Genomic DNA, 72,089 nt, shown 5'->3' with positions numbered 1-72,089 from the left:
ATGCTTCTGTCTAGTTTTTATATGAAGATATTTCCTTTTCCATGATAGGACTCAAAGCGCTCCAAATGACCCCTTGCAAATTCCACAAAAAGAGGGTTTCCAAACTGCTCAATCAAAAGGAAGCTTCAACTCTGTGGGATGAATGCACACATCACAAAGAAGTTTCTCAGGATTCTTCTGTCCAGTTTTTATGTGAACATACTACCTTTTACACCATAGGCCTCAAAGCGTTCCAAATGTTCTCTTGCAGATTCTACAAAAAGAGTGTTTCGAAACTGTTCAAACAAAAAAAAAGTTTAACTCTGGGAGATGAATGCACACATCAAAAAGAATTTTCTCACAATTATTCTGTGCAGTTTGTAGGTGAAGATATTTACTTTTCCATCATTGGCCTCAAAGCTCTCCATATGTCCAGTTGCAGATTCTACAAAAACAGTGTTTTAAAGCTGCTCAATGAAAAGAAAGTTTCAACTCCATGAGATGAATGAACACAACACAAGGAAGTTTGTCATAATTTTTCTGTATACTTTTTATGTGGAAATATTTCCTTTTCCACCATAGGTCTCATAGCGCTTCAAATGTCCACTTGCAGATACTACAAAAAGAGTTTTTCAAACCTGCTCATTCAAAAGAATGTTTAAAATCTATGAGGTGAACGCACACATCACAAGTAAGTTTCTCAGAATGCTTGTGTCTAGTTATTATGTGAAGATATTTCGTTTTCCACCATAGGCCTCATAGCATTCCTGATCTCCGATTGCAGATTCTACAAAAGAGTGTTTCCAACCTATGCAATCAAAAGAAAGGTCAAATCTGTGTGATGAATGCACACGTCACAAAAAGTTTCCCAGAATGCTTGTGTCTATTTCTTGATTGAAGATATTTCCTCTTCCACCATAGGCCTCCAAATATCCACTTGCAGATCCTACAAGAAGAGTGTTTAAAACTGCTCAATCAAAGGAAACTTTCATCTCTGTGAGATGAATGCACCCATCACAAAGAAGTTTCTCAGATTGATTCTGTCTAGGTTTATATGAACATATTTCCTTTTCCACCATAGGCCTCAAAGCACTCCAAATGTCCACTTGCAGACAGTACAAAAAGGGTGATTCAAAACTGCTCAATCAAAAGTAAGGTTCAACTCTGTGAGACGAATGAACATATCACAAAGAAGTTGGTCTGAATGCTTCTGTCTAGTTTTTATGTGAAGATATTTCCTTTTCCACCATAGGCCTCAAAGCACTCCGAACGTCCACTTCAAGATTCTTCAAAAAGATAGTTTTCAAAATACTCAATCAAAATAAAGTTCAAATCTGTGAGGTAAATGCACACATCACAAAGAAGTTTCTCAGAATACTTCTATCTAGTTATTATGTGAAGATATTTCCTTTCCCACCATAGACCTCAAACGCTCCAGTTGTCCACTTCCAGATTCTGCAAAAAGAGGGTTTCAAAACTGCTCATTCGTAAGTAAGGTTCAACTCTGTGAGATGAATGCATATATCACAAAGAAGTTACTCAGAATGCTTCTGTCTACTTAAGTGAAGATATTTCGATTTCCATCATAGGCCTCAAAGCACTCCAAATGTCCACTTCCAGATTCTACAAAAAGAGCGTTTCAAAACTGTTCAATCAAAAGAAAGGTTCAAATCTGTGAGATAAATGTACACATCACAAAGAAGTTTCTCAGAATGCTTCTGTCAAGTTTGTAAGTAAATATACTTCCTCTTCCACAATAGGCCTCAAAGTGCACCAAATACCCACTTGCAGATTTTAGAAAAAGAGTTTTTCCAAACTGCTCAATATAAAGAATGTTTCAACTCTCTGAGATGAATGCACCAATCACAAATAATTTTCTCTTAATGATTCTGTCTAGGTTTTAAGTGAAGAAATTTCCTTTTGCACCATGGGCCTCAAAGCGATGCAAATGTACACTTGCAGGTTGTACAAAAAGAGTTTTTCCAAACTGCTCAATCAAAAGAAAGGTTCAATGCTGTGAGATGAATGCAAACATCGCAAAGAAGTTTGTCAGAAAGTTTCTGTATAGTTTTTATTTGAAGATATTTCCTTTTCCACCATCAGCCTCAAAGCACTTCAAATGTCCAATTGCAGATTCTACAAAAAGAGTTTTTCAAAGCTGCTCAATAAAAAGAAAGTTCAAGTGTGTGAGATGAATGCACACATCTTGAAGAAGTTTCTCAGAATCCTTTTGTCTTGCTATTATGTGAAGATATTTCGTTTTCCACGTTGGCATCAAAGCACTTGCAGATTCCACAAAAAGAGTGTTTCAAAAGAGCTCAATCGAAAGTAAGGTTCAACACTATGAGATGAATGCACACATCACTCAGAAGTTTCTGAGAATGCTTCTGTCTAGTATTTATGTGAAGATATTTCCTTTTCCAGCATGGGCTGCAAAGCGCTCTAAATGTCCACTTGTAGATTCTGCAAAAAGTCTTTCAAAACTGCTCAATCAAAAGAAAGGTTGAAGTCTGTGGGATGAATGCACACATCATAATGGAGTTTCTCAGAATGCTTCTGTCTAGTTCTTAAGTGAGGATACCTCCTTTTCCACCATAGGCCTCAAAGTGCTCCATACATCCAATTGCAGATTCTACAAAAAGAGAGTTTCCGAACATCTCAGTCAAAGAAAGTTTCAACTCAGTGAGAGGAATGCACAAGTCACAAAGAAATTTGCACGATTCTTCTGTCTAGTTATTATGAGAAGATACTTCCTTTTCCACCATAGGCCTCAAAGCACCCAAAATGTCCACTTGCAGATAGTACAAAAAGGGTGTTGAAAAACTGCTCAATAAAAAGTAAGGTTCTATTTTGTGAGATGAATGCACATATCACAAAGAAGTTTGTCAGAATGCTTCTGTCTAGTTTTTATGTGAAGATATTTCCTTTTCCATCTTAGGACTCAAAACACTCCAAATGTCCCCCTGCACATTCTACAAAAAGAGTGTTTCCAAACTGTTCAATCAAAACAAAGGTTCCACTCTTTGAGAGGAATTCACACATCACAAAGAAGTTTCTCAGAATGTTTCTGTCTAAGTTTTGTGTGAAGATATTTCGTTTTCCACCATAGGCCTCAAAGCCCTCCAAATGTCCACTTGCAGATTCTACAAAAAGAGTGTTTCCAAACTGCTCAATGAAAATAAAGGTAAAACTCTGTGAGATAAATGCACACATCATAAAGAATTTTCTCAGAATTATTCTGACTAGTTTTTATGTGAAGATATTTCCTTTTCCACCATAGGCCTCAAAGCGCTAAAATTGTCCACTTGCAGATTCTATAAAAAGAGTGTTTCAAAATTTCTCAATCAAAGCTAAAGTTCAACTTCATGAGATGAATCCACCCATCAAAACGAAGTTTGTCAGAATGTTTCTGTATAGTTTTTATGTAAAGATATTTCCTTTTCCGCCACAGACCTCAAAGTGCTCCAAATGTTCGTTTGCAGATTCTACAAAAAGAGTGTTTCAAAGCTGCTCAATCAAAAGAAAAGTTCAACTCCGTGAGATGAATGCACACATCACAAAGAAATTGCTCAGTATGCTCTTGTCTAGATTTTATGTGTAGATATTTCCTTTTGCACCATAGGCCTCAAAGCACTCCAAAAGTCCTCTTGCAGATAGTACAAAAAGGGTGTTTCAAAACTGCTCAATGCAAAGAAAGTTTCAATTCTGTGAGATTAATGCATGCATCACAAAGGAGTTTGTCAGAATTTTTCTGTTTAGTTTTTATGTGACGATATTTCCTTTTCCACCATAGGCCTCAAAGCACTCCAAAAGTCCACTTGCAGATAATAAAAAAAGGGTGTTTCAAAACTGGACAGAAACATTCTGACAAACTTCTTTGTGATATGTGCCTTCATCTCACAGAGTTGAACATATCTTTTGATTGAGCAGTTTTAAAACAGTTTTTTTGTAGAATCTACAAGTGTTCATTTGGAGCACCTTGAGGCCTATGGTGGAAAAGGAAATATCTTCACATAAAAACTAGACAGAAGCATTCTGACAAACTACCTTGTGATATGTGCGTTCATCTCACAGCGTTTAACCTCACTATCAATTGAGTAGCTTTGAAACACTCTTTTTGTAGAATCTGCATGTGGACATTTGGAGCGTTTTGAGAACTATGGTGGAAAAGGAAATATCTTCACATAAAAATTGCACGGAAGCATTCTTAGAAACTTCTTTGTGATGTGTGCATTGATCTCACAGAGTTGAACCTTTCTTGGATTGAGGAGTTTGGAAACACTCTTTTTGTAGAATCTGGAAGTGGACATTTGGAGCACTTTGAGGCCTATGGTGGAAAACGAAATATCTTTACATAATAACTAGACAGAAGCATTCTGAGAAACTTCTTTGTGATGCGTGCATTCATCTCAGAGATTTGAAAATTTCTTTTGATTGAGCAGTTTTGAAACACCCTTTTTGTACTATGTACAAGTGGACATTTATAGGGCTTTGGGGCCTGTGGTGGATAAGGATATATCTTCACATAAAATCTTGACAGAAGCATTCTGACAGACTTCTTTGTGATATGTGGATTCAACTCACAGAGTTGAACTTGCTTTTGCTTGCACAGTTTTGAAACACCCTTTTTGTACTATCTGCAAGAGGATATTTGAGTGTTTTGACATCTATGGAGGAAAAGGAAATATCTTCAAATAAAAACTATACAGAAGCATTCTGACAAACGCCTTTGTGATGTGCGCATTCATCTCACAGAGTTGAACATTTCTTTTGATTGAGTAACTTCGAAACTCACTTTTTGCAGAATCTGCAAGTGGACATTTGGAGTGCTTGTAGGCCTATCGTAGAAAAGGAAATATATTAATTAAATAACTAGAGAGAAGCATTCTGAGAAACTTCTTTGTAATGTGTTTTTTCAAAACTTTGAGAAGTTTTGAAACACCCTTTTTGTACAATCTGCAAGTGGACATTTGGAGCACTTTCAGGCCAATAGTGGAAAGGAAATATCTTCACATAAAAACTGTACAGAAGAATTCTGAGAAATTTCTTTCGGAAGTGTGCATTCATCTCACAGAATTGAACCTTGCTTTCGATTGAGCACTTTTGAAACACACTTTTTTTTGTATAATCTCCAAGCAGACAGCTGGAGCGCTTTGAGGCCTATGGTAGAAAATGAAATATCTTCACATAATAACTAGACAGAAGCATTCTGAGAAAGTTCTCTGATATGTGCATCCATCTCACGGAGTTGAACCTTTCTTTTGGTTTAGCAGCTTTAAAACACTCTTTTTGTATAATCTGCAATTGGACATTTGGAGCGCTTTGAATCCTAAGGTGGAAAAGGAAATGTCTTCACATAAAAACTATACAGAAACATTCTGACAAACTTCTTTGTAATGTGTGCATTCGTCTCACAGAGATGAACTTTTCTTTTCATTGAGCAGTTTTGAAACACTCGTTTTGTAGAATCTGCAAGTGTACATTTGGAGTGCTTTGAGGCCTATGGTGGAAAAGGAAATATCTTCACCTATAAACTAGACAGAATCATTCTGAGAAAATTCTTGGTGATGTGTGCATTCATCTCACAGAGTTGAACATTTCTTTTGAATCAGTAGTTTTAACACACTCTTTTTGTAGAATCTGCTAATGGACATTAGGAGCGCTTTGAAGAATATGGTGGAAAAGGAAATATCTTCATATAAAAATGAGACAGAAGAATTCTGAGAAACTTCATTGTGATGGTTGCATTCAGCTCACCAAGTTGAAACTTTTTTTTGACTGAGCCATTGGGAAACACTCTTTTTGTAGAATCTGCAAGTGGATATTTGGAGCGCTTTGAGGCCCATGGTGGAAAAGGAAATATCTTCACATAAAAACTAGACAGAAGCATTCTGACAAACTTCTTTGATATGTGCATTCATCTCACAGAGTTCAACCTTACTTTTGATTGAGAAGTTTTGGAACACCCTTTTTGATTTAGGTGTAAGTGGACATTTGGAGTGCTTTTTGGTCTATGGTGGAAAAGGAGATATCTTAACATAAGAACTAGACAGAATCAGTCTGAGAAAACTCTTGGTGTTGTGTGCATTCATCTCTCAGAGTTGAACTTTTCTTTTGGTTGAGCAGTTTGGAAACACTCTTTTTCCAGAATCTGCAAGTGGACATTTGGAGGGCTTGAGGCCTATGTTGGAAAAGGAAATATCTTCACATAAAAACTAGACAGAAGCATTCTTACAAACTTCTTTTTGATATGTTCATTCACCTCACAGAGTTCAACCTTACTTTTTATTGAGCAGTTTTGAAACACCCTTTTTGAACTAGTTGCAAGTGGACATTTGGAGTGCTTTGTGGCCTATGGTGGAAAAGGAGATATCTTTACATAAATACTAGACAGAATCAGTCTGTGAAAATTCTTGGTGATGTGCACATTCATCTCACAGTCGTGAACCTTTCTTTTGATTGAGTAGTTTGGAAACACCCTTTTTCCAGAATCTGCAAGTGGACATTTGGTGAGCTTTGTGTCCTATGGTGGAAAACGAAATATCTTCAAAGAAAACCTAGACAGAAGAATTCGGAGAAACTTCTTTGTGATGTGTGCATTCTTCTCACAGAGTTGAATCTTCCTTTTTATTGAGCAGTTTGGAAACACTTTTTCTGTAGAATCTGTAAGTGGACATTTGGAGCGTTTTGAGGCATATGGTGAAAAAAAAATCTTCACATAAAAACTAGATAGAAGGATTCTGACAAACTTCTTTGTGATATATGCAGTCATCTCATAGAGTTGAACCTTACTTTTGATTGAACAGTTTTGAAACACCCTTTTTGTACTCTCTGCAACTGGACATTTGGAGTGTTTGAGGCCTATCTTGGAAAAGGAAATCTCTTCCCAAGAACTAGACAGGAGCATTCTGACAAATTTCTTTGTGATGTGTGCATTCATCTCACAGGGTTGAACCTTTCATTTGATTGAACAGCTTTGAAACACTTTGTACAATCTGCATGTGGACATTTGGGGCGCTTTGAAGCCTATGGTGGAAAAGAAAGTATCTTCACAAAAAAACTATACAGAAACATTATGACAAAATTTTTTGTGATGTGTGCATTCATCTTACAGATTTGAACCTTTCTTTTCATTGAGCAGTTTTGAAACACTGTTTTTGTAGAATGTGCAAGTGTATATTTGGAGAGTTTTGAGGCCTATGGTGGAGAAGGAATTATCTTCACATAAAAACTAGACAGAAGCATTTTGAGAAACTACTTTGTGATGTGTGGATTCACCTCAGAGACTTGAACTTTTATTTTTATTGAGAAGTTTAGAAACACTCTTTTTGTAGAATCTGCTAGTGGACATTTGGAGCACTCTGAGGCCTAGTGTGGAAAAGGAAATATGTTCATATAAAAACTAGACAGAATCATTCTGACAAACTTCTTTTGGATGTGTGCATTCATCTCCTAGATTTGAACCTTACTTTCGATTGAGCAGTTTTGAAACACTTTTTTTGGAGAATCTGCAAGTGGACATTTGGAACACTTTGTGGGGTATGGTGCAAAAGGAAATATATTCACATGTAAACTAGACAGAATCATTCAGACAAACTTCTTTGGGATGTGTGCATTCAATTGACAGAGTTGGACTTTCTTTTGATTGATCAGTTTTGAAACACTCTTTTTTTAGAATCTGCAAGAGGACATTTGGAGCGCTTTGAGGCCTATGGTGGAAAAGGAAATATCTTCACTTCAGAGCTAGACAGAAGCTAGACAGAAGCATTCTGAGAAACTTCTTTGTTATATGTTCATTCATCTCACAGAATTGAACCTTTTTATTATTATTATTATACTTTAAGTTTTAGGGTACATGTGCACAATGTGCAGGTTAGTTACATATATGTACATGTGCCATGCTGGTGTGCTGCCCCCATTAACTCGTCATTTAGTATTAGGTATATCTCCTAATGCTATTACTCCCCCCTCCCCCCACCCCACAACAGTCCCCAGAGTGTAATGTTCCCCTTCCTGTGTCCATGTGTTCTCATTTTTCAATTCCCATCTATGAGTGAGAACATGCAGTGTTTGGTTTCTTGTCCTTGCGATAGTTTACTGAGAATGATGATTTCCAATTTCATCCATCTCCTTACAAAGACATGAACTCATCATTTTTTGTGGCTACATGGTATTCCATGGTGTATATATGCCACATTTTCTTAATCCACTCTATCATTCATGGACATTTGGGTTGGATCCAAGTCTTTGCTATTGTGAATATTGTCACAATAAACATACGTGTGCATGTGTCTTTATAGCAGCATGATTTATAGTCCTTTGGGTATGTACTCAGTAATGGGATGGCTGGGTCAAATGGAATTTCTAGTTCTAGATCCCTGAGGAATCGCCACACTGACTTCCACAATGGTTGAACTAGTTTACAGTTCCACCAATAGTGTAAAAGTGTTCCTATTTCTCCACATCCTCTCCAGCACCTGTTGTTTCCTGACTTTTTAATGATTGCCATTCTAACGGTGTGAGATGGTATCCCATTGTGGTTTTGATTTGCATTTCTCTGATAGCCAGTGGTGATGAACATTTTTCATGTGTCTTTTGGATGCATAAATGTCTTCTTTTGAGAGGAGTCTGTTCATATCCTTTGCTCACTTTTTGATGGGGTTGTTTGTTTTTCTTCTTGCAAATTTGTTGGTGTTCATTGTAGATTCTGGATATTAGCCCTTTGTCAGATGAGTAGGTTGCGAAAATTTTCTCCCATTTTTACGTTGCCTGTTCAATCCAATGGTAGTTTATTTTTGCTGTGCAGAAGGTCTTTAGTTTAATTAGATCCAATTTGTCAACTTTGGCTTTTGTTGCCATTGATTTTGGTGTTTTAGACATGAAGTCCTTACCCATGTCTATGTCCTGCATGGTAGTGCCTAGGATTTCTAGGGATCAATTCAACCAGAAGAATTAACTATCCTAAATATATATGCACCCAATACAGGAGCACCCAGATTCATAAAGCAAGTCCTGAGTGACCTACAATGAGACTTAGACTCCCTCACAATAATAATGGGAGATTTTAACACCCCACTGTCAACATTAGACAGATCAACGAGAAAGAAAGTTAACAAGGATACCCAGGAATTGTACTCAGCTCTGCACCAAGTGAACCTAATACACATCGACAGAACTCTCCACCCCAAATCAACAGAATATACGTTCTTTTCAGCACCACACCATACCTATTCCAAGACTGACCACATAGTTGGAAGTAAAGCTCTCCTCTGCAAATGTAAAAGAACAGAATTTATGACAAACTGTCTCTCAGACCACAATGCAATCAAACTAGAACTCAGGATTAAGAAACTCATTCAGAACTGCTCAACTACATGGAAATTCAACAACCTCCTCCTGAATGACTACTGGGTACATAAAGATTTGAAGGCAAAATTGAACTTTTCTTTTGATTGAGCTGTTTTGAAACACTCTTTTTGTGGAATCTGCAATTGGATATTTGGAGCGCTGTGTGGACTAAGGTGGAAAAACCAATATCTTCATATAAAAACTAGACAGAAGATGTCTGACAAACTTCCTTTTGATGTGTGCATTCATCGCACAGAGTTGAAAACTCACTTGCAATTGAGCAGTTTTGATACAATCTTTTTGTAGAACCTGCAGGTGGACATCTGGAGGGCTTTGAAGCCTATGTTGGAAAATGAAATATCTTTACATAATTAATGGAAGCATTCTGAGAAACTTCTTTGTGATGTGCGCATTCATCTCACAGAGTTGAAACTTTGTTTTGATTGAGCAGCTTTGAAACACTCTTTTGTAGAATCTGCAAATGGACATTATGAGCGCTATGAGGCCTATGTTGGAAAACTAATTGTCTTCACATAAAAACTATACAGAAACATTCCGACAAACTTATTTGTGATGTGCGCATTTGCCTCACAGAGTTGAAACTTTCTTTTAATTGATCAGTTTTGAAACATTCTTTTTGAAGAATCTGCAAGTGTCTATTTGGACAGTTTTAAGGACTAGGGTGGAAAGGAAATATCTTCACATTAAAACTAGACATAATCATTCTGAGAAAATTCTTTGTGATATGTGCATTTATCTTAGAAAGTTGAACCTTTCTTTTCATTGAGCAGTTTTGACACAGTCTTTTTGTAGAATCTGCAAATGGTCATATGGAGCGCTTTGAGTCCTATGGTGGAAAAGGAAATGTCTTCTCATAAAAACTAGACGGAAGCATTCTGAGAAACTTCTTTGTGATGTGTCCATTCATATCACAGACTCCAACTTTTCTTTTGATTGAGCAGTTTGGAAACACTCTTTTTGTAGAATCTGCAAGTGGATATTTGGAGTGCTATACTGACTGTAGTGGAAAAGGAAACACCTTCACATAAAAACTGGACAGAATCATACTGAGAAACCTTCCTTTTGATTGAGCAGTTTGGAAACACGCTTTTTGTAGAATGTGCAAGTGGACATTTGGAGAGCTTTGGGACCTCTGATGGAAATGCAAATATCTTCCCATAAAAACTAGGTAGAAGCATTATGACAAACTTCTTTGTGATATGTGCATTCGTCTCACAGAGTTTAACCTTACTTTGGATTGTTCAGTTTTGAAACATCCTGTTTGTTCTATCTGCATGAGGACAGTTGTAATGTTTGAGGTCTATGGTAGAAAAGGAAATATCTTCACATACAACTAGACAGAAGCATTCTGAAGAATGTCTTTGTGATGTGAGCATTCATGTCACTGAGTTGAATCATTCTTTTGATTGAGTAGTTTCGAAACTATCTTTTTGCAGAATCTGCAAGTGGACATTTGGAGGGCTTTGAGTCCTATGGTGGAAAAGGGAATATCCTCACACAAAAACCAGACAGAAGCATTCTGACGAACTTCTTTGTGATGCATGCATTCATCTCAGAGAGTTGAACTTTTCTTTTCATTGAGCAGTTTTGAAATACTCTTTTTGTAGAATCTGCAAGTGGGCAATTTGTGCATTTTGAGGCCTATGGTGGAAAAGGAAATATTTTCACATAAAAACTAGACAGAAGCCTTCTGAAAAATTTCTTTGTGATGTATGCATTCATCTTACAAAGTTGAACATTTCTTTTGGTTGAGCTGTTTTGAAACACTGTTTTTGTAGAATCTGCGTGTGGACAATTGAAGTGCTTTGAGTCCTATGGTGGAAAAGGAAATATCTTCACTTAAGAACTAGACAGATGCATTCTGACAAATTTGCTTGTGATGTGTGCATTCATCTCACAGAGTTGAACCTGATTTTCGATTGAGCAATTTTGAAACACACTTTTTATAGAATCTGCAAGTGGACATTTGGAGTGCTTGAGACCAATGCTGGAAAAGGAAATATCTTCACATAAAAACTAGGCAGAAGCATTCTGACAAACTTATTTGTGATGTGTGATTTCATCTCACAGGGTTGAACCTTATTTTTCATTGAGCAGTTTTGAAACACTCTATTTGTAGAATCTGCAATTGGACATTTGGAGTGCTTTGAGGCCTGTGGTGGAAAAGGAAATATCTTCACATACAAACGAGACGGAAGCATTCTGACAAACGTATTTATGATGTGTGCATCCAACTCACAGTGTTGACCATTTCTTTTGATTGACCAGCTTTGAAACACTCTTTTTGTAGAATCTGCAAGTGGGCATTTAGAGTGCTTTGGGGCCTATGGTGGAAAAGGAAATACCTGCACATAAAAACTAGACAGAAGCATTCTCAGAAACTTCTTTGTGATGTGTGCATTCATCTCACAGCGTTGAACCTTACTTTAGATTGAGCAGTTTGAAACACTCGTTTTGTAGAATCTGCAAGTGGACATTTGGAGTGCTTTGAGGTATATGGTGGGAAAGGAAATATCTTCAAATAAAAACCAGACATAAGCATTCTGACAAACTACTTTGTGATGTGTGCATTCATCTAACAGATTTGAAATTTACTTTTCATTGAGCAGTTTTGAAACACTCTTTTTGTAGAATCTGCAAGTGGACGTTGGAGGGATTTGAGGCCTATGGTGGAAAAGGAAATATCTTCACATAAAAACTAGACAGAAGCCTTCTGAAAAATTTATTTGTGATGTGTGCATTCATCTTACAGAGTTGAACGTTTCTTTTGTTTGAGCAGTTTTGAAACACTCTTTTTGTAAAATCTGGAAGTGGACATTTGGATTGCTTTGAATCCTATGGTGAATAACGAAATAACTTCATATAATAACTAGACAGAAGCATTACGAGAAACTTCTTTGTGATGTGTGCATTCATCTCACACGGAGTTGAATCTTTCTTTTGATTGAGCAGCTTTGAAACACTATTTTTGTAAAATATGCAAGTGGACGTTAGGAGCGCTTTGAAGCATATGGTGGAAAAGGAAATATCTTCACATGAGAACTAGACAGAATCATTCTGAGAAAATTCTTTGTGATATGTGCATTCACCTTATAGAGTTGAAACTTTCTTTTCTTTTTTTTTTTTTAGACATGAAAGTGTTTATTTTTCTTTATTTCCTGTTTCATTGAGCAATTTTGACAAAGTATTTTTGTAGAATCTGCAACAGGTCATTTTGGGCACTTTGAGGTCTATGGTGGAAAAGGAAATATCTTCGCATAAAAACTAGACAGCAGCATTGTGAGAAACTTCTTTGTTATGTGTGCATTCATCTCATGGACTCGAACCTTTCTTTTGATTGAGCAGTTTGGAAACACTCTTTTTGTAGAATCTGCAAGTGGATATTTGGAGTGCTATACTGCCTCTAGTAGAAAAGGAAATATCTTCACATAAAAACTAGACAGAAGGATTCTGAGAAACTCCTTTGTGATGTGTGCATTCATCTCACAGAATTGAACCTTTCTTTTGATTGAGCAGTTTTGAAACACTCTTTTTGTAGAATCAGCAATTGGACATTGGAGCCCATTGAGGCCTATATTGGAACACGAAATAACTTCACATAGTAGCTAGACAGAAGCATCCTGAGAAACGTCCTTTTGATGTGTGCATTCATCTCATGGAGGTGAAACTTCCTTTGATTGAGCAGTATTGAAACACTCTTTTTGTAGAATATAAAATTTGACATTTTTAGCTCTTTGACGCCTATGGTGGAAAAGGACACATCTTCACTTAAAAACTATATAAAAACATTCTGACAAACTTCTTTGTGATGTGTGCATTCATCTCACAGAGTTGAAATTTCTTTTCATTGAGCAGTTTTGAAACACCCTTTTGTAGAATCTGCAAGTGTACATTTGCAGCGCTTTGAGGCATATGTTGGAATAGGAAATATCTTTACATTAAAACTAGACAGAAGCCTTCTGAAAAACTTCTTGTGATGTGTGCATTCAACTTTGAGGGTTGAACCTTTCTTTTGATTGAGCAGTTTTGAAACACCCTTTTTGTAGAATCTGCAAGTCAACAATTGGAGTTCTTTGAGGATTATGATGGATAATGGAATGTCTTCGTATTATAACTAGAAAGAAACAGTATGAGAACCTTCTTTGTGTTGTCTGCATTCTTCTCACAGGGTTGAGCCATTCTTTTGGTTGAACAGGTTTGAAAAACTCTTTTTGTAGAATCTGAAAGTGGGCATTTGGAGCACTTTGAGGCCTATGGTGGAAAAGGAAATATCTTCCCATAAAAACTAGACAGAAGCATACTGAAAAACTTCTTTGTAATGTGTGCATTCATCTCACAGTGTTAAACCTTACTTTCAATTGAGCAGTTTTGAAACACTCTTTTTGTAGAATCTGCAAGTGGACATTTGAAGCGCTTTGAGGCCTATAGTGTGTAATGAAATATCTTCATATAATAACTAGACAGAAGCATTATGAGAAACTTCTTTGTGATGTGTGCATTCATCTCACACTGAGAAGAACCTTTCTTTTGATTGAGCAGCTTTGAAACACTCTTTTTGTAGATTCTGCATGTGGACATTTGGAGTGATTTGAGGCCTATGGTGGAAAAGGAAATATCTTCACATTAAAACCAGACAGAAGCATTCTGAGAAACTTCTTTGTGATGTGTGCATTCATCTCACAGGGTTGAACCTTCCTTTTTTTAAGCAGTTTTGAAACCCTCTTTTTGTAGAATCTGCAAGTGGAAAATTGGAGCACTTTGAGGCCTACAGTGGAAAAGGAAACATCTTCACATAAAAACTAGACAGAAGCCTTCTGGAAAACTTGTTTGTGATGCGTTCATCCATCTTAGAGTGTTGAAACTTTCTTTTGATTGAGCTGTTTTGAAACTCTATTTTTGTAGAATCTGCAGGTGGACATTTGGAGCACTTTGAGGATTATGGGGGACAACGAAATATCTTCATATAATAACTAGAGTGAAGCATAATGAGAAATTTCTTTGTGTTGTGTGTATTCATCTCACACTGAGTTGAATTTTTCTTTTGATTCAGCAGCTTTGAAACACTCTTTTTGTGGAATCAGCAAGTGAACATTTGGAGCGCTTTGACACCTATGGTGGAAAATGAAATATGCTCACATAAAAACCAGACAGAAGCATTCTGACAAATTTCTTTATGATGTGTACATTTGTCTCACAGAGTTAAACCTTACTTTTCATTGAGCAGTTTTGAAACACTCTTTTTGTAGAATCTGCAAGTGGATAATTGGAGCTCTGTGAGGCCAATTGTGGAAAAGGAAATATCTTCACATAAAAACTGGAGAGACGTATTCTCACAAACTTCTTTCTGATGAGAGCATTCATCTCATAGAGTTGAACCTTTCTTTTGGTTAAGCAGTAGAACCTTTCTTTTTGTAGAATCTGCCAGTGGACATTTGGAGACCTTTGAGGCCTATGATGGGAAAGGACATATCTTCACATGAAAACTTCACAGAAGCATTCTGACAAACTTCTTTGTGATGTGTGCATTCATCTCACAGAGTTGAACCATTCTTTTGTTTGAGCAGCTTTGAAACACTCTTTTTGTACAATCTGCAAGTGGACATTTGTAGTGCTTTGAGGCCTGTAGTGGAAAAGGACTTATCTTCACTGAAAAACTAGACAGAAGCATTCTGACAAACTACTTTGAGATGTGTGCATTCAACTCATAGAGTTGAACTTTACTTTTCACGGAGCAGTTCTGAAATACCCTTTTTGTACTGTTCACAAGTGGATATTTGGAGTTCTTTGGGGCCTATGATGGAAAAGGAAATATCTTCACTTAAAAACTAGACAGAAGCATTCTGACAAATTTGCTTGTCATGTGTTCATTCGCCCACAGAGTTGAACCTTACTTTCAATTGAATAGTTTTGACATACTCTTTTTGTAGAATCTGCAAGTGAACATTGGGAGCGCTTTGAGGCCCATGGAGGAAAAGTTGATATCGTCACATAAAAAATAGACAGAAGAATTCTTATAAACTTCTTTGTGATGTGTGCATCCATCTCACAGATTTGAAACTTACTTTCCATTGAGCAGTTATGAAACATTGTTTTTGGATAAATTGCAAGTGGACATTTGGAGGGCTTTGAGGCCAATGGTGGAAAAGGAAATATCTTCACATAAAAACTAGATAGAAGAATTCTGACAAACTTCTTTGTGATTTGTGCATTCATCTCACAGGTTTGAACCTTACTTTTGATTGAGCAGTTTTGAAACAACCTTTTTGTACTATCTGCAAGTGGATATTTGGTTTGCTTTGAGACCTATGGTGGAAAGGAAATATCTTCACATAAGATCTGGACAGAAGCATTCTGAGGACTTTCTTTCTGATGTGTGCATTAATCTCACAGAGTTGAAACTTACTTTCGATTGAGTACTTTTGAAACACTCTTTTTGTAGAATCTTCAGGTGGATATTTGGAGCATTCTGAGGCCTATGGTGGATAAAGAAATATCTTCATATAATAAGTAGACAGAAGAATTATGAGAAACTTCTCTGTGATGTGTGCATTTATCTAACAGAGTTGAACTCTACTTTTTATTGAACAGTTTTGAAACACTCTTTTTGTGGTATCTGCAGGTGAACAATTGGAGAGCTTTGGGGATTAGGTTGAAAAGGAAATATCTTCACATAAAAAGTTGACAGAAATTTCTGACACACTTCTGTGATTTGTGCATTCATCTTACAGAGTTCAACCTTTCCTTTGATTCAGCATCTTTGAAACCCTCTTTTTGCAGAATCTTCAAGGGGACGTTTGGAGCGCTTTGAGACCTACGGTGAAAAAGGAAATATCTTCATATACTAACTAGACAGAAGCATTCCAAAAAACTTCTTTGTGATGTGTGCATTCATCTCACAGATTTGAACTTTTCTTTTGATTGAGCACCTTTGAAAAACTCTTTTTGTAGAATCTGCAAGAGGACATTTGGAGCGTTTTGAGGCCTATGGCAGAAAAGGAAATATATTCACATAAAAACAAGACAGAATCATTCTAACAAACTTTTTTGTGATGTGTGCATTCATCTCACAGAGTTGAATCTGTCTTTTGATTGAGCAGTTTGGAAACAGTCTCTTTGGAGGATCTGCAAAGGTATATTTGTGAGCAGTTTTATGCCTAAGGTGAAAAAGGAAATATCCGCAAATAAAATCTAGACAGAAGCTTTCTGTGAAACCTCTTTGTGATGTGTGCATTTATCTCACAGAGTTGAACCTTTGTTTTGATTGAGCAGTGTGGGAGCTTTCTTTTTGTATAATCTGCAAAGTGATATTTGTGAACAATTTGAGGTTTATGGTGAAAAAGGAAATATCTTCACAAAAAAACTAGACAAACATTATGAGAAACATCTTTGTGATGTTTGCATTCATCTCACATAGTCGAAGCTTCCTATTGATTGATCAGTTTGGAAGCATTCTTTTTGTACAAGCTTCATAGGGATATTTGTGAACCCTTTGAGGTAGATCTATGGTGAAAAAAGAAACATCTTCATATAAAAACTAGACAGAAGCATTCTGAGAAACTTCCTCATGTTGTGTGCTTTAATCTCAGAGTTGAATCTTTCTTTTCATTGAGCAGTTTGGAAACAGTCTTTATGTAGAATCTGCACAGGGACATTTGTGAGCAATTTGAGGCCTATGGTGAAAAAGGAAATATCTTCACATAAAAACTAGACAGAAGCATTCTGAGAAACTTCTTTGTGATGTGTGCATTCGGCTCACAGTGTTGAGCACCTCTTTAGATTGAGTAGTTTGGAAACAGTGCTTTTGTAGAATCTGCAAAGGGATATCTGTGAGCCCTTTGAGGCCTATGGTGAAAAAGGAACTATCCACAAATAATATCTAGACAGAAGCTCTCTGAGAAACTTCTTTGTGATGTGTGCATTCATCTCACAGAGTTGAATCTTCCTTTTGATTGAGTAGTTTGGAAACAGTCTTTTTGTAGAATATGCATAGTGATATTTGTGAGCCCATTGAGGTCTATGTTGAAAAAGGAATTATCTCCACATAAAAACTAGACAGAAGCTTTTTGAGAAACTTCTTTGTGGTGTGTGCATTCATCTCACAATGTTGAACCTTTCTTTTGATTGAGCAGTTTGGAAACAGAACTTTTGTAGAATCTGCAAAGGGATATTTGTGATCCCATTGAGGCGTAAGGCAAAATAAGATTTATCTTGAGATAAAAACTAGACAGAAGATTTCTGAGAAACTTCTTGGTGATGTGTGCATTCATCTCACATAGTAGAACTTTTATTTTGATTGAGCAGTTTTTAAACAGTCTTTTTGTACAAACTGCAAAGTGATATCTGTGAATGCTTTCAGACTTATGGTGAAAAAGGAAATATCTTCACCTAAACCTATAAAGAAGCTTTCTGAGAAACTTCTTTAGGATGTGTGCATTCATCTCACAGAGTTGAACATTTGTTCTGATTCACCAGTTCAAAAAAGTCTTTTTGTAGAATCTGTAAGGAGACATTTTTGAGCTCTTTGAGGCCTATGGTGAAAAAGGAAATATCTTTACATAAAAACTATACAGAAGCTTTCTGAGATACTTCTCTGAGATGTATTCATTCATCTCACAGAGTTGAACCTTTGTTTTGATAGAGAAGTTTGGAAACAGTCTTTTTGTAGGATCTGTAAAGGGATATTTGAAGGCATTTTGAGGCATATGGTGAAAAAGGAAATATCTTCACATAAAAACTAGACAGAAGCTTTCTGAGAAACTTCCTTGTGATGTGTGCATTCATCTCACAGAGTTCAAACTTTCTTTTGACTTATCAGATTGGAAACAGTCTTTTTGTAGAGTACACAAAGGGATATTTATGAGTGGTTTGAGGTCTGCAGTGAAAAAGGAAATATCTTCACATAAAACCTAGAGAGAAGCATTCTGAGAAACTTCTTTGTGATGTGTGCATTCATCTCAGAGAGTTGAACCTTTCTTTTCATTGGGCAGTTTGAAAACCATCTTTTTGTAGAATCTGCAAAGCGATATGTTTCAGTGGTTTGAGTCCTATGGTGAAAAAGGAAATATTGAAAAATAAAATGTAGACAGAAACTTTCTGAAAGACTTCTTTGTGATGTGTGCATTCATCCCACAGGATTGAAACTTTCTTTTGATTGAGCAGTTTGGAAACAGCCTTTTCATAGAACCTGCAAGGTGATATTTTTGAAAGCTTTGAGGCTTATGGTGAAAAAGGAAATATCTTCACATAAAAACTAGACTCATGTTTCTGGGAAACTTCTTTGTGATGGGTGTATACATCTCAAAGAGTTGAGTCTTTCTTTTGATTGAGCAGTTTGGAAACAGTCTTTTTGGAGAATCTGCAAAGCAATATTTTTGAGTGGTTTGAGGCATGTGGTGAAAAAGGAAATATATTCATATAAAAACTAGACAGAAGCATTCTGAGAAACCACTTTGTGATTTCTGCATTTATCTCACAGAGTTGAATTTTCTTTCATTGAGTAGTTTGGAAAGAATCTTTTTGTAGAATACGCAAAGGGATATTTGTGAGTTTTTTGAGGCCTATTGTGAAAAAGGAAATATCCACAAATAAGATCTAGACAGAAGCCTTCTGAGAAACTTCTTTGTAATGTGTGCATTCATCACACAGAGTTGAACTTTTCTTTTGATTGAGCAGTTTGGAAACAGTCTTTTCGTAGAATCTGCAAAGGAAAATTTGTGAACGCTTTGAGGCTTATGGTGAAAAAGAAGTTTCTTCACATAAAAACTAGACAGAAACGTTCTGAGAAACTTATTTTTATGTGTGCATTCATCTCACACAGCTGAACTTTCGTTTGAATGACCAGTTTGGAAACGGTCCTTTTGTAGAATCTGCAAAGGGTTATATATCAGCGGTTTGAGGCCTATGGTGAAAAAGGGAGTATCAACAAATAAGAACTAGACAGAAACTTTATGAGAAACTTTCCTGTGACGTGTGCATTCACGTCACATAGTAGAAAGTTTTCTTTGATTGAGCAGTTTGGAAACAGTCTTTTTGTAGTATCTGCAAAGGGATATATGTAGGCGATTTCAGGTCTACGGTGAAAATGGAAATATCTTCACATTAAAAACTAGACAGAAGCTTTCTGAGAAAATCCATTGTGATGTGCTCATTCATCTCACAGATTTCAAGTGTTATTTTCACTGACCAGTTTGGATAGAGTCTTTCTGTAGACTCTGCTTTGTGATATTTGTGAGCCCTTTGAAGCCTATGGTGAAAAAAGAAATATCTTCACACAAAAACTAGACAGAAGCTTTCTGAGAAACTTCGTTGTGATGTGTACATTCATCCCAAAGAGTTGAACCTGTCTTTGGATTGAGCAGTTTGGGAACGTCCTTTTGTAGAATGTACAAAAGGATATTTGCGATCCTTTTTTGGCCTATGGTGAAAAAGGAAATGTCTTCACATAAAAAGTAGACAGAAGCATTCTGTGAAACTTCTTTTAATGTGTGAATTCTTCTCACAGTGTTGAACCTTTCTTTATATAGAGCAGCTTGGAAAATGTCTTTTTGTAGAATCTGCAAAGTGATAATTTGAATGCTTTGAGACTTACGGTGAAAAAGGAAATATCTTCACATAAAAACTGGACAGAATGTTTCTGAGAAACTTCTTTGTGATGTGTGCATTCATCTCAAAGAGTTGAAGCTTTTTTTTGGTTCAGTAGTTTGGGAACAGTCTTTTTGTAATATCTGTAAAGGGACATTTTTGAGCACTTTGAGACCTATATTGAAAAAGGAAACATCTTCAAATAAAAACTAGACAGAAGCTTTCTGAGAAACTTCTTTGTGATGTGTGCATTCACCTCACAGAGTTGAACCTTTCTTTTGATTGACTAGTTTGGAAACAGTCTTTTTGTAGAATCTGCAAAGGGTTATTTATGAGTGGTTTGAGGCCTATGTTCAGCAAGGGAGTATCAACAAATAAGAACTAGACAGAAACTTTCTGAGAAACTTCTCTATGATGTTTGCATTCATCTCACAGAGTGGAAGCTTTGTTTTAGCCGTTTGGAAACAGTCTTTTTGTAGAATCTACAAAGGGATATATGTAGGCTGTTTGAGGTCTATGGTGAAAACGGAAATATCTTCACATAAAAACTAACTGCTCAATGGGAAGAAACATTTACTTCTGTGTGATGAATGCACATGTCACAAAGGCATTACTCAGAAAATTTCTTTCTACTTTTTATGTGAAGATATTTCCTTTTTCACCATATGCCTCAACGTGCTCCCAGATATCCCTTTGCAGATTCTATGAAAAGACTTTTACCAAACTGCTCAATAAACAGAATGGTTCAACCCTGTGAGGCGAATGTGCACATCACAAAGAAGTTTCTCAGAACACTTCTTTCTCATTTTTATGTGAAGATATTCCCTTTTTGAACATAGGCCTCAATGCACTCCCAAATATACCTCTGCAGAATATACAAAAAGACTGTCTCCAAACTGTTCAATCAAAAGAAAGTTTCAACTCTGTTAGATGAATGCATACATCAGAAAGTAGTTTCTCAGCAAGCTTCTCACTAGTTTTTATGTGAAGATAGTTCCTTTTTCAACCTGGGTCTCAAAGCACTCAAAATATTCCTTTGTAGATTCTAGAATAACAGAGTTTACAAACTGCTCAATGAAAAAAAAGTTTACCTCTGTGAGATGAATACACATATCTTAAAGCAGCTTCTCAGAATGCTTCTTTCTAGTTTTTATGTGAAGATATTTCCTTTTCCACCATAGGCCTCAACGTGCTCCTAAATATCCCTTTGCAGATTGTACAAAAAGACTGTTTCCAAACTGCTCAATCCAAAGAATGTTTCAACTCGGTGAGATGAATGCACACATCACAAAGAAGTTTCTCAGAAACTTTCTTTATAGTTTTTCTGTGAAGATATTTCCTTTTTCACTATAGGCCTCACCTCAAAGCCCTCACAAATATCCCTTTGCAGATTCTACAAAAAGACTGTTTCCAAACCACTCAGTAAAAAGAATTATTGAACACTGTGAGATGGATGCACACATCTCAAAGAAGTTTCTCAGAAACCTTCAGTCTAGTTTTTATGTGAGTATATTTCCTTTTTCACCATAGGTCTCAAAGCGCTCAAAATTGTCCCTTTTCAGATTCTACAAAAAGTCTGTTTCCACACTGCTCATCAAAAGAAAGGTTCAACTCTGTGAGATGAATGCCCATGTCAAAAAGAAGTTTCTCAGAAGGCTTCTATTAAGTTTATATGTGAATATTTCCTTTTTCACCATGAGCCTCAAAGTGCTCACAAATATCCACTTGAAGAATATTAAAAAAGACTGTTTCCAAACTTCTCAATCAAAAGAAAGGTTGAACTTTGTCAGATGAATGTACACATCACAAATAATTTTCTCAGAAACCTTCTTTATTGTTTTTCTGTGAAGATATTTCCTTTTTCACCATAGGTCTCAAAGCCCTCACAAATATCTTTTTGCAGATTCTACAAAAAGACTGTTTCCAAACTGCTCAATAAAAAGAATTATTGAACTTTGTGAGATGAATGCACACATCTCAAAGAAGTTTCTCAGAAACCTTCAGTCTAGTTTTTATGTGAATGTATTTTCTTTTTCACCATAGGCCTCAAAGTGCTCCAAATAGCCATTTTCAGGTTCTACAAAAAGACTGATTCCAAATGGCTCAATGAAAAGAAAGTTTCAACTCTGTGAGATAAATGCACATATCACTAAGAAGTTTCGCAGGAAGCTTCTGTCTAATTTTTATATGAAGACATTCCCATTTTCACCATAGGCCTCCATCTGCTCACAAATATCCCTTAGCAGATTCTACAAGAACAGAATTTCCAGACTGATCCAAAAAAACAAAAGTTTTACTCTGTGAGATGAATGCACACATCACAAAACTGTTTCTCAGAAACCTTCTTTATACTTTTTTATGGGATGATGTTTTATTTTCTCCCTAGGACTCAAAGCGCTCAAAAATATCCCTTTGCAGATTCTTCAGAAAGATTATTTCCAAACTGCTCAAACAAAAAAATCATTCAACTCCGTGAGATGAATGCATACATCACAATGAAGTTTATCAGAAACCTTCTTTATAGTTTTTATGTGAAGATATTTCCTTTTTCACCATAGGCCTCAAAGTGATCAGCAATATCCCTTTGCAGATTCTACAAAAAGATGGCTTCCCAACTGCTCGATCAAATAAATGTTTGAACTCTGTGAGATGGATGCACACAACACAAAGAGGCTTCTCATAAATATTCTGTTCATTTTTTATGTCAAGATATTTCCTTTTTCACCATAGCACTCAAAGTCCTGAAAAATATCCCTTGCAGATTCTACAAAAAGATGGTTTCCAGACTGCTCAATCAAAAAAATGGTTCAACTCTGTGAGATGATTGAACACACCACAAAGAAGCCACTAAGAAAGCTTCTGTCTAGTTTTTATGTGAAGATATTTCCTTTTTCACCATAGGCCTCAAAGCACTCACAAATATCCCTTTGCAGATTGTACAATAACAGAGTTTCCAGACTAATCAGAGAAAATAAACGTTTACCTCTGTGAGATCAATGCACACATCACAAAGCTGTTTCTAAGAAACCTTCTTTATTCTTTTATATGAATACATTTCCTTTTTCACCACTGGCCACAAAGTGCTCACAAATATCCCTTTGCCGATTCCACAAACAGACAGTTTCCATACTGCTCAATCAAAAGTAAGTTTCATCTTTGTGAGATGAATGACCACATCACAAAGAGGTTTCTCAGAAAGCCTCTCTCTAATTTTTATGTGAAGATATTTCCTTTTTCTTTTTTATTTTATTTTATTTTATTTTTATTTATATATTTTTTCTTTTATTATTATTATTATTATCATTATTATACTTTAGGTTTTATGGTACATGTGAGCAATGTGCAGGTAAGTTACATAAGTATACATGTGCCATGCTGGTGCGCTGCACCCACCAACTTGTCCTCTAGCATTAGGTATATCTCCCAATGCTATCCCTCCCCCCTCCCCCCACCCCACAACAGTCCCCGAAGCGTGATGTTCCCCTTCCTGTGTCCATGTGTTCTCATTGTTCAATTCCCACCTATGAGTGAGAATATGCGGTGTTTGGTTTTTTGTTCTTGTGATAGTTTACTGAGAATGATGATTTCCAGTTTCATCCATGTCCCTACAAAGGACGTGAACTCATCATTTTTTATGGCTGCATAGTATTCCATGGTGTATATGTGCCACATTTTCTTAATCCAGTCTATCATTGTTGGACATTTGGGTTGGTTCCAAGTCTTTGCTATTGTGAATAATGCGGCAATAAACATACGTGTGCATGTGTCTTTATAGCAGCATGATTTATAGTCCTTTGGGTATATATGCAGTAATGGGATGGCTGGGTCGAATGGAATTTCTAGTTCTAGATCCCTGAGGAATCGCCACACTGACTTCCACAAGGGTTGAACTAGTTTACAGTCCCACCAACAGTGTAAAAGTGTTCCTATTTCTCCACATCCTCTCCAGCACCTGTTGTTTCCTGACTTTTTAATGATTGCCATTCTAACTGGTGTGAGATGGTATCTCATTGTGGTTTTGATTTGCATTTCTCTGATGGCCAGTGATGATGAGCATTTTTTCATGTGTTTTTTGGCTGCATAAATGTCTTCTTTTGAGAAGTGTCTGTTCATGTCCTTCGCCCACTTTTTGATGGGGTTGTTTGATTTTTTCTTGTAAATTTGTTGGAGTTCATTGTAGATTCTGGATATTAGCCCTTTGTCAGATGAGTAGGTTGCGAAAATGTTCTCCCATTTTGTAGGTTGCCTGTTCACTCTGATGGTAGTTTCCTTTGCTGTGCAGAAGCTCTTTAGTTTAATTAGATCCCATTTGTCAATTTTGGCTTTTGTTGCCATTGTTTTTGGTGTTTTAGACATGAAGTCCTTGCCCATGCCTATGTCCTGAATGGTAATGCCTAGGTTTTCTTCTAGGGTTTTTATGGTTTTAGGTCTAACATTTAAGTCTTTAATCCATCTTGAATTGATTTTTGTATAAGGTGTAAGGAAGGGATCCAGTTTCAGCTTTCTACATATGGCTAGCCAGTTTTCCCAGCACCATTTATTAAATAGGGGATCCTTTCCCCATTTCTTGTTTTTGTCAGGTTTGTCAAAGATCAGATACTTGTAGATATGTGGCATTATTTCTGACGGCTCTGTTCTTTTCCATTGATCTATATCTCTGTTTTTGTACCAGTACCATGCTGTTTTGGTTACTGTAGCCTTGTAGTATAGTTTGAAGTCAGGTAGTGTGATGCCTCCAGCTTTGTTCTGTTGGCTTAGGATTGACTTGGCGATGCGGGCTCTTTTTTGGTTCCATATGAACTTTAAAGTAGTTTTTTCCAATTCTGTGAAGAAAGTCATTGGTAGCCTGATAGGGATGGCATTGAATCTGTAAATTACCTTGGGAAGGATGGCCATTTTCATGTTATTGATTCTTCCTACCCATGAGCATGGAATGTTCTTCCATTTGTTTGTATCCTCTTTTATTTCCTTGAGCAGTGGTTTGTAGTTCTCCTTGAAGAGGTCTTTCACATCCCTTGTAAGTTGGATTCCTAGGTATTTTATTCTCTTTGAAGCAATTGTGAATGGGAGTTCACTCATGATTTGGCTCTCTGTTTGTCTGTTATTGATCTATAAGAATGCTTGTGATTTTTGCATATTGATTTTGTATCCTGAGACTTTGCTGAAGTTGCTTATCAGCTTAAGGAGATTTTGGGCTGAGACAATGGGGTTTTCTAGATATACTATCATGTCATCTGCAAACAAGGACAATTTGCCTTCCTCTTTTCCTAATTGAATACCCTTGATTTCCTTCTCCTGCCTAATTGCTCTGGCCAGAACTTCCAACACTATGTTGAATAGAAGTGGCGAGAGAGGGCATCCCTGTCTTGCGCCAGTTTTCAAAGGCAATGCTTCCAGTTTTTGCCCATTCAGTATGATATTGGCTGTGGGTTTGTCATAAATAGCTCTTATTATTTTGAGATACGTCCCATCAATTCCTAATTTATTGAGAGTTTTTAGCATGAAGGGTTGTTGAATTTTGTCAAAGGCCTTTTCTGCATCTATTGAGATAATCATGCGGTTTTTGTCTTTGGTTCTGTTTATATGCTGGATTACATTTATTGATTTGTGTATATTGAACCAGCCTTGCATTCCAGGGATGAAGCCCACTTGATCATGGTGGATAAGCTTTTTGATGTGCTGCTGGATTCTCTTTGCCAGTATCTTATTGAGGATTTTTGCATCAATGTTCATCAAGGATATTGGTCTAAATTTCTCTTTTTTTGTTGTGTCTCTGCCAGGCTTTGGTATCAGGATGATGCTGGCCTCATAAAATGAGTTAGGGAGGATTCCCTCTTGTTCTATTGATTGGAATAGTTTCAGAAGGAATGGTACCAGCTCCTCCTTGTACCTTTGGTAGAATTCGGCTGTGAACCCATCTGGTCCTGGACTTTTTTTGGTTGGTAAGCTATTGATTATTGCCACAATTTCAGCTCCTGTTATTGGTCTATTCAGAGATTCAACTTCTTCCTGGTTTAGTCTTGTGAGGGTGTATGTGTTGAGGAATTTATCCATTTCTTCTAGATTTTCTAGTTTATTTGCATAGAGGTGTTTGTAATATTCTCTGATGGTAGTTTGTATTTCTGTGGGATCGGTGGTGATATCCCCTTCATCATTTTTTATTGCATCTATTTGATTCTTCTCTCTTTTTTTCTTTATTAATCTTGCTAGCGGTCTATCAATTTTGTTGATCCTTTCAAAAAACCAGCTCCTGGATTCATTAATTTTTTGAAGGGTTTTTTGTGTCTCTATTTCCTTCAGTTCTGCTCTGATTTTAGTTATTTCTTGCCTTCTGCTAGCTTTTGAATGTGTTTGCTCTTGCTTTTCTAGTTCTTTTAATTGTGATGTTAGGGTGTCAATTTTGGATCTTTCCTGCTTTCTCTTGTGGGCATTTAGTGCTATAAATTTCCCTCTACACACTGCTTTGAATGCATCCCAGAGATTCTGGTATGTTGTGTCTTGGTTCTTGTTGGTTTCAAAGAACATCTTTATTTCTGCCTTCATTTCGTTATGTACCCAGTAGTCATTCAGGAGCAGGTTGTTCAGTTTCCACGTAGTTGAGCGGTTTTGAGTGAGATTCTTAATCCTGAGTTCTAGCTTGATTGCACTGTGATCTGAGAGACAGTTTGTTACAATTTCTGTTCTTTTACATTTATTGAGGGGAGCTTTACTTCCAAGTATATGGTCAATTTTGGAATAAGTGTGGTGTGGTGCTGAAAAAAATGTATATTCTTTTGATTTGGAGTGGAGAGTTCTGTAGATGTCTATTAGGTCTGCTTGGTGCAGAGCTGAGTTCAATTCCTGGGTATCCTTGTTGACTTTCTGTCTCATTGATCTGTCTAATGTTGACAGTGGGGTGTTAATATTTCCTTTTTCACCATAGGCCTCAAAGCACTCACAAATATCCCTTTGCAGACTCTACAAGATCAGTTTCCAGACTGACCAGAGAAAAGAAACGTTTACCTCTGTGAGATGAATGCATACATCACAAAGCTCTTCCTGAGAAACCTGGTTTATACTACTTATGTGAATATATTTCCTTTTTCACCAGGGGCCTCAAAGCACTCATAAATATCCCTTTGCAGATTCTACAAATAGACGTTTCCAAACTGTTCAATCAAAAGAATGGCTGAACTCTATGAGATGAATGCACACATCACAAAGAAGTTTCTTGGAAAGCTTCTGTCTAGTTTTTATGTGAAGATATTTCCTATTTCATCATAGGCCTCAAAGCTCTCAAAAATGTGCCTTTACAGAGTCTACCAAAATACTGTATACACATTACTCAATCCAATGAAAGTTTCAAATCTGTGAGATAAATGCACACATCCAAGGAGGTTTCTCAGAAAGCTTCTCTCTTGTTTTCATGTGAAAATATTTCCTTTTTCACCATAGGCTTCAACACATCACAAATATCCCTTTGCAGATTCTACCAAAATACTGTTTACAAACTGCTCCATCAAAAGAATGTTTCAACTCTGTGAGATGAATTCTCGCATCTCCAAGATGTTTCACAGAAAGCTTCTGTCTAGTTTTTACGTGAAGATAATTCTTTTTTCACCATATGCCTCAAAGCACTGACAAATATCGCTTTGCAGATGTTACAAGAACAGAATTTCCAATCTGCTCAATGAAAAGAAATGGCTACCTCTGTGAGATGAAAGCACACATCACAAAACAGTTTCTCTGAAATATTCTGTCTAGTATTTATGTAAAGATAATTCCTTTTTCAACATAGGACACAAAGCGCTAAGTAATAAACATTTGGAAATTCTACAAAATACTGTTTCCAAACTGATCATCAAAAGAAAGGTTCACCTCTGTGGGATGAATGCATATATCAAAAAGATGTTTCTCAGAAAGCTTCTATCTTGTTTTTATGTGAGTGTGTTTCCTTTTTCACCATGAGCCTCAAAGTGCTCAAAAGTATCCCTTTGCAGATCCTAAAAAAAGACTGTTTCAAAACTGCTGAGTCAAAGGAATGGTTCAACTCTTTGAGGTGAATGCACACATCATGAAGAAGTTGTTCACAAACCTTCTTTACAGTTTTTATGTGAAGATATTTCCTATTAACCATAGACCTCAAAGCGCTCACAAATATACCTTTGCAGGTTCTACAAAAAGACGGTTTCCCACCTGCTCAATCAAAAGAATTTTTGAATTCTGTGAGATGAATGCATACATCACAAAGCAGTTTCTCAGAATTCTTTAGTCTAGTTTTTATGTGAAGATATTTTCTCTTTCACCATAGGCTTCAAATTGCTCAGAAATATCCCTTTACAGATTACACAAAAAGACGTTTCCAAACTGCTCAATCAAAAGAAAGTTTCAATTCTCTGAGATGAATGCACATATCATGAAGAAGTTTCTCAGTATTCTTCTGTCTAGTTTTTATGTGAAGACAATTCCTTTTTCACCATCGGGCTCTATGCACTGACAAATGTCCCTTAGCAGATTCTAAAACAACAGAGTTTCCCAACTGACTAAAGAAAAGGATTGTTTACCTCTGTGAGATGAACGCAGATATCACAAAACAGTTTCTCAGAAGACTTCTTTATAGTTTTCTGTGAAGATACTTCTTTTTCTGCATAGACCTCAAAGTGCTCACAAATATTCGTTTACTGATTCTGCAAAAATACCATTTCCAAACTGCTTAATCAAAAGAGAGGTTAAACTCTGTGAAATGAATGCACATATCACAAAGAAGTATCTCAGAAAATTTCTTTATACTTTGTAAGTGAAGGTATTTCCTTTGCCAACACAGGCCTCAAATTGCTCAAAAATACCCCTTTTCAGATTGTACAAGAACAGAGTTTCCTGACTGATCAGAGCAAAGAAATGTTTATCTCTGTGAGATGAATGCACACATCACAAGGCTGTTTTTAGGAAAACTGCTTTACAGTTCTTAAGTGAAGATATGTCCTTTTCAAACATAGGCCTCACAGTGCTCCAAATATCCACTTGCAGATTCTACAAAAAGAGTGTTTCAAAACTGCTCAATCAAAGGAAAATTTCAACTCTGTGAGATGAATGCAAACAACACAAAGAAGTTTCTCAGAATGCTTCTGTCTAATTTTTATGTAAGGTATTTCCTTTTCCACCATAGGCATTAAAGTGCTCCAAATATCCACTTGCAGATACTACAAAAAGAATGTTTCAAAACTGCTCAATCAAAGGAAATGTTCAAATCTGTGAGGTGAAGCACACATCACAAAGAAGTTTCTCAGAGTGCTTCTGTCTAATTTTTACGTGAAGATATTTCCTTTTCTACCATAGGCCTTAAAGCGCTCCAAGTATCAATTTGCAGATACTACAAAAAGACTATTTCTAAAATGCTTCTGTGTAGTTTTTATGTGAAAATATTTCCTTTTCCATTGTATGCTGCCAATCACTCCAAATATCCAATTGCAGATTCTACAAAAAGAGTGTTTCAAAACTGGTCAATCAAAAGAAAGTTTGAACTCGGTGAGATGAATGCACACATCACAAAGCAGTTTCTCAGAGTGCTTCTGTCGAGTTTTTATGTGAAGATATTTCCTTTTCCACTGGAATCTGCAAAGCACCCCAAATATCCAATTTCAGATCCTACAAAAATAGTGTTTCAAAACTGTTCAAACAAAAGAAAGATTCAACTCTGTGAGTTTAATGCACACAGCCCAAAGAAGTTTCTCAGATTGCTTCTATCTAGTTTTTATGTGAAGATATTCCCATTTACACCATAGGTCCCAGGCACACTAAATATCCACTTGCAGATTCTACAAAAAGTGTGTTTCAAAACTGCTTAATCAAAAGAATGGTTCAACTCTGGGAGGTGAATGCACACATCACAACGAAATTTCTCAGAATGCTTCTTTCTAGTTTTTATGTGAAGATATTTCCTTTTCCAGTAGAGGCTGCCAAGCACTCCAAATGTCCACTTGCAGATACTACAAAAAGAGTGTTTCAAAACTGCTCAATCAAAAGAAATATTCAAATCTGTGAGGTAAAGCACACATCACAAAGAAGTTTCTCAGAATGTTTCTGTCTAATTTTTATGTGAAGATATTTCCTTTTCTACCATAGGCCTTAAAGCACTCCAAATATCGATTTGCAGATACTACAAAAAGACTATTTCTAAAATGCTCAAACAAAACAGCTGTTCAACTCTGTGAGTTGAATGCACACATCAAAAAGAAGTTTCTCAGAATGATTCTGTCTAGTTTTTATGTGAAGATATTTCCTTTTCCATTGTAGGCTGCCAATCACTCCAAATATCCAATTGCAGATTCTACAAAAAGAGTGTTTCAAAGCTGCTGAATCAAAATAAATGTTCAACTCTGTGTGATGTATGCAAACATCACAAAGAAGTACCTCGGAATGTTTCTGTCTAATTTTTATTTTAAGGTATTTCCTTTTCCACCATAGTCCTCAAAGCATTCCAAATATCCACTTGGAGATTCTATAAAAAGAGTGTTTCAAAACTGCTCAATGAAAAGACAGGTTCAATTCTGTGAGAGAAATGCATACATCACAATGAAGTTTCTCAGAATGCTCTGTCTAGTTTTTATGTGAAGATATTTCCTTTCAAATGTAGGCCTCAAAGCACGCCAAATATCCCTTGCAGATTCTACAAAAAGTGTGCTTCAAAACTGCTCAATCCAAAGAAAGGTTTAACTCTGTGAGTTGAATGCACACATCACAAAAAAGTTTCTCACAATGCTTCTGTCTAGGTTTTATGTGAAGATGTTACGTTTTCCACTTTAGGCGGCAAAGCTCTCCAAATATCCACTTGAAGATTCTACAAAAAGAGTGTTTCAAAACTGTTCAATGAAAGGAAAGGTTCAACTCTGTGATATGAATGCACACATCACAAAGAAGTTTCTCAGAATGCTTCGGTCTAGTTTTTGTGTGAAGATATTTCCTTTTCCACCGTTGGCTGCAAAGAGCTCCAAATATCCACTTGCAGATACCACAAAAAGACTGTTTCCAAACTGCTCAATCAAAAGAGTGGTTCAACTCTCCCAGATGAATGCACACATCACTAAGAAGTTTCTCAGAATGCTTCTGTCTAGTTTTTATGTGTAGATATTTCCTTTTCAAATATAGGCCTCTAAATGCTCAAAATATACATTTGTAGATGCTACAAAAAGAAAGTTTCCAAACTGCTCAATCAAACGATAGGTTCAAATCTCTGAGTTCAATGCACACATCTCAAAGAAGTTTTTCAGAATGCTTCTCTCTAGTTTTTATGTAAAGATATTTCCTTTTCCACCAGAGGCCACAAGGCACTCCACATATCCATTTGTGGATTCTACAAAAAGATTGTTTCCAAACTGCTCAATCAAAAGTAAGTTTCAGCTCTGTAAGAAGAAGGTGCACATCACAAGGAAATTTCTTAGAAAGTTTCTGCCTAGTTTTTATGTGAAATTATTTTCAGTTTCCCTAGAGAACACAAAGGGCTCTGAAATATCCCTTTGCAGATTCTAGAAAACGACTGACTCAAAACTGTTCAATCTAAAGAAAGGTTCAACTCTGTGAGATGAATGCACACATCACAAAGAAGTTTCTCAGAATGCTTCTGTCTAGTTTTTACGTGAAGATATTTCCTTTTCAACTATAGGCCACAAAGCACTTCAAATATCCACTTGCAGATTCTATAAAAAGAGTGTTTCAAAACTTCTCAATCAAAAGAAAGTTTTAACTCTGTGAGATTAACACACACAACACAAAGAAGTTTCTCAGAAAGTTTCTTTCTAGTTTTTATGTGAAGATATTTCCTACTGACTCAGAGGCCGCAATAGGTTTACAAATATCCCTTTGCAGATTGGGCAAAACGACTGTTTCCAAACTGCTCCATCAAAAGAAAGGTTTATCTCTGTGATATGAATGCACACATCACAAAGAAGTTTCTCAGAATGCTTCTGTCTAGTTTTAATTTGAAGATGTTTCCCTTTCCACTGTAGTCCACAAAACACTCTAAATATCCACTTGCAGATTATACAAAACGACTGTTTCCAAACTGCTCAATCAAAGGAAAGATTCAAATCTGTGATATGAATGCACAAGAAACAAGAAGTTACTCAGAATGCTTCTGTCTAGTTTTTATGTGAAGTTATTTCCTTTTCCACTCTAGGCCACAAAGAGCTCCAAATATACACGTGCAGATCTTATAAAAAGAGGGTTTCCAAACAGCTCTATGAAAAGAAAGGTTCAATTCTGTGACAGAAATGCATACATCACAACGAAGTTTCTCAGAACACTTCTGTCTAGTTTTTATGTGAAGATATATCCTTTTCCTCTATGGACCACAAAATGCTACAAATATCCACTTGCAGATATTACAAGAAGAGTGTTTCAAAGCTATTCAATCAAAGGAAAGGTTCAACTCTGTGAAATGAATGCACACATAAAAATGTCGTTCTCCAGAATGCTTCTGTCAAGTTTTTATGTGAATATATTTCCTTTTTCAATGTATGTCTCAAAGCGCTCCAAATATCCATTTGCAGATTGTACAGAAAGACTGTTTCCAAACTGCTCTATCAAAACAAAGGTTCAACTCTGTGAGATGAATGCACACATCAGAAGGTAGTTTCTCAGAATATTTCTGTCTAGTTATTATCTGAAGATATTTCCTATTTCCCCAGAGACTTCAGTGGTCTGACAAATATCCCTCTACAGAGTCTACAAAACGACTGTTTCCAAACCTCTCAATCAATACAAAGGTTAAAGTCTGTGAAATGAATGCACACATCACAAAGAAGCTTCTCATAATGTTTCTGTCTAGTATTTATGTGAAGATATTTCCTTTTCCACCAAAGGCCTCAAATTACTCCAGTTATCCTCTTGCAGATTGTACAAAAGAGTGTTTCAACACCACTCAATTAAAAAAAAAGGTTCAACACTGTGAGTTGAATGCAAACATCACAAAGAAGTTTCTTAGAATGCTCTTGTTTAATTTTTATATGAAGATATTTCCTTTTCCACCATAGGCCCCAGGGAGCTCCAAACATAAACTTGCAGATTCTACAAAAGGACTGTTTCAAAACTGCTCAATCAAAAGAAGGGTTCAACTCTGTGACATGAATGCACGTATCACAAAGAATTTTCTCAGAATGCTTCTGTCAAGTTTCAATGTGAAGATACTTCCTTTTCCACCATAGACCTCAATGCACTCCAAGTATCCACTTGAAGATACTACAAGAAAAGTGTTTCAAAACTGCTTAATCAAAAGAAAGTTTCAACTCTGTGAGTTGAATGCACACATCACAAATAAGTTTCTCAGAATGTTTCTGTCTAGCATTTATGTGAATATATGTCCTTTTCCACCATAGGCCTCAATCTGCTCCAAGTATCCATTTATACATAATACAAAAAGAGTGGTTCAAAACTGCTCAATCAAAAGAAAGTTTCAACTCTGTGAGTTGAATGCACACATCACAACTAAATTTCTCAGATTACTTCTGTGTAGTTTTTATGTGAAGATATTTCATTTTCCACCATAGGCCCCAAAGCGCTCCAAACATCCACATGCAGATTCTACAAAAAGAGTGTTTCAAAACTGATCAAACAAAAGAAAGGTTCAGATCTGTGAGGTGAAAGCAAACATCACAAAGAACCTTCTCAGAATAGTTCCCTCTAATTTTATGTGACGATATTTCCTTTTCCACCATAGGGCTCAATGCGCTCCAAATATCCAATTGAAGAGTCTGCAAAAACAGTGTCTCAAAACTGTGGAATCAATAGAAAGGTTCAGCTCTTCCAGTTGAATGCATACATCAAAAAGAAGTTTCTCAGAATGCTTCTGTCTAATATTCATGTGAAGGTAGTTCCTTTTCTAGCATTGGCCTCAAATCGCTCCAAATATTCACCTTCAGATTCTACATAAAGAGTGTTTCAAAACTGCTCAATCAAAAGAAATCTTCAACTCTGTGAGATGAATGCACACGTCACTAAGGAGTTTCTCAGAATGCTTCTGTCTAATCTTTATATAAAGATATGTCCTTTTCCACCATTGACTTCAGAGTGCTTCAAATATCCACTTGCAGATTCTACAAATAGCGTTTTTAAAAACTGCTCAATCAAAAGAAAGGTTCAACTCTGTGAGATGAATGCACACATAGCAAAGATGTTTGTCTGAATACTTCTGTCTAGTTTTTATGTGAAGATATTTCCGTTTTCAACATAGGCCACAAAGCTTTCCAAATATCCACTTGCAGATTGTACAAAAAGTGTGTTTCAGAAATGCTAAATCAGAAGAAATTTTCAACTCAGTGAGATGAACGTACACATCAAAAAGAAGTTTCTCAGAATGCTTCTGTCTAGTTATTATATGAATATATTTCTTTTTCCAACTTAGGCCACAAAGCGCTCCAAATATCCATTTGCAGATTCTACAAAGTGTTTCAAAACTGCTGAATCAAAAGAAATGTTCAACTCTGTGAGTTGAATGAAGACATCACAAAGAAGTTTCTCAGAATGTTTCTGTCTAGTTTTTATGAGAAGATATTTCCTTTCCCACAATAGGCCACAAAGCACTTCAAACATCCACTTGCAGATCCTACAAAAGGAGTGATTCAAAACTGTTCAATCAAAAGAAAGTTTCAACTGTGTGAGATGAATGCATACATAACAATGTAGTTTCTCAAAATGCTTCTGTCTAGTATTTATGTGAAGATATTTCCTTTTCTACCATAGGCCACAAAGAGCTCCAAATATCCACATGCAGATTCCCCAAAAAGTGTGTTTCAAAACTGCTCAATCAAAAGAAAGGTTCAAATCTGTGAGCTGAATGCATACATCATAAAGAAGCTACTCAGGATGTTTCTGTCTAGCTTTTATGTGATGATATTTCCTTTTCCACCATAGGCCCCAAACTGCTCCAAATATCTGCTTGCAGATACTACAAAAAGAGTGTTTCCAAACTGCTCAAACAAAATAAAGATTCAACTGTGTGAGATAAACGCACACATCACAAAGAAGTTTCTGAGAATGCTTCTGTCTAGTTAATAATTGAAGGTATTTCCTTTTCCACCATAGGCCTCAAAGGGCTCCAAATATCCACCTGCAGATTCCACAAAAAGATAGTTTAAAAACTTCTCAATCAAAAGAAAAGTTCAACTCTGTGCAGTAAATTCACACATCACAAAGAAATTTCTCAGACCTCTTCTGTCTAATTTTTATGTGAAGATATTTCCTTCTCCACTGTAGGCCTCAATGCACTCAAAATATCCACGTGCACACTGTACAAAAAGAGTGTTTCAAAACTTCTCAAACAAAAGAAAGCTTCAACTCTGTGAGATGAATGCACTCATCAGAAAGAAGTTTGTCAGAATGCTTCTGTCTTGTTTTTAAGTGAAGATATTTCCTTTTCCACCATAGGCCTCAAAGTGCTCCAAATATCTATTTGCAGATTCTACAAAAAGAGTGGTTCAAAACTGCTCAATCAAAATAAAGGTTCAACAGTGTGAAATGAATGTGCACATCACAAAGAAGTTGAGTTGAGTTGAATGCACTTATCATACAGATGTTTCCTGGAATGCTTCTGTCTAGTTTTTATGTGAAGATATTTCCTTTTCCACCATATGCCACAGAGCACTCCAAATACCCACTTGCATATTCTACAAAAAGAGTGTTTATAAATTGCTTAATCAAAAGAAAGGTTCAAATCTGTGACTTTAATACACACATCATAAAGAAGTTTCTCAGAATGCTTCTGTGTAGTTTTATGTGAAGATATTTCTTTTTCCAACATTGGCCCCAAACCAATCCAAATATCCACAGGCAGATCCTACACAAAGAGTGTTTCAAAACTCCTCAATCAACAGAAAGGTTCAACTGTGTGAGAAGAACGCATACATCATGAATTTTCTCAAAATGCTTTTGTCTAGTTTTTATTTGAACATATTTCCTTTTCCTCCATGGGACTCAAAACGCTCCAAATATCGACTTGCAGATTCCAACAAAAGAGTGTTACAAAACTGCTCAATCAAAAGAAAAGTTCAACTCTGTGAGATGAATGTATACATCACAAAGAAGTTTCTCAGAATGCTTCTGTGTAGTTTTTATGTGAAGATATTCCCTTTTCCACCACAGGACGCAAAGTGCTCCTAATATCCACTTGCAGATTCGACAAAGAGTGTTTTCAAGCTGCTCAATCAAAATAAATGTTCAACTCTGTGAGATGAATTCACATCACAAAGAAGTTCCTCAGAATGCTTCTGTCTAGTTTTTATGTGAAATTATTTCCTTTTCCAACTCTGGCCTCAAAGCACTCTAAATATCCACTTGCAGATTTTACAAAAAGAGTGTTTCAAATGTGCTCATTCAAAAGAAAGATTCAACTCTGGGAGATATACACACACATCACAAATAATTTTCTCAGAATACTTCTGTTTAGCTTTTATTTGAAGATATTTCCTTTTGACCATGGGCTCCAAAGCGCTCCAAACATCCACATACAGATTTCTACAAAAAGAGTGTTTCAAAACTGCTTAATCAAAAGTAAGGCTCAACTCGGAGAGAGCAATGCACACATCACAAATAACTTTCTCAGAATGCTTCTGCCTAATTTTTATGTGAAGATATTTAATTTTCCACCATAGGCCTCCAAGCACTTCAAATATCCACTTGCAGATTCTACAAAAAGAGTGTTTCAAAACTGCTCAATCAAAAGAAAGTTTCAATTCTGTGAGATGAATGCACACATCAGAAAGAACTTTTTCAGAATGCTTCTGCCTTGTTTTTATGTGAAGATATTTAGTTTTCCATAACAGGCCTCAAAGCACTCCAAATATTCATGGGCGGATTCTACAAAAAGAGTGTTTCAAAACTGCCCAATCAAAAGGAAGGTTCAACTCTGTGAGATGAATGAACACATCACAAAGAAGTTTCTCAGAATATTTCTATCTAGTTTTCATGTGAAGATATTTCCTTTTTCACCATAGGCCCCAAATCGCTCCAAATATCCACTTGCAGATTCTACAAAGAGTGTTTCAAAACTGCTTAATGAAAGGAAAGGTTCAACTCTGTGAGATGAATGTACACATCACGAAAAGTTTCTCAGATTGCTTCTGTCAGTTTTGATGGGAAATTATTTCCTTACCCACCACAGGCTGCAAAATGCTCCAAATGCCCATTTGCAGATTCAACAAAAAGAGTGTTTCAAAACTGCCCAATCAAAAGGAAGGTTCACCTCTGTGAGGTGAATGCACACATCACAAAGAAGTTTCTCAGAATACTTCTGTGTAGTTTTATGTGAAGATATTTCCCTTTCCACCATAGGACACAAAGTGCTCCAAATACCCGCTTTCAGATTCTGCAAAAAGTGTGTATCCAAACTGCTCAATCAATACAGAAGTTCAACGCTGTGAGATGAATGCACACATCGCAAAGAAGTTTCTCAGAATGCTTCTGTCGAGTTTTTATGTGAAGATATTTCCTTTTCCACTATAGGCCACAAAACGCTCAAAATATACTCTTTCAGAATATACGAAAAGATTGTTTTGAAACTGCTAAATCAAAATGAAGATTTAGCTCTGTGAGTTGAATGCACATATCACAAAGAAGTTTCCCAGAATGCTTCATTCCAGTTTTTATGTGACGATATTTCCTTTTCCACCATAGGCCCCAAAATGCTTCACATATCCAATTGCAGATACTACAAAAAGAGTATTCCAAAACCACTCAATCAAAAGAAAGCTTCAATTCTGTGTGTTTAATGCACACATCACAAAGAAGTTTCTTAGAACCTTTCTGTGTAGTTTCTATGTGAAGATGTTACCTTTTCCACCATAGGCCCCAAAACGCTCCAAATATCCACATGCAGATTTCTAAAAAAAGAGTGTTTCAAAACTTCTACATCAAAAGAAAGCTTCAACTCGGTTTGAAGAATGCAAACGTCACAAAGAAGTTTCTCAGAATGCTTCTGTCTACTTTTTATGGGAATATATTTAATTTTCCACTAAAGGCCTCAAAGTGCTCCAAGTATCCACTTGCAGATTCTACAAAAGTGTGTTTCAAAACTGCTCAATCAAAAGAAAGATTCAACTCTGTGAGATGAATGCACACATCACAAAGAAGTTTCTCAGAATGCTTCTGTCTAGTTTTTATGCAAAGATATTTCCTTTTCCAAAATAGGCCATAAAGCACTCCAAATATTGACGTGCAGATTCTACAAAAAGAGTGTTTTCAAGCTGCTCAATAAAAATAAAGGTTCAACTCTGTGAGATGAATGCACATATCCAAAGAAGTTCCTCATAAAGCTTCTGTCTATTTTTTATGTGAAGATATTTCCTTTTACACCATAGGCCACTAAGCGCACAAAATATCCACTTGCAGATTCTACAAAAAGAGTGTTTAAAAATTGCTCAAGCAAAAGAAAGTTTCACCTTTGTTAGATGAATGCACACATCACAAAGTAGTTTCTCAGAATGCTTCTGTATAGTTTTTATGTGAAGATATTTCCTTTTCCACCATAGGCCACAAAGAGCTCCAAATATCCACTTGGAGATTCTACAAAATAGCGTTTCAAAACTGCTCAATCACGACAGGTTCAACTCTGTGAGATGAATGCACACATCACAAAGAAGTTTCTCGGATGCTTCTGTCTAGTTTTTGTGTGAAGATATTTACTTTTCCACCATAGGCCTAAAAGCACTCCAAATGTCCACTTGCAGATTCTACAAAAAGTGTTTCAAAACTGCTCAAACAAAAGAAGGGTTCAACTCTGTGAGATGAATGCACACATCAGTCAGAAATCTCTCAGAATGCTTCTGTCTAGTTTTTGTGTGAAGATTTTTCGTTTTCCACCATAGGCCACAAAGGACACCAAATATCCACTAGCAGATACTAGAAAAAAGAGTTTCAAAAATGCTCAATCAAAAGAAAGGTTCAAGTCTGTGAGTTGAATACACACATCACAAAGTCATTTCTTAGAATGCTTCTGTCTAGTCTTTATGTGAAGATAACTCCTTTTCCATGATAGGCCTCAAAACACTCCAAATATCCACTTGTAGATTCTACAAAAAGTGTTTCAAAACTGCTCAAACAAAAGAAGGGTTCAACTCTGTGAGATGAATGCACACATCAGTCAGAAGTCTCTATGAATGCTTCTGTCTAGTTTTTGTGTGAAGATTTTTCCTTTTCCACCATAGGCCACAAAGGACACCAAATATCCACTAGCAGATACTAGAAAAAAGAGTTTCAAAAATGCTCAATCAAAAGAAAGGTTTAAGTCTGTGATTTGAATACACACATCACAAAGTCATTTCTTAGAATGCTTCTGTCTAGTCTTTATGTGAAGATAACTCCTTTTCCATGATAGGCCTCAAAGCACTCCAAATATCCACTTGCAGATTCTACAAAAAGAGTTTCAAAACTGCTCAATCGAAAGAAAGGTTCAACTCTGTGAGATGAATGCACACTAAAAATAGTTTTGTCAGAATGCTTATTTCTAGTATTTATGTGAAGATATTTCTTTTCCACCTTAGGCCTCATAGCACCCCAAATATACACTTGCAGATTCTGCAAAAAGAGTGTTTTGAAACTGCTCAATCTAAAGAAAGTTTCAACTCTGTGAGATTTATGCACACATCAACCAGAAATTTCTCAGAATGCTTCTGTCTAATTTTTATTTGAGGATATATCCTTTTCCATCATAGGCCGCAAAGCGATCCAAATATCCTCTTGCAGATGCTACAAAAAGAGTGTTTCGAAACTTCTCAATCAAAAAGAAAGTTTCAACTCTGTGAGTTGAATGCACACATGGCAATGACGTTTCTCAGAATGTTTCTGTCTAATTTTTACATGAAGATTTTTCCTTTTCCTCCATAGGCCACAAAGCGCTCCAAATATCCACTTGCTTATTCTACGAAAACAGTGTTTCGAAATTGCTCAATCAAAAGAAAGTTTCCACTCTGTGAGATGAATGCACACACCACAAAGAAGTTTCTCAGAATGCTACTGTCTCTTTATGTGAAAATATTTCTTTACCACCATAGGCCTCAAAGCACCCCAAATTTCCCTTTACAGATTATACAAAAACAGTGTTTCAAAACTGCTGAATCAAAAGAAAGTTTCAACTCTGTGAGATGTATGCCCACATCAGCAAGGAATTTCTCAGAATGCTTCTCTCTAGTTTGTATGTGAAGATATTTCCTTTTCCACCATAAGCAGCAAAGTACTGCAAATATCCACTTTCAGATTCTACAAAAAGTGTGTTTCAAAACTGCTGAATCAAAAGAAAAGTTCAACTCTTTTAGTTGAATGCACACGTCACAGAGAAGTTTCTCAGAATGCTTCTGTCTAGTTTTTATGTGAAGACATTTCCTTTTCCATCATAGGACCATAAGCACTCAAATATCCACTTGTAGATGCTATAAAATCGTGTTTCAAAACTACTCAATCAAAAGAAAGTTTCAAGTCTGTGGGATGAATGCACACATCACAAAGAAATTTCTCAGAATGCTTCTGTCCAATTTTTATGTAAAGATATTTCCTTTTCCACCCTAGGCCTTAAAGCACTCCAAATATCCACTTGCAAATTCTGCAAAAAGAGTGTTTCAAAACTCCACAAAGAAAACTTCAACTCTGTGAGATGAATGGAGACATCACAAAGACGTTTCTCAGAATGCTTCTGTATAGTTTTTATGGGAAGATATTTGTTTTTCCAACATTGACCACAAAGTTCTCCAAATATCCACTTGCAGATTCTACAAAAAGAGTGTTTCAAAACTACTCCATCAAAAGAAAGTTCCAACTCTGTGAGATGAATGCACACATCACAAAGAAGTTCCTCAGAATTCTTCTGTCTTGTTTTTATGTCAAGATATTTTCTTTTACACCATAGGCCACAAAGCTCTCCAAATATCCACATGCAGATTCTAAAACAAAGAGTGTTTCAAAACTGCTCAATCAAAAGAAAGTTTCAACTCTGTGACGTGAATGCACACATCACAAAGAAGTTTCTCAGAATGCTTCTGTATAGTTTTTACGTGAAGGTGTTTCCTTTTCCACTGTACACCTCAAATCACTCCAAATATCCACCTGCAGATTTTACAAAAAGAGTGTTGCAAAACTTCTCAATCAAAAGAAAGTTTCAACTGTGTGAAAAGAATCTACACATATCAGAGAAGTTTCTTAGAATACTTCTGTCTAATTTTTATGTGAAGATATTATTTTTCCACCGTCTGCCTCAAAGAGCTCCAAATATCCACCTGCAGATTGTACAAAAAAGTGTTTCAAAACTGCTCAATAAAAAGTTAGGTTCAACACTGTAACATGTATGCACACATCACAAAGAAGTTTCTCAGAATGCTTCTGTCTAATTTTTTTGTGAATATATTTCCTTTTCCACCACATGCCTCAAAGCACTCCAAATATCCAATTGCAGATTCTACAAAAAGAGTGTTTCAAAACTACTAAATCAAAAGAAACATTCAACTCTGTGCGATGAACGCATCCATCACATAGAAGTTTCTCTGAATGCTTCTGTCTAGTTATCATGTGAATATATTTCCTTTTCCACCATAGGCCTTAAAGCGCTCCAAATATCCACTTGCAGATTCTACAAAAAGAGGGTTTCAAATCTTCTCAATCAAAAGAAAGCTTCACCTCTGTGAGATGAAAGCACACATCACAAAGTAGTTTCTCAGAATGCATCTGTCTTGTTTTTATGTGAAGATATTACCTTTTCCACCATAGGCTGCAAAGCACCCATAATATCCACTTGCAGATTCTACAAAAAGAGTGTTTCCAAACTGTTACATCAAAGAAAGGTTCATCTCTGTGAGATGAATGCACACATCACAAAGAAGTTTCTCTGTATGCTTCTTTCTAGTTTTTATGTGAAGATATTTCCTTTTCCACCATAGTCCACAATGCACTCCAAATATCCACTTGCAGAATCTACAAAAACTGTGTTTCCAAACTCCTGAATCAAAAGAAAGGTTCTCCTCTGTGAGTTGAATGCACACATCACAAAGAAGTTTCTCAGAATGCTTCTGTCTAGTTTTTACATGAAGATATTTCCTTTTCCAATATAGTCCACAAAGCTCTCCAAATATCACCTGCAGATTCTACAAAAATAGTTTTTCAAAACTGCTCAATCAATAGAAAGGTTCAATTCTGTAAGATGAATGTTCCCATCACAAAGAAGTTTCTCAGAGTGCTTCTGTCTAGTTTTTATGTGAAGATATTTCCTTCTACACTTTAGGCCTCAAAGCACTCCAAATATTGATTTGCATATACTGCAAAAAGACTGTTTCCATACTGCTCAATAAAACGAAAGTTTTAACTCTGTGAGTTGAATGCTCACATCAGAAAGGAGTTTCTCAGAATGCTTCTGTCTAGTTTTAATATGAAGATATTTCCTTTTCCACTATAGGCCACAAAGCACTCAAAATAGCCACTTGCAGATGCTATAAAAAGAGTGTATCACAACTGCTCAATCAAACCAAAAGTTCAACCTGTGAGTTGAATGCTCGCATCCTAAAGAAGTTTCTCAGAATGCTTCTGTCTAGTTTTTATGCAAAGATATTTACTTTTCCACCCTAGGCCACACAGCACTACAAATATTCATTTGCAGATTCTACAAAAGGAGTGTTTCAAATCTGCTGAATCAAAGGGAAGGTTCAACTGTGTGAGATGAATGTAGACATCACAAAGAGGTTTCTCAGAATGCTTCTGTCTAGTTTTTATGTGAAGATATTTCCTTTTCCACCTTAGGCCACAAAGCCCTCCAAATATCCACTTGCAGATACTACAATAAGAGTGTTTCAAAACTGCTAAATCAAAAGAAAGTTTCCTCACTGTGAATTGAATGCACACATCAAAAAGTAGTTTATATGGTTTTAGGTCTAACGTTTAAGTCCTTAATCCATCATGAATTAATTTTTGTATTAGGTGTAAGGAAGGGATCCTGTTTCAGCTTTCTACAAATGGCTAGCCAGGTTTCCCAGCACCATTTATTAAATAGGGAATTCTTAGCCCATTGCTTGTTTTTCTCAGCTTTGTCAATGATCAGATACTCTTAGATATGTGATGTTATTTCTGAGGTTTCTGTTCCGTTTCATTGATCTATATCTCTGTTTTCGTACCAGTACCATGCTCTTTTGGTAACTGTAGTCTTGTAGTATAGTTTGAAGTCAGATAGCGTGATGTCTCCAGCTTTGTTCTTTTGGCTTAAAATTGACTTGGCGATGCGTGCCCTTTTTTGGTTCCATGTGAACTTTAAAGTAGATTTTTCCAATGCTGTGAAGAAAGTCATTGGTAGCTTGATGGGGATGGCATTGAATCTGTAAATTACCTTGGACAGTATGGCCATTTTCATGATATTGATTCTTCCTACCCATGAGCATGGAATGTTCTTCCATTTGTTTGTATTCTTTTTTATTTCATTGAGCAGTCTTTTGTAGTTCTCCTTGAAGAGGTCCTTCACGTCCCTTGTAGGTTGGATTCCTAGGAATTTTATTCTCTTTGAAGCAATTGTGAATGGGAGTTCCCTCATGATTTAGCTCTCTGTTTTTCTGTTATTGGTGTATAAGAATGGTTGTTATTTTTGTACATTGATTTTGTATCCTGAAACTTTGCTGAAGTTGCTTATCAGCTTAAGGAGATTTTGGGCTGAGGCAATGGGGTTTTCTAGATATAGAATCATGTCTTCTGCAAACAGGAACAATTTGAATTCCTCTTTTCCTAATTGAATACCCTTTATTTCCTTCTCCTTCTTAATTGCCTTGGCCAGAACTTCTAACACTATGTTGAATAGGAGTGGTGAGAGAGGGCATCCCTGTCTTGTGCCAGTTTTCAAAGGGAATGCTTCCAGTTTTTGCCTATTCAGTATGATATTGGCTGTGGATTGGTCATAGATAGCTCTTATTATTTTGAGATAAGTCCCATCAATACCTAATTTATTGAGAGATTTTAGCATGAAGCATTGTTGAATTTTGTCAAAGGACTTTTCTGCCTCTATTGAGATAATCATGGGGATTTTGTCTGTGTTTCTGTTTATATGCTGGATTACATTTACTGATTTGCATATATTGAACCAGCCTTGCATCCCAGGGATGTAGCCCACTTGATCATGGTGGATAAGCTTTTTGATATGCTGCTGAATTCGGTTTGCCAGTATTTTATTAAGGATTTTTTCATCAATGTTCATCAAGGATATTGGTCTAAAATTCTCTTTTTTTATTGTGTCTCTGCCCAGCTTTGGTATCAGGATTATGCTGGCCTCACAAAATGAGCTGGGGAGGATTTCTTCTTTTTCTATTGATTGGAATAGTTTCAGAAAGAATGGTACCAGTTCCTCCTTGTACCTCTGGTAGAATTTGGCTGTGAATCCAAACCATAAAAACCTTAGAAGAAAACCTAGGCTTTACCATTCAGGACATACGCATGGGCAAGGACTTCATGTTTAAAACACTAAAAGCAATAGCAACAAAAACCAAAATTGACAAATGGGATCTAATTAAACTAAAGAGCTTCTGCACAGCAAAAGAAACTATCATCAGAGTGAACAGGCAAGCTACAAAATGGGAGAAAATTTTCGCAACCTACTCATGTGACAAATGGCTAATATCCAGAATCTACAATGAACTCAAACAAATTTACAATGAAAAAACCAAAAACCCCATTCAAAAGTGGGAGAAGGACATGAACAGACACGTCTCAAAAGAAGACATTTATGGAGCCAAAAAACACATGAATAAATGCTCATGATCACTGGTCATCAGAGAAATGCAAATGAAAACCACAATGAGATACCATCTCACACCAGTTAGAACAGCAATCATTAAAAAGTCAAGACACAAGAGGATGTGGAGAAATAGGAACACTTTTACACGGTTGGTGGGACTTTAAACTAGTTCAACCATTGTGGAAGTCAATGTGGTGATTCCTCAGGGATATAGAACTAGAAATACCATTTGACTCAGCCATCCTATTACTGGGTATATACCCAAAGGATTATAAATCATGCTGCTATAAAGACACATGCACAAGTATGTTTCTTGCGACACTATTCACAACAGCAAAGACCTAGAACCAACCCAAATGTGCAACAATGATTGACTGGATTAAGAAAATGTGGCACATATACACCATGAAATACTATGCATCCATGAAAAATGATGAGTTCATGTCCTTTGTAGGAACATGGATGAAATTGGAAATCATCATTCTCAGTAAACTATCCCAAGGACAAAAAACCAAACACAGCATGTTCTCACTTATAGGTGGGAATTTAACAATGAGAACAAATGGACACAGGAAGGGGAATATCACACTCTGGGAACAGTAGTGGGGTGGTGGGAGGGGGGAGAGATAGCATTAGAAGATATAGCTGATGCTAAATGACGAGTTAATGGGTACAGCACACCAGCATGGCTCATGAATACATATGTAACTAATCTGCATATTGTGCACATGTACCCTAAAACTTAAAGTATAATAATAAAAAAAAAGTAGTTTCTCAGAATGCATCTGTCAAATTTTTATGTGAAGATATTTTCTTTTCCACTCTAGGCTGCAAAGTGCTCCAAATATCCACATGCAGAGCCTAGAAAAAGAGTGTGTCAAAACTGCTCAATCTAAAGAAAAGTTCAACTCTGTGAGATGAATGCACACAACACAAAGAAGTTTCTCATAATACTTCTGTCTAGCTCTTATGTGAAGATATTTCTATTTCCACTATAGGCCTCAAAGCACTCCAAATATCCACTTGCAGATTCTACAAAAAGTGTGTTTCAAAACTGCTCAATCAAAAGAAAGGTTCAAATCGATGAGATGAATGCACACATCACAAATATGTTTCTCTAAATGCCTCTGTCTAGTTTTTATGTGAAGATATTTCCTTTCCCAACATAGGCCTCAAATAGCTCCAAATATCCACTTGCAGATTCTACAAAAAGAGTGTTTCATAACTGCTCAATCAAAAGAAAGTTTTAACTCTGTGAGATGAATGAACACATCACAAAGAACTTTCTCAGAATGCTTCTGTCTAGTTTTTATGTGAAGACACTTCCTCTTTCATCATAGGGCTCAAAGCGCTCCAAATATCCACTTGTAGATTCTACAAAGACTGTTTCAAAACTGGTCAATCAAAAGAAAGGTTTAACTCTGTGAGATGAATGCACACATAACCAAGAAGTTTCTCTGAATGCTTCTGTCTTGTTTTTATGTGAAGATATTTCGTTTTCCAGAATATGCCTCAAAGTGCTCAAAATATCCGACTGCAGATTCTACAAAATGGTCTTTCCAAGCTACTCAACGAAAAGAAAGGTTTAACACTGTGAGTTCAATGCAGACATCACAAAGAATTTTCTCAGAATGCTTCTCTGAAGTTTTTATGTGAGGATATTTACATTTCCACCATAGACCTCAAAAGCACTCCAAATATCCACTTGCAGATCCTGCAAAAAAGTGTTTCCAAACTGCTCAATCAAAAGAAAGTTCCAACTCTGTGAGATGAATGCACAAAAAACAAAGAAGTTTCTCAGAATATTTCTCTGTACTTTTTATGAAAATATATTTCCTTTTAAAATTAGGCCTGTAAGTTCTCAAATATCCGCTTTCAGACTCTACAAAAAGAGATATGCAAAACTGCTCAATCAAAACAATGGTCAACTCTGTGAGATTAATGCACACATCACAAATATGTGTCTCAGAATGCTTCTGTGTAGTTTTTATGTGAAGATATTTCGTTTTCCACAATGGGCCTCAAAGCGCTCACAATATCAACTTGCAGATTCTACAAAAAGTGTATTTCCAAACAGCTCAATCAAAAGAAAGTTTCAACTCTGTGAGATGAATGCACACTTCACAAAGAAGTTTCTGAGAATGCTTCTGTGTAGTTTTTATGTGAAGATATTTCCTTTTTCATAATAGGCCTCAAAGTACTTCAAATATCCAATTGCACTTTCTATAAAAAGAGTGTTATAAAACTGCTCAATCAAAGGAAAGTTTCACCTTTGTGTGATGAATTTACACATCACAGAGACGTTTTTCAAAATGCTTCTGTGTAGTTTTTATGTGAAGATATTTTCTTTTCCACAATAAGCCTCAAAGCACTCCAAATATTCACTTGCAGATACTAAAAAAAGAGTGTTTCCAAACTACTTAATCAAAAGAAAGGTTCAACTGTGTGAGATGAATGCACACATCACAAAGAACTTTCTCAGAATGGTTCTGTGTAGTTTTAATGTGAAGATATTTCCTTTTCCAACATAGGCCTCAAAGTGCTACAAATATTCACTTGCATAATCTACAAAAAGGATGTTTTTCAACTGCTCAATCAAAAGAAAGTTTCAACTCTGAGATGAATGCACACATCACAAAGAAGTTTCTCAGAATGCTTCTGTGTAGTTTTTATGTGAACATATTTCCCTTTCCAAAATAGGCCGCCAAGGGCTCCAAATATCCAATTGCAGATTCTACAAAAAGAAAGATTCAAAACTGCTCAATCAAAAGATATGTTCAAATCTGTGAGTTGGATGCACACATCACAGAGAAGTTTCTCAGAATGCTTCTGTCTAGTTTTTATGTGAACATATTTAGTTTTCCAACATAGGCCTCAAAGGGCTCCAAATATTCACTTGCAGATTCTACAAAAAGAGTGTTTCCAAACTGCTCAATCATAAGAAAGTTTCAACTCTGTGAGTTGAATGCAAACATCAAAAAGAAGTTTCCCAGAATGCTTCTGTCTACTTTTTATGTGAAGATATATCCTTTTCCACCAAAGGCCTCAAAGAACACCAATATCCACTTGCATATTCTACAAAAAGAATGTTTCCAAACTGCTCAATCAAAAAATGTTTGAAGTCTGTGAGATGAATGCACATATTACGAAGAAGTTTCTCAGAATGCTCCTGTGTAGTTTTTACGTGAAGTTATTTCCTTTTCCAAAATAGGCCACAAAGGGCTCCAAATATCCACTTGCAGATTCTACAAAAAGAGACATGGAAAACTGCTCAATCAAAAAATAGGTTCAACTCTGTGAGATGAATGCACACATCAAAAAGAAGTTTCTCAGAATGCTTCTGTCGAGTTTTTATATGAAGATATTTCCTTTTCCACCATAGGCCTCAAAGCGCTCCAAATATCCACTTGCAGATTCCACAAAAAGTGTGTTTCAAAAGTGCTCAATCAAAAGAAGGGTTCAACACTTTGAGATGAATGCACACATCAGTAAGAAGTTTCTCAGAATGCTTCTGTGTAGTTTTTATATGAAGATATTTCCCTTTCCAAAATAGGCAGCAATGGGCTCCAAATGTCCACTTGCAGATTATTCAAAAAGAGAGATTTAAAACTGCTCTATCAAAAGATAGGTTCCACTTTGTGAGTGGAATGCACACATAACAAAGAACTTTCTCAGAATGCTTCTGTGTAGTTTTTATGTGAAGATATTTCCTATACCACCATATGTCTCAAAGCGCTCCAAATATCCACTTGCAGTTTCTGCAAGTAAGAGTCTTTCCAAACTTCTCAATCAAAAGAAACGTTCAACTCTGTAAGATGAATGCACACATCACAGAGAAGTTTCTGGGACTGTTTCAGTGTCCTTTCCATGAAAAGATATTTCCTTTTAAAATTAGTCCGAAAAGGGCTGCAAATATCCACTTGCAGATTCTGCAAAAAGAGAGACGCAAAACTGCTAAATCAAAATAAATGTTCAACTCTGTGAGATTAATGCACACATCACAAATAAGTGTCTCAGAATGCTTCTGTGTAGTTTTTATGTGAAGATACTTCCTTTTCCACTATAGGCCTCAAAGCGCTCCCAATATCAACTTGCAGATTCTACAACAAGGGTATTTCCAAAGGCTCAATCAAAAGAAAGGTTCAACTCCGTGAGATGAATGCACACTTCACAAAGAAGTTTCTGAGCATGGTTCTCTGTAGTTTTTATGTGAAGATATTTCCCTTTCCACAATAGGCCACAAAGTGCTTAAAATATACACTTGCAGATTGTATAAAAAGAATGTTATACAACTGCTCAATCAAAGGAAAGGTTCAACTCTGTGTGATGAATGTACACATCACAGAGAAGTTTTTCAGAATGTTTCTGTGTAGTTTTTATGTGAAGATATTTTCTTTTCCACAATAGGCCACAAAGCGCTCCAAATATCCACTTGCAGATTCTACAAAAAGAGTGTTTCCAAACTGCTCAATCAAAATAAACGTTTAACTCTGTGAGTTGAATGCACACATAACAAAGAAGTTTCTCAGAATTCTTCTGTATAGTTTTAATGTAAATATATATCCTTTTCCACCAAAGGCCTCAAAGTGCTCCAATATCCACTGGCAGATTCTACAAAAAGAGTGTTTCCAAACTGCTCAATCAAAAGAAAGTTTCAAGTCTGTGAGATGAATGCACACATCACAAAGAAGTTTCTCCTAATGCTTCTGTCTAATTTTTACGTGAAGTTATTTCCTTTTCCACAATAGGCCTCAAAGCACTCTAAATATCCATTGCCAAATTGCACAAAAAGAGTGTTTCAAAACTGCTCAGTCAAATGTAAGTTTCAAGTATGTGAGATGAATGTATACATCACAAAGAAGTTTACCAGAATGATTCTGTGTAGTTTTTATATGAATATATTTCCTTTTCCACCATAGGCCACAAAGGGCTCCAAAAAACCATTTGCAGTTTCTACAAAAAGAGAGTTTCAAAACTGCTTTATCAAAAGATAGGTTCAACTCTGTGATTTGAATGCACACTCACAAAGTAGTTTCTCAGAATGATTCTGTGTAGTTTTCATGTGAAGATATATCCTTTTCCACCATAGACTTAAAAGTGCTCCAAATATCCACTTGTAGATTTTACAAAAAGAGTGTTTCCAAACTGCTCAATCAAAACAAAGGTTAAATTCTGTGAGATGAATGCACACATCACAAAGATGTTTCTCAGAATGCTTCTGGGCAGTTTTTATGTGAAGATATTTTCTTTTCCACCACAGGCATCAAAAAGTTCAAAATATCTACTTGCAGATTACACACAAAGAGCGTTTCCAAACTGCTCAATCAAAAGAAAGTTTCAACTCTGTGAGATGAATGCACACATCACAAAGAAGTTTCTCAGAATGCTTCTCTGTATTTATTTTTTATGCGAAGATATTTCCTTTTCCACCATAGACCTCAATGTGCTCAAAATATCCACTTTCAGATTCTACAAAAAGTGTTTCCAAACTGCTCAATCAAAAGAAAATTTCAACTCTGTGTGATGAATGCACATAACACAATTAAGTTTCTCAGAATGCTTCTGTGAAGTTTTTTTATGAAGATATTTCCTTTTCCACCATAGGCCTCAAAGCACTCTAAATATCCATAGCAGATTGTACAAAAAGAGTTTTCCAAAACTCCTCAATGAAAAGAAAGTTTCAACTCTGTGAGATGAATGCACACATCACAAAAGTGTTTCTCTGATTGCTTCTCTGTAGTTTGTATGTGAAGATATTTCCTTTTCCCCAATTAGCCTCAAAAGGACTCCAAATATCCACTTACAGATTCTGAAAAAAGAGTGTTTCCAAACTGCTCAATCATAAGAAGGGTTCAACTCCGTGAGATAAATGCACACATAACAAAGAAGCCTCTCAAAATGCTTCTGTGTAGTTTTCATGTGAAGATATTTCTTTTTCCTATATAGGCAGCAAAGGGCTACAAATATCCAGTTGCAGATACTACAAAAATAGAGGTTCAAAACTACTCTATCAAAAGATAAATTCAACTGTGTGAGTGGAATGCACACATCACAGAGAAGTTTCTCAGAATACTTCTGTGTAGTTTTTATGTGAAGATATTTCCTTTTCCATCTTAGGCCTCAAACCGTTCCAACTATCCACTTGCAGATTCCACAAAAAGAGTGTTTGCAAACTGCTCAATCAAAAGAAAGGTTCAACTCTGTGAGATGAATGCACACATCACAAAGAAGTTTCCCAGAATGTTTCTGTGTAGTTTTTATATGAAGATATTTCCTTTTCCACCATAGGTCTCATAGCGATCCAACTATCCACTTGCAGATTCTACAGTGTGTTTCAAAAATACTCAATCAAAAGAAATTTTCAACTCTGTGAGATGAATGCACACATCAAAAACAAGTTTCTCAGAATGCTTCTGTGTAGTTTTTATATGAAGATATTTCCTTTTCCACCATAGGCTTCAAAGGGCTCCAAATAACAATTTGCAGATTCTACGAAAAGAGAGTTGCAAAAGTGCACATTCAAAAGATAAGTCCAACTCTGTGAGATAAATGCATACATCACAAAGTAGTTTCTCAGAATGATTCTGTGTAGTTTGTATATGAAGATACTTCCTTTTCCACAATAGGACTCAAAGCACTCCAAATATCAGCTTCCAGATTCTAAAAAATGAGTGTTTCACAACTGCTCAAGGAAAATAATGATTCAACTCTATGAAATGAATGCACATATCTACAAGAAGTTTCTCACTATGCTTCTTTGCAGTTTTTATGTGAAGATATATCCTTTTCCACAATAGGCCTCATATCTCTCCAAATATCCACTTGCAGATTCTACAAAAAGAGTGTTTCAAAACTGCTCAATCAAAAGAAAAGTTCAACTATGTGAGATGGATGCACATATCTCAAAGAATTTTCACACAATGCTTCTGTGTAATTTTTATGTGAATATATTTCCTTTTCCACCGTAGGCCTCAAAGCACTCCAAATATCCACTTGCAGATTCTACAAAAAGAGTGTTTTGAAACTGCCCAATCAAATGAAGGGCTCAAATCTGTGAGATGATTGCACACATCACAAAGTAGTTTCTCCAAATGCTTCTGAGTAGTTTTTATGTGAAGATATTTCCTTTTCCTCCTTAGGTCCCAAAGCACTCCAAATATCCACTTGCAGATTCTACAAAAATGGAATTTCAAAACTGCTCAATCAAAAGAATATTTCAACTCTGTGAGATGAATGCACACATCACAAGGAAGTTTTCCAGTATGCTACTGTGTAGTTTTTATGTGTAGATATTTCCTTTTCCACCATGGGCCACAAAGGGTCAAAATATCAGTTGGAAATTCTGCAAAAAGAGAGCTTCAAATCTGCTCTGTCAAAAGATAAGTTCAACACTGTGAGTTCAATGCACACATCCAAAGAGGTTTCTCAGAATGCTTCTGTATAATTTTTATGTGAAGATATTTCCTTTTCCACAGTAGGCTGCAAAGAGCTCCAAATATCCACTTGTAGGTTCTACAAAAAGAGAGTTTAAAACTGCTCATTCAAAAGATGGGTTCAACTCTGTGAGTTGAATGCACACATCACAAAGAAGTTTCTCAGAATGCTTCTGTGTAGTTTTTATGTTAAGATATATCATTTTCCACCGTAGGCCTCAATGCGCTCAAAATACCAACTCGCAGACACTAAAAAAAGAGTGTTTCAAAACTGCTCAATCAAAAGATAGGTTCAACTCTGTGAGAATAATGCATACATCACAAAGTAGTTTCTCAGAATGCTTCTGTGTAATTTTTATGTGAAGATATTTCCTTTTCCATCATAGGTCTAAAAGCGCTCCAAATATCCACTTGCAGATCCTACAAATATAGAATTCCAAAACTGCTCCATCAAGAAAATATTTCAACCCTGTGAGATGAATGCACACATCACAAAGAAGATTCTCAGAATACTTCTGTATAGTTTTTATGTGAAGATATTTCCTTTTACACCATAGGCTAGAATGCCCTCCAAATGTCCACTTGCAAATTCTACAAAAGAGAGTTTCAAAACTGCTCAATCAAAAAAAAATGTTTAACTCAGTGAGATGGATGCACACATCACAAAGAAGTTTCTCAGATTGCTTCTTTCTAGATTTTATGTGAAGATATTTCCTTTTCTACCTTAGGCTGCAAAATGCTCTAATTGTCCCCTTGTAGATTCTACAAAAAGAGTATTTCCAAACTGCTCAATCAAAAGAAAGTTTCAAATCTCTGAGATGAACACACGCATCACAAAGAAGTTTCTCAGAATTCTTTTGTCTAGTTTTTATGTGAAGGTATTTCCTTACCACAATATACCTCAAAGTGCTCAAAATGTCCACTTGCAGATTCTACAAAAAAAGAGTTTCAAAACTGCTCAATCAAAAAAAGGGTTAATTCTGTGCAATGAATGCACACATCACATAGATATTTCTGAGATTGCTTCTGTCTAGATTTTACATGAAGATATTTCAATTTCTACCATAGGCTGCTAAGCAATACAAATGTCCACTTGCAGATTCTGCCAAAAGAGTGTTTCCAAACTGTTCAATCAAAAGAATGGCTAATATCTGTGAGGTGAACGCACACATTACAAAGAAGTTTCTCAGAATTCTTGTGTCTAGTTTTTATGTGAAGGTATTTCCTTTTCCACCACAGGCCTCAAGGTGCTTGAAATGTCCACTTGCGGATTCTACAAAAAGATTATTTCAAAACTGGTCCTTCAAAAGAAGGATTCAACTCTGGGAGATGAATGCACACATCACAAAGTATGTTCTTAGAATATTTCTATCTAGTTTTTATGTCAAGACATTTCCTTTTCCACCATAGGCCTCAAAACGCTCCAAATTTCCACTTGCAGATTCTACAAAAGCAGAGTTTCAAAACTGCTGAATCAAAAGAAAGGTTTAACTCTGTGAAATGAATGCACATATCGCAAAGTAGTTTCTCAGATTGCTTCTGTCTAGGTTTTGTGTGAAGATATTTCCTTTCTAACATAGGCCGCAAAGAGCCCCAAATGTCCACTTGCAGAATCTACAAACAGAGAGTTTCAAAACTGCTAAATCAAAAGAAAGGTTTAACTCTGTGAGATGAATTCACACATCACAAAGTAGTTTCTCAGATTGCTTCTGTGCAGTTTTTATGTAAAGATACTTCCTTTTCCTTCATAGGCCTCAATGCATTCCAAATGTCCACTTGCAGATCCTACAAAAAGAGAGTTTGAATACTGCTCAATCGAAAGAAAAATTTAACTCTGTGAGATGAATGCACACATCACAAAAAGTTTCTCAGATTTCTTCTATCTAGATTTTATGTGAAGACATTTCCATTTCTACCACAGGATGCAAAGTGCTCCAAATGCCCACTTGCAGATTCTACAAAAAGAGTGTTTCCAAACTGCTCAATGAAAAGTGACTTTCAACTCTTTGTGATGAACGCACACATCACAAAGAAGTTTGCCAGAATGCTTCTGTCTAGTTTTTATGTGAAGATATTTCCTTTTCCAACATAGGCCTCAAAACGCTCCAAATGTTCACTTGCAGATTGTACAAAAGTTTTTCAAAGCTGCTCAATCAAAAGAAAGGTTCAAGTCTGTGAAATGAATGCACACATCCAAAGAAGTTTGTCAGAATGCTTCTGTCTAGTTATTATATGAAGATATTTCGTTATCCACCATAGGACTAAAAGTGCTCCAAACGTCCACATGCAGATTCTACAAAAAGTGTGTTTCAAAGCTGCTCAATCAAAAGACAGTTTCAAATCTGCGAGATGAATGGACACATCACAAAGTGGTTTCTCAGAATGCTTCTGTCTAGTTTTTATGTGAAGATATTTCCTTTTCAATAACAGGCCACAAAGTGCTTCAAATGTCCACTTCCAGATTCCACAAAAAGAGTGTTTCAAAACTACTCAATGAAAAGTTTCAACGCTGTGAGATGAATACACACATCATAAAGAAGTTTGTCAGAATGCTTCTGTCTAGTTTTTATGTGAAGACATTTCCTTTTCCACCATAGGCCTCAAAGCGCTCCAAATGTCCACTTGTGGATTCTGCAAAAAAAGTGTTTCAAAACTGCTCAATGAAAAGTGAGGTTCAACTCTGTGAAGTTAATGCACATGTAAGAAAGAAGTTTGTCAGAATGCCTCTGTCTAGTTTTTATGTGAATATATTTCCTTTTCCACCATAGATCTTGAGGTTCTCCTAATGTCCACTTGCAGATTCTACACAAAGAGTTTCAAAATTGGTCAACAAAAGAAAGGTTCAACTCTGTGAGATGATTACACACATCACAAAGAAGTTTGTCAGAATGCTTCTGTCTAGTTTTTATGTGAAGCTATTTCCTTTCCCACCATAGGCCTCAAAGTGCTACAAATGTCCACTTGCAGATTCTACAAAAAGGGTGTTTCAAACTGCTCAATCAAAAGTAAAGTTCAATTGGAAGAAATGAATGCACACATCAGGAAGATGTTTGTCAGAATGCTTCTGTTTAGTTATTGTATGATGATATTTCGTTATCCACCATAGGCCCCAAAGCGCTCCAAATGTCCACTTGCAGATTCTACAAAAAGTATGTTTCAAAGCTGCAGAATCAAAAGAAAGTTTCAACTGTGTGAGATGAATGCATGCATCACTTAGAAGTTTTTCAGAATGCTTTTGTATAGTTTTTATGTGAAGATATTTCCTTTTTCACAGAGGCCACAAAGCACTTCAAAATTCCATTTGCAGATTCTACAAAAAGAGTGTTTCAAAACTGCTGAATGAAATGTAAGTTTCAAAGCAGAGAGATGAACACAAACTTCCAAAGAAGTTTATCACAATGCTTCTGTCTAGTTTTTATGTGAAGATATTTCATTTTCCACCATAGGCCTCAAAGCTCTCCAAATGTCCACTTGCAGATTCTACAAAAAGAGTTTCTCAAAGCTGCTCAATCAAAAGAATGTTTCAATTCTGTGAGATGAATGCATACATCACAAATAAGTTTGTCAGAATGCTTCTCTCTAGTTTTTATATGAAGATATTTCCTTTTCCACCATAAGCCTTAAAGTACTCCAAATGTCCACTTACGGATTCTACAAAAAGAGCATTTCAAAGCTGGTGAATCGAAAGAAAGGTTCGGCTGTGTAAGATGAATGCACACATCACAAAGGAGTTTGTCAGAATGCTTCTGTCTAGTTTTCATATGAAGATATTTCCTTTTCCACCATAGGCCACAAAGCGCTCCAAATGTCCACTTTCAGATTCTACAAAAAGAGTGTTTCAAAACTGCTCAATGAAAAGTAAGTTTCAACTCTTTGAGATAAATGCACACATCACAAAGAAGTTTGTAAGAATGCTTCTATCTAATTTTTATGTGAATATCTTTCCTTTTCCCCTATGTATAGTGAGGATCAACTCTGTGAGATGAATGCACACATCACAAAGAAGTCTGTCAGAATGCTTCCGTCCAATTTTTATGTGAAGATATTTCCTTTTCCACAGTAGGCCTCAAAGCGCTCCAAACCTCCACTTGCAGTTTCTTCAAAAAGAATGTTTCAAAGCTCCTCGATCAAAAGAAAGTTTGAAGTCTGTGAGATGAATGCACAATCAAAAAGTTTGTCAGAATGGTTCTGTCTAGTTTTTATGTGAAGATATTTCCTTTTCCACCATAGGCATCAAAGCACTCCAAATGTCCACTTGAAGATTCTACAAAGAGTTTTTCAAAGTTGCTCAATCAAAAGAAAAGTTCAGTTCTGTGAAATGAACGAGCACATCACAATGAAACTGGTCAGAATGCTTCTGTCTAGTCATTATATGAAGATATTTTGTTATCCACTGCAGGCCTCAAAGAGCTCCAATATCCAATTGAAGACTCTACAAAAAGAGTGTTTCAAAACTTCTCAATGAAAAGTGAGGTTCAACTCTGCGAGTTGAATGCACACATCATAAAGTAGTTTGTCAGAATGCTTCTGTCTAGTTTTTATGTGAAGATATTTCCTTTTCCACCATAGACCACAAAGCTCTCCAAATGTCCACTTGCAGATTCTACAAAAAGATTGTTTCAAAACTGCTCAATGAAAAGTAAGTTTCAACGCTGTGAGATGAATTCACACATCACAAAGAAGTTTGTCAGAATGCTTCTGTCTAGTTTTTATGTGAAGATACATCCTTTTCGAAGATATGCCTCAAAGAGCTCCAAATGTCCACTTGCAGATTCTACAAAAAGAGTCTTTCAAAGCTGCTCAATCAAAAGAAAGTTTGAACTCTGTGAAATTTGGAGAGCTTTGAGGCCTATGGTGGAAAAGGAAATATCTTCACATAAAAACTAGACAAAATGATTCTGAGAAAATTATTTGTGATGTGTGCATTCATCTCACACACTTCAAACTTTCTTTTGATTGAGCAGTTTTGAAATACTCTTTTTGTAGAATCTGCAAGTGGACATTTGGAGCGCTTTGAGGCCTATCGTGGAAAAGGAAATATCTTCACATAAAAACTAGACAGAAGAATTCTGACGAACTTCTTTGTGATAAGTGCATTCATCTCACAGAGTTGGACCTTACTTTTGATTGAGCAGTTTTGAAACACCCTTTTTGTACTATCTGAATATGGACAATTAGAGTGCTTTGAGGCCTACGGTGGAAAAGGAAATATCTTCAAATAAGAACTAGACAGAAGCATTCTGAAAAACTTCTTTGTGATATGTGTATTCATGTCACAGAGTTGAACCTTTCTTTTGATTGATCACCTTTGAAACACATTTTTTCTGGAATCTACAAGTGGACATTTGAAGCACTGTGAGGCCTATGGTGGAAAAGGAAATATCTTCACTTAAGGACTAGACAGAAAGATTCTGAGAAACTTCTTTGTGATTTGTGCATTCATCTCACAAAGTTGAAACTTTCCTTTGATTGAGGTGTTTTGAAACCCTCTTTTTGTAGAATCTGCAATTGGACATTTCGAGGGCTTTGCTGACTATGTTGGAAAAGGAAATATCTTAACATAAAAACTGGACAGAATCATTCTGATAAAATTCTTTGTGATGTGTGCATGCATCTCACAGAGTTGAACCTTTCTTTCAATAGACCAGTTTTGAAACAGTCTTTTTGTAGAATTTACAAGTGTACCTTTGGAGCGCCTATTGTCCATTGGTGGAAAAGGAAATATCTTCACAAAAAACTAGACGGAATCATTCTGAGAAAATGCTTTGTGTTATGTGCATTCATCTCACAGAGTTGAACCTTACTTTTGATTGAACAGTTTTGAAGCACCCTTTTTGTACTATCTGCAAGTGGACATTTGGAGTGCTTTGAGGCCTATGGTGGAAAAGGAAATATCTTCATATAAAAACTACACAGAATGACTCTGACAAAATTCTTTGAGATGTTTGCATTCCTCCCCCTGAATTAAATCTTTCTTTTCATTGGAGTAGTTTGGAAACTCTTTTTCTAGAATCTGCAGGAGGACTTAAGGAGCGCTTTGAAGCCTATGGTGGAAAAAGAAATATTTTCACTTAACAACCAGACAGAAGCATGCTGAGAAGCTTCTTTGTGATGTGTGCAGTCAACTCACAGATTTGAACGTTTCTTTTGTTTGTGGTGTTTAGGAAAACACTTTTTGTAGAACCTGTAAGTGGACATTTGGAGTGCTATGAGGACTTCAGTGGAAAAGGAAATATCTTCGCATAAAAACCGAACATAAGAATTCTGAGAAATCTCTTTCGCTGTGTACATTCATCTCACAAACTTGAACCTTTCTTTTTTTTGAGCAGTTTGGAAACACTCTTTTTGTAGAATCTGCAATTCGACATTTGGAGGGCTTTGAGGCCTATGGTGGAAAAGGAAATATCTTCACATAAAAACAAGACAGATGCATCCTGAGAAACTTCTTTGTGATGTGTGCATTCATCTCACAGAGTTGAACCTTTCTTTTGATTGAGTAGCTTGGAAACCCTCTTTTTGTAGAATCTGCAAGTGGACATTTGGAGCACTTTGGGGCCTATCGTGGAAAAGGAAATATTTTCACATAAAAACAAGACAGAAGCATTCTGAGAAATTTCTTTGTGATGTGTGCATTCATCACACAAAGCTGAACCGTTCCTTTCATTGAACAGTTTTGAAACACTCCTTTGTAATACATGCAAGTGGATATTTGGAACTCTTCGAGGCCTACCGTGGAAAAGGAATTATCTTCACATAATAACCAGACAAAAGCATTCTGAGTAACTTATTTGTGATGTGTGCATTTACCTAACAGGGTTGAAAATTTCTTTTGATTGAACACTTTGGAAATTGTCCTTTTATAGAATCTGCAGAGGGATCCTTTGATTGCATTGCGGTCCCCTGTGGATACAGAAATATCCTCTCATAAAAAGTGAACAGAAGCATTCTGAGAAATAACTTTGTGATGTGTGTGGAATGGAGTGGAATCGAATGGAATGGAATCAAATGGAATAGAGTGGAGTTTACTGGAGTGGTGTGCAGTGGAATGGAGTGGAATGGAATGGGATGGAATGGAACGGTGACGAGTGGAGTGGAGTGGAGAGGAGAGGAGTGGCATGGAATGCAATGGAATGGACTGGAGTCGAGTGAATTGGAGTGGAACAGAATGGAATATAATGAAAGTAATGGAACGGGATTGAATGTAATGGTATGGAATAGAATGAAATTGAATGGTGAAATGAAATGTGAACTGAGATTGTGCCACAGCACTCTAGCCTATGTGACAGTGTCAGACCCTGTTGAAAGGAAGGAACAGAATGGAATGGAATGGAATGGAATGGAATGGAATGCAATGCAATGGAATCGAAAGAAACGGAATGCTGTGAAGTGCAGTGGAGTGGAGTGGAATGAAGTGGAATGGAATGGGGTGGAATGGAAATGAATGGAGTAGAGTGGAGTGGAGTGGAATGGAGTGGAGTGGAATGGAATGGGACGGAATGGAATTGAATGGAGTGGAGTGGAGCGGAGTGTAATAGAATGCAATGGAATGGAATGGAATGGAACGGTGAAATGAAATGTGAGCTGAGATTGTGCACCGCTCTAGAGCCTGGGTGACAGAGTGAGATTCTGTCGAAAGAAAGGAATGGAATGGAATGGTTTTAGAATGTTATGGAATGGATTGGAGTGGAGTGGAGTGGCATGGCGTGGAGTGGAGTGGACTGGAGTGGAATCGAGTGGTATGGATTGTTATGGAATGGAAAGGAATGGAATGGAGTGAAGTGGGATGGAATGGAGTGGAATGAAATGGAATGAAATAGAATGGGCTGGAATGGAATGCAGTGGAATGGAGTGGAGTGGAAAGCTGTAGTATAGAATGGGAAGGAATGGAGTAGCGTAGAGTTTAGTAGAGTTGAGTGGAGTGGATTAGAGTGCAGTGGAATGGAGTGGAACAGGGTGAAGTGGAATGGAGTGCAGTGGAGTGGAGTGGAATGGAATGGAGTGGAATGAAGTGGAGTGGAGTGGAACGGAGTGAAGTGGAATGGAATGAAGTGGAGTGGAGTGGAATGGAGTGGAGGGGAATGGAGTTGAGTGTAGTGCAGTGGAATGGAATGGCATGGAGTGGAATGGACTGGAATGGAGTGTAGTGGAATGGAATGGCATGGCGTGGAATGGAGTGGAATGGAGTGTAGTGGAGTGTAGTGGAGTGGAATGGAATGGAGTGCAGGGGAATGTAATGGACTGGAATGGAATGGAGTGGAATGGAGTGCAGTGGAATGGAATGGAGAAGAGTGGAATGGACCAGAGTGGAGTGGAATGGACTCGAATGGAGAGGAGAGGACTGGAGTGGAATGGAATGGAGTGGAGTGGAGAGGAATGCCATGGAGTGAAGTGGAATGGAGTGGAGTGGAGTGGCGTGGCATGGCATGGCATAGCATGGCCTGGCATGGAATGGAATAGAATGGACTGGCATGGAATGGAATGTACTAAAGAAATGTGTGCTCAGATTGTGCCACTGCACTATGGACTGTGTGCCAGAGGGAAATCCTGTCGAAAGAAAAGAGTGGAATGGCAGGGATTGGAATAGAATGGAATGGAATGGATTGGAGTGGAATTCAGTGGATTGGAATGCAGTGGAATGGTATGGAATGGAATGAAATGGAATGGAATGGAATGGAATGGTGAGATGAAATGTGATCTGAGATTGTGCCATTGCACACCAGCCTGGGTGACAGAATGAGTTCCTGTCAAAAGAAATGAATGGAATGGAATGGAATGGAGAGGACTGGAATGGAGTGGATTGGAGTGGAAAGGAGTGAAATGGAATGGAATTGAATGGAATGGAATTGAATGGAATGAAATTGAATGGAATGAAATGGAATGGAAGGGAATGCAATGGAATATAATGGAATAGAATGAATGCAATGGAAAGTTGACATATAACGTGAGCTGAGATTGTTCCACTGCACTCCAGCCTGGGTTACACAGTGACATCCTGTTGAAAGAAAGGAATGTAATGTACTGTAGTGAAATGGAATGCAATGGAATGGAATGCAGTGTAGTGGAGTGGAGTAGAGTCGAGTGGATTGGAATGGAGTCGAACGGAATGGGATGGAGTGGAATGGAACGGAGTGGAGTGGAGTGGAGTGAAATAGAGTGGAATGGAATGTGATGGAATGGAATGCAATGGAATGTTGAAAAGAAATGTGAGCTGAGATTGTGCCACTGCACTACAGCATTTGTGACAAAATGAGATCCTGTGGAAAGACATGAATGGAATGGAATGGATTGGAGTGGAGTAGAGTGGAGTGGAGTGGAGTGGAGTGGAATGGAATGGAATGGAATGGAGTGGAGTGGAGTGGAGTGGAGTGGACTGGAGAGGAGTGCAGTGGAGTGGAATGGAATGGAGTAGAGTGGAGTGGAGTGGAATGGAGTGGAGTGGGGTGGAATGGAATGGAGTGGAGTGGAATTGAATGGAGTGGAGTGGAGTGGAATGGAGAGGAGCTGAGTGGAATGGAGTGAAGAGGAGTGGTTTGGAATGGAATATAATGGAGAAAAGAAATGTGTGCTGCGATTGTGCCACTGCACTACAGCCTGTGTGACATAGGGAGATCCTGTCAACAGAATGGAGTGGAGTGGAATGGAAGGGAATGGAATGCAGAAAAGTAATGTGTGGCGAGATTGTGCCACTGCACTATACCCTGTATGACAGAGGGAGATCCTGTCGAAAGAAAGGATTGTAATGAAAGGGATTGGAATGGAATGGAATGCAATGGATTGGAGTGTAGTGGAGTGGTATTGAGTGGAGTGGAGGGCAGTGGAATGAAATGGAATGGAATGAAGTGGAGTGAAGTGGGGTGGAGTGGAGTGCAGTGAAATGGAGTGGAGTGGAATGGACTGTAGTGAAGTGCAGTGGAGTGGAGAGGAGTGGAATGGAATGGAATGGAATCGGATGTAATGGAATGTTGTGGAATGGAGTCGAGTGAATGGAATGAAATGGAACGCAATGGAAAGGAGTGCAGTGGAGCGGAGCGGAACATAGTGGACCGGAGCAGATCGGAGTGGTACAGGACGGAATGGAACAAATGGAATTGGAGCTGAGATAGTGCTACTGCGTTCCAGGCTGGGTTTCAGAGTGAGATACTCTCAAAAGAAAGGAAGGAATGGAATGCAGGGGGATGCAGTGGAATGGAATGGAATGGAATGGAATGGAATGGAATGCAGTGGAGTGGAGTGGAGTGGAGTGATGTGGAGTGGAGTGTAATGGTGAGGAATGGAATGGGATGGAATGGAATTGAATGAAGTGGAGTGGAGTGGGGTGGAGTAGAGTGCAGTTGAATGAACAGGAATGGAATGAAATGGAGTGGAATGGAGTGAAGTGGATTGCAGTGGAGTGCAGAGGAGTGGAATGGAGTGGAGAGGAATCGGATGTAATGGAATGCAGTGGAGTGGAGTGGAGTGAAGTGGAACCGAGTGCAATGGAATGGAATGGAATGGAATGGAAAGCAATGTAATGCAATGGAATGCAACGGAATAGAATGTAATGCAATGGAATGTTGTCATGTAATGTGAGCAGAGATTTTGCCACTGCACTCCAGCCAAGGTGACACAGTGAAATCCTGTCGAAAGAAAGGAATGGAATGCAATGGAATGAAATGAAATGGAATTGAATGGAATGGAGTGGAGTGGAGTAAATTGGAGTGGAGTGGAGCTGAGTGGAGTGTAATGAAGTCGAATGGAAAGGGATGGAGTGGAATGGAAAGGAGTTGAGTGGAGTGGAGTGAAATAGAATGGAATGGAATGCAATGGAATGGTGAAAAGAAATGTGAGGTGTGTTTGTGCCACAGCACACCAGCTTTCGTGACAGAGTGAGATCCTGTGGAAAGAAAGGAATGGAATGGAACAGAGTAGAGGAAAATGCAATAGAGTAAAGGCAAATGAAGTGGAGTGGAGTGGAAAGGTCTGAAAAGAATGGAATGGAATGGAATGGAGTGGAATGCAATGTAGTAGATTGGAATGAAGTGGAAAGGAATGGAATGGAAAAAGGTAGAGTAGAATGGAGTGGAGTGGAGTGGAATGGAGTTGAAAGGAGTGGATTGGAATGCAGTGGATGGAGTAGAGTGGAAGGGAGTGGAACTATAAGGAATGGAATGGATTGGATTGTAGTGGAAGACAGTGGAGTGGAGTGGAATGTAGAGGAATGGAAAGGAGTGGAAAGGAGTGGACTGGAGTGGATTAGAGTGAATTGGAATGGAATGGAGTTCAGAGGAATGTTTTGGAAATGAATGGAATGGAGGGGAGTGGAATGGAACGGAATGGAATGGAATGTCGTGGAATTGAGAGGGGTGGAGTGGAGTGGAGTGGAATCGAATGGACTGTACTGGAGTGGAATGCATTGGAGTGGAGGAGAATGGACAGGAATTGAGTGGAATGGAGTGGAGAGTAATAATTCAGAATGGAATGGAATTGAATGGAATGGAGTGGAATGGAGTGGAGTGGAGCCGATTGGAGTGGTGAGGAATGGAATGGAGCAGCATGGAGTGCAGTGCGGTGGAATGCAATGGAGTGGAGTGGATTGGAAAGAGATGGAGTGGAGTGACGATGAGTGAAGTGGAATGGAATGGAGTGGAGTAGAGTGGAGTGGAGTGCAGAGGTTTCACATGGAATGGAATGAAATGGAATGCAATGGAAGCTGAGATTGTGCCACTGCACTCCAGGATGGGTGACTGAGAGTGATACTCTCAAAAGAAAGTAATGGAATGGAATGGAATGGAATGGAATGGAATGGGGTGCACTGGAGTGGAGTGGAGTGAAGTGAAGTGAATTGGAGTGGAATGGAGAGGAATGGAATGGGACGGAATGGAATGGAATTAAGTGGACTGGAGTAGGGTGGAGTTGAGTGCAATGGAATGGAGCATAATCGAATCGGATGGGGGGGGAATGGAGTAGAGTGGAGTGCAGTGGAGTGGAAAGAAGTGCAATGGAGTGGAATGGAATCGGAAGAAATGGAATGTAGTGGAGTGGAGTGGAGTGGAGTGGAACAGAATGGAATGGAAAGGATCAGAGCGGAGTGGAATGGAATGGAACGGGAGGTGAGATGGCGCCACTGCACTCCAGACTGGGTGACTGAGTGAAATATTCTTGAAATAAAGGAATGGAATGGAATGCAGTAGAATGGAATGGAATGGAATGCAGTAGAATGGAATGGAATGGAGTGGACTGGACAGGAATCCAGTGAACTGGAGTGGAATGGAATGCAGAGGAATGGAATGGGATAGAAGGGAATTGAATGAATTGGAGTGGATTTGGGTGGAGTGCGTTGCAGTGGAATGGAGCAGAATGGAATGGAAAGGAGTGGAATGGAGTGGAGTGGAGTGCAGTGGAGAGGAAAGGATTGGAATGGAGTGTAATGGAACTGGATGTGATGGAATGTAGAGGAATGGAGTGGAATGCAGTGGACCAGAGTGGAATGGAATGGAATGGAATGGAAAGGAATGGAATGGAGTGGAATGGAATGGAATGGAATGGAATGGAATGGAATGGAATGGAATGGAATGGAATGGAATGAAATGGAATGGAATGGAATGAAATGCAGTGGAGTGGAGTGAAATGAAATGGAGTGGAGTAGAGTGGAGTGGAATGTGATAGAATGGAGAGGAGGGGAATGAAACAGAATGGAATGGAGTGGATTGGAATGGAGTGGAGTCGAATGGAATCAAATGGAGTGGAGTGGAATGGAGTGGAATGGAATGGAGTGCAATAGACTGGAATGGAGTGGAGTGGAGTGGAATTTAGTGGAATGGACTGGAATGGAATGGAATTGAGAGGAATGGAATGGAAGTGAATGGAATGGAATGGAATACAGTGGAATGGAATGGAATGGAAAAGAATGGAATGGAATGGAGTGGAGTGGAGTGGAATGGACTGGAGTGGAATGGAATGGAATGGGTTGGAGTGTCAAGGAGTGGAGTGGAGAGGATTGGAGAGAAGTGGAATGAAATGGAGTGGAGTGGAGTGTAGTTTCATGGAGTGGCATGGAATGGATTGGAATGGAATAGAATGGAGTGGAGTGGAATGGAAAGGAATGGAATGGAATGGAATGGAATGGAATGGAATGGCATGGACTGGAGAAGAATGTAGTGGAGTGCAGTGGAATGGAGTGGAGTGGAGTGGAGTGGAATGGAATTGAGTGGAATGGAAAGGAAGGGAGTAGAGTGGAATGGGATGGAATGGTGTGCAGTGGAATGGAGTGGAATGGAATGGAGTGGAATGGAGGGGAGTGGAGTGCAGTGGAGAGGAATGGAGTGGAGTGGAGTGGATTGAAGTGGAGAGAAGTGGAGTACGGTGGATTGGAGTTTACTGGAGGGGATTCTAATGGAATGGAGTGGAATGGAATTGAATGAAATGGAATGGAGTGGAGTGGAGTGGATAGGAAAGAACAGGAGTGGAATGGAACTGAATGAAATGGAATGGAGTGGACTGGAGTGGAGAGGAATGGAAAGGAGTAGAATGGAGTGGAAAGGAGTGGAATGCAGTGGATTGCAGTGGTGTGGAGAGGATTGGAGTGGAGTGGAGGGGGTTGAGTGGAGAGATGTTAAGTGAGGTGGAGTGGAATTTACTGGTGTCGAAAATAATTGAAAGGAGTGGAATGGAATGGAGTGGAGTGGAGTGGAATGTAATGTAATGGAGTGGAGTGGAGTGGAGTAAAGAGGAATGGAGTGGAGTGGAATGGAGTGTAGTGGAGTGAAATGGAGTGCATTTTATTGGAGTGGAGTGCAGAGGAGTGGCATGGAATGGGATGGAATGGATAGAAGAGGAGTAGAATGGAGTGGAGTGGAATGGAAACAAGTGGAATGGAGTGGAGTGGAGTGAAATGGAAGAGTGGAGTGGAATGGTTTGGAATGGGATGGACTAGAAAGGAATGGAATGAAATGGAATGGAATGGAATGGAATGTAGTGGAATGGAGAGGAGTGGAAAAGGAGTGGAGTGGAGAGGATTGTTGTAGAGTGGAGAGGGGTTGAATGGAGAGAAGTGGAGTGGGGTGGAGTGGAGTTTGCAGGAGTGGAAGGTAACAGAATGGAATGGAATGGAATAGAGTGGAATGAAATGGAGTGGAGTGGAGTGGAATGGAATGGAGTTTAGTGGAGTGGAGTAAAGAGGAATGGAGTGGAGTGGAATGGAGTGCAGTGGAGTGGAATGGAGTGCAGTGGAATGGAGTGGAGTGTATTGGAGTGCAGACGGATGGCATGGAATGGAATGGAATGGATTGTAGTGGAGTGGAGTGGAGTGCAGTGGAGTGTAATGGCGTCGAATGGAAAGGAGTGGAGTGGAATGGAGTGGAGTTGAAAGGAATGGCGTGGAGTGCAATGGTGTGGAATGGAGTGGAGTGGAATGGAGTGGAGTGGAATGGAAAGGAATGGAATGGAGGAGAGTGGAATGGAAGGGAGTGGAGTTCAGTGGAGTGGAGTGGGGTGGAGTTGAGTGCAGTGGAATGGAGCTGAATGGAATGGGATGGAGTGCAATGGAGTGGAATGGAATGGAATGGAGTGGAATGGAGTGGAGTGCAGTGTAAGGGAATGGAATGACATGGATTGGAGTGGAACGGAATGGAATGGAGTGAAGTGGAGTGAAATATAATGGAATGGAATAAGATGCAATTGAATGCAATCGTAGGCTGAAGAGAAATATGAGCTGAGATGGTGACACTGCAATCCAGCATTTGTGACAGAGTGAGATCCTGTGGACAGCAAGGAAATTAATGGAATGGAATTGATGGAATGGAATTGAATGGAGGGCAGTGGAATGAAATGGAATGGAAAGGATTGGAGAGGAGTGGAGTGGAGTGGAATAGGTTTGAGTGGAGAGAACTTAAGTGTGGTGTAGTGGAGTTTACTGTAGCCGAATGTAATGGTATGGAGTGGAATGGAATGGAACAGAGTGGAAAGGAATGGAGTGGAGTTGACTGTTATGGAATGGATTGGACTAGAGTGGAGTAAAGAGGAATGGAGAGGAGAGGAATGGAGTGTATTGGAGTAGAATTGAGTGGAGTGTATTGGAGTGGTGTGCAGAGGAGTGGCATGGAATGTAATTGAATGGATTGTAGTGGAGTGGAATGGAGTGGAGTGGAATGGGATGGAACGGAATGGAGTGGGATGGAATGGAATGGAGTGGAGTGGAATGGAATAGAATGGAATGGAGTGGAGTGGAGTGGAGGGGACTGGAATGGAGTGGAATGAGTGGAATGAAGTGGAGACAAATGGAGTGGAGTATAATGGAATGGAATGGAGTAGAGTGGAATGGAAGGGAGTGGAGTAGAGGGGTGGAGTGGAGTGCAGCGGAATGGAACTGAATGTAATGGGATGGAGTGGACAGGAGTGGAATGGAATGGAATGGAGTGGAATGCAGTGGAATGAAATGGAATGAAGTGTAGTGGAGCGGAATGAAGTGTGGTGGAGTGGAATGCGGTAGAATGGAATGGAATGGAATGGAATGGAGAGGAATGGAGAGGAGTGGAATGGAGCAGACCGGAATTGAATGGAATGGAGTGGAATGGAATGGAATGGAATGGAATGCAGAGGAGAGGAGTGGAATAGAATGGAGTGGAGAGGAGTGGAAAGAAGTGTAGTGTAGTGGAATGTAGTGGAGTGGAGTGGAATGTAGTGGAGGGGAGTGGAATGGAATAGAATGGAATGGAGTGCAGTGGTATGGAGTGGAGTGGAATGGAGTGGAGAGGAGTAAAGTAGAGTGGAGTGCAATAAAATAGAATGCATGGAGTGGAGTGTAATGGAGTGGAATGGAGAGGAATGGAATTGAGTGGAATGGAATGGAGTGGAGTGGAGTGGACTGGAGTGGAGTTGAATGTAGTGAAATGGAAAGGAGTAGAGTGGAATTAAGTGGAATGCAATGGAGTGGAATGGAATTGGAGTGGAATGGAAGGGAATGGAGTGGAGTGGACTGAATTGGAGTTGAGTGCAGTGAAATGGAAAGGAGTAGAGTGGAATTAAGTGGAATGCAATTGAGTGGAGTGGAATTGGGGTGTAATGGAAGGGAATGGAGTGGAGTGCAATGGAGTTGAATGGAATGGAGTGGAATAATGGGGAACGGAGTGGAATGGAGTGGAGTGTAGTGGAATGGCTTGGAATGGTCTGGAATGGAGTGGAAATGAATGGAATGCAATGAAGTGGAGTGGAGTGGGAAGTACTGGAATGTAGTGAGGGAACTGAGTGGAGTGAAATGGAATGGCATTGAATGGAGTGTGGTTGAGTGTAACGGACTGGAGTGGATAGGAAATGAGAAGAATAGAATGGAATGAAATGGAATGGAGTGGAGAGGAGAGGAAAGGAGTGGAAAGGATTGGAATGGAGTGAAATGGAATGGAAAGGAATGTAATTCAAAACAATGGAATGCAATGGAATATAATGCAATGCAATGGAAAGTTGACATGTAATGTGAGCTGAGATTTCACCACAGCACTCAAGCCTTGATGACAAAGTGATATCCTGTCAAAAGCAAGGAATGGAATGCTATTGATTGAAATGGAATGGAATGGAGTGGAGTGGAGTGGAGTGGAATGGAGTGCTGTGGAAGGGAGTGGATTAGAGATGAAAAGAATGGAATGGAAAGGAACGCCATGGATTGGAGTGTAGTGGAGGGGAGTGGAGTGGAGGGAACTGGAATAGATGGGAATGGAGTGGAATGGAATGGAAAGGAGTGGAGTGCAGTGGAAGGGAGTGGAGTGGAGTGGAGTAGAGTGGAATGGAGTTGAATGGAATATAATGGAATGGAATGGAATGGAGTGAAGGGGAATAGAGTTTAGTGGAGTGAAATGGAGTGGACTGCAGTGAAATGGAATGGAATGGAAAGGAATGGTGTACAGTTGCATGGAGTGATGTGCAGTGGAGTGGAGTGGAGTGGAATGGAATGGAGTAAAGTCGAGTGGAGTGGAGTAGAACGGAGTGGAATGGAATGAATGGAATGGAATGGAGTGGAGGGGAATTTAGAAGACTGAAATGGAATGGAAAGGAGTGGAATGGAGTGGAATGGATTGGAGTGGGGTGGACTGGAATGGAGGGCAGTGCAATGGAAAGGAATGGAAAGGAATGGAGTGGAAATGAATGGAGTGGGATGGAATGGCAGGGAATGGAGTGTAGTGGCGTGGTGTTTAGATGAGTGGAGTGGAGTCGAGTGGAGTGGAAAGAATTGGAATGGAAGGGAATGGAGTGGAGGCGTGTGGAGTGTAATGGAATGGAGTGTAATGAAATGGAATGGAATAGACTGTAATGGAAAGGATTAGAGTGGAGTGGAGAGGAGTGGAGTGGAGTGCAGTGCAGTGGAATTTAGTTGAGTTGAATGGAGTGGAATGGAGTGGAGTGGAGTTAAATGGAATGGAGTGGAGGGGAATGGAGTCAAGTGGAATGGAGTGGAATGGAAGGGATTGGAGTGAAGCATAGTGGAGTGGAATGGAATGGAGTGGAATGGATTGGAATGGAGTGGAATGGAATGGAATGGAGTGGAATTGAGTGGAGTGGAGTGGAATGGAGTGGAGGGGAATGGAGTGGAGTGGAGTGGAGTGGAACAGAGTGGCATGGAAAGGAATTTATTGGAAAGGAATGGAATGGAATGGAATGGAATGCAATGAAATGCAATGGAACAGAATGCAGTGTAATGGAAAGTTGACATGTAATGTGAGCTGAGATTGTGCCTCTGCACTACAGCCTGGGGACACAGTGATATCTTGTTGAAAGAAAGGAGTGGAATGCAAGTGTGTGAAATTGAATGGTTTGGAATGCAATGGAGTGGAGTGGAGTGGAGTGAAGTGGAGTGGAGTGGAGTGGAATGGATTCGAATGGAATGAGATGGAGTTCAATGGAATGGAGTGGAATGAAGTGGAATGGAGTCGAATGGAGAGATGTGGTGTGGAGTTGCGTGGAAAAGAGTGGAGTGGAGTGAATAGAGTGCAGTGGAATGGAGTGGAGTGGAGAGGAGTGGAGTGGAGTGGACTGGAGTGGAATAGAGTGGAGTGGATTGGAATGGAGTGCAGTGGAATGGAGTGGATTGGAGTGGAATGGAAAGAAATGAAGCGGAGTGTAGTGGAATGGAGTGGAGTGGAGAGGATTGGAGTGGAGTGGAATGGAATTGCAGGGAATGGAGTAGACTGGAGTGGAGTAGAGTGCAGTGAGGTGGCATGGAATGGAATGGAGAGGACTGGAATAGGACATAATGGAATGGAATGAAGCGGAGTTTACAGGAGTGGAGTGGGGTGCAGTGGAAAGGAGTGAAATGCAATGGGATGGAGTGGAATGCAGTGGAGTGGACTGTAGTGGAGTGGAGAGGAGTGTAATGGAGTGGAATGGAGTGGAATGGAATCAAATGTAATGGAATGTATTCGATTGGAGTGGAGTGGGAAGGAACGGTATGGAATGGAACAGAATGGAACGGCAACTGAGACTGCCACCGTGCTCCAGGATGGGTGACAGAGTGAGATACTCTTGAAAGAAACGAATGCAAAGGAATGCAGTAGAATGAAACGGAATGTAATGGAGTGGAGTGAAGAGTAGTGGAGTGAAGTGGAGTGGAATGCAGAGGAATGGAAACGGATGGAATAGAGAGGAATGGAGTGAAGTGGAGTGGGTTGAAGTTGACTGCAGTGTAATGTAATGGAATGGAATAGGATGGGGTGTAATGGAGTGTAGTGGAGTTCAGTGGAGTGGAGTAGGGTGCAGTGGATCAGAGTGGAGTGGAATGCATTGGAATGGAATGGAGTGGAGTGGAGTGCAGTGGAATGCAATGGAATGGATTGGATTGGAGTGGAAAGGACTGGAATGGTGTGGAATGGAGTGGAAAGAAGTGGAATGAAGTGGAATGGAATGTAATGGAAAGGAATGGAATGGAATGGAATGGAGTAGAGTGGGATGGAATATAGTGGAGTAAAGTGGAGTGGAGTGGATTGCAGTGGAGTGGAATGAACTGGAGTGGGTTGGAGAGGAACGGAATGGAATGGAGTGTAGTGGAGTGGAATGGAGTGGATTGGAATGGAGTGGAGAGTTGTGGAGTGTAATGGAATGTAAAGGAGTGGAGTGGAAAGCAACGGAGTGAGGTGGAGTGGAATGGAATGAAATGTAGTGTAGTGGAATGGACTGGAATAGAATGGAGTGGAATGGAGTGGAATGGAGTGGAATGGAATGGAGTGGAATGGAATGGAGAGGAGTGGAGTTGAATGGAGTGGAGTGCAATGGAGGGGAGAGGAATGGAGTGGATTGGAAAGAGTGGAGAGTAGTGAAGTGTAATGGAATGTAATGGAGTGGAGTGGAATGGAACAGAGCGGAATGGAGGGAAAGGAGTGGAATCGATTGGAGTGAGTGGAAGCGAGTGGAATGGACAAGAATGGAGTGAAATGGAATGGAATGGAATGGAGTGCAGTGGAGTGGAATGGACTGGAATGGAGTGGTATGGAAGGTATCCGAGTTTTATGGAATGGAATGGAGTGGAATGGATGGAATGGAGTGGAATGTAATGGAATGTCATGGATCGGAGTGGAATGGAGTGGAATGGAGTGGAAAGAGGGGAACGGAATTGAATGCAAAGGAATGGAGTGGAGTGGAGAGGAATAGAATGGAATGGATTGGAATGAATGGAAGTGGAATGGAGTGGATTTGAGTGGAATGGAGTGGAATGGAATGGATTGTAATGAAACGGAGTGGAGTGGAATGGAGTGGAGTGCAATGGAATAGAGTGGAATGGAATGGATTGGAATGGAATAGAGTGGAGTGCAGTGTAATAAAATGAAGTGTAGTGGAATTGAATAGAGTGAAGTGGAGTGGAAGGGAATGAAATGGATTGGAATGGAATGTAATGGAATGGAATAGAATGGAATGGAGGGAATGGAGTACAGTGGAATGGAACGGAATGGAGTGGAGTGGAATGGAGTGGAATGGAGTGGAGTGGTGCGGAGTGGAGTGGTGCGGAGTGGAGTGGAGGGCAGTGGAATGGAATGGACTGGAATGGAATGGAATAGAGT

This window comes from Pongo abelii, chromosome 17, assembly GCF_028885655.2.
Source record: "Pongo abelii isolate AG06213 chromosome 17, NHGRI_mPonAbe1-v2.0_pri, whole genome shotgun sequence".
NCBI classification, from domain to species: domain Eukaryota; kingdom Metazoa; phylum Chordata; class Mammalia; order Primates; family Hominidae; genus Pongo; species Pongo abelii.
This window is presented reverse-complemented; position numbering follows the sequence as displayed.